Genomic DNA, 66,948 nt, shown 5'->3' with positions numbered 1-66,948 from the left:
AGAATCCCCTCATGTTAGGATGCAGGATTTTCTAAGCTCAGAAGCTAATGCCTATTACATTTAGAAATTTCAAGGACATTTTGTACTGGCTGCCTGAGCCTTCCAGAATCCATTGCTCCAGTTGAATTACTCCTTATTAATGCAACAAGGGGAATGTGGGTGAAAGAACGTGCCTCTTGCTCCAGAAACAGCATCGCTTTGCCATTGCCCAGCAGTGGTATTGACTACGCAGGTGCTATCTACCTCTGCAATCATTGTCCTCAAGGAAATCTGTGTCATTAGTTACATTTTCCTCTACTACGCTCAGACTTCACGTCTGCTGGGAGGAGATCCAGGTGTGTACCCCTTTTTTATTGTGGGAAGGAAACCCATAGGGGTCACTAATTTGTGACTGGGGAACTAGTTTCTGTTCAGCATCACTAGACAGGGGTCCGCATCTCCATGGGCAAGATGCCATCAGTGCACAAATGCACAAAGTCTTAAACCTTGTGAAGTAGGTGGGTTTGTAGCTCCTGCCCTGGGGTGCATTTCACAGATTAGAACGGCTGTCATTGCAAGCTCTTTGATCCCTGCTCTGATTCTTCCCTTCCCAACAGGCTGCCTGTGTGCAGTTTGCCTATATTCCAGCAAGCCCCATGAGACTATTTCTTCATCACCACAATTATTTGTGAGGCTTCGCAGAGGTTCTGGCTCATGTTAAATGACTTTTCTCTCTGCAGCAGCCCAGCAGGATACCCAGGGCACTCCCTCACATCCCCCCTAGAAATGAAAAGCAGATTCAGAGCTGCCCAGATGCTGTTTGAGAGTCCTCGGGACATTTGGTCTGATACAGCTCTGGAGCAGTGGCGACCACCCCAAGTGCCTGGAAACTGAGCTAAATCCTCCCCTGGCAAATGTTTCAATCTGCCTGAGATTTTGGGCCCATCACTTCTGAAAGGAATAAACCACGGAAACTAATGGCTCAAAGAACTTAGCCTATGCCTAGTTACCATCCTGGGAGTCACCTCCTTGAAAGCAGAAAACAGGTTTCTGTTCCAATATGCCTTCCAGTGCTGAGCAGCTGAAGCTGACACATGCTGGTCCAAGAAAGCATCCCTTTTCCACCCAGCTCTCCACATGGACCTGGGCAGGTGGGGGAGATGAGTCTTTTCTAGGAAAGGGGCTAAAAGCCCACTGCAGCACTGGCTGCATTACTTAGGGGCCATCGCACCAGCCAGGGCTAGTGGCAAGGTCCATGGAAATTCCAAGGGGAATGGCTGCAATCCCACCTTTGGTGTGCCAGGAGCACCCGTTACCTGGGCAACACGGTCTTGTTCATCACTTATTCATGGCACCGGGACTCCTCTGCCCCAAAGGATGACCACCTGCCCTCTGCATGCCCTGTACTCTTGCTCAGCACTTGAATATTTCAAACAGCTTGCTCACGCACCCCTCCCCGCTGCCCTGAGCCAGCCATCCTGCTCACCCCTCTCTCCCAACCCCTGCCTGGGCTACTCACTTGCTTACAGTAGTGTGGTTCCACCACCCTGTTCCCAAATCACCCTGATGCAAGCACAGAGAGACACAAGCTCTAATTCAGTCTGGCAGCTGGGATGTTTAACACTCCTGAGAGCAGAGCCCAGCTTGCATGAGTAGTACCTCTGGCAGCACTGTGCAGCTTGCTATGGACCAGCAAAGTAGCCACTCAGAGCACTGTTAGGAGGCAAGAATTGGGCTGGTGGGGGGCTGCAGTGAGAGGCTGAGGTGAAGCAGGAAGCAACTCAAGCAGAAGCAACTCAAAAATGAAATTTAACCCATCCACCTTTCCAACGGCCATCAGGTCCAGCGTGGTGATGCCAAAGCCCAGGATGCAGCATTGGCAGCATCCATCCTGCATTCTCTGGCAAGGTGAGCTGAGGGATGGTTGGGTGAGTTGAGGTTTTTGTTCCATCTTGGATAGTCCTTGCCAGATAAACTGTGCTTAGAGAGTCATGAATAAATGATGGCCCGGCGATGGAGCACTGCCTTCCACAGCTATTCTGTGGGGAGGGAGGGGCACTCTTCTTTAAAGCAGTGTGGCCAGACAGAGGTTATCAGAGCCACCCTCTGGAAGTGAGTCTGTCTCTCCACTAGCTATAAAGGGAGCCCCAGGTGACAAGATTTCTCACCTAGGGCACAGTTTCACCATCTATTTAAGCATGGTTTTATTATCAGTTCTCCAAGACCATCTGCCATCCCCTCCCATTCATAACCACATCTGCCATCTCCTTTGGGAGAGCTCTGAGCACACACAGCTGCACACACAAATACACACATAAATAAATACATACTGAGGCCTTATCAGCGGTGCATTTGCCCAGATGCAAGCAGGGAGCATTGGTACTGCAGCCACTAAGCTGCCAGGAGTTACACAAGGAGGATCTCATTTAGATCAAAATTTTGTTAAAATATTTGGGGGGTGTGTGTGTGTGTGTGTGTGTGTATTCATTCACTTTGTAAGCTCAAGGATTTTTAGTGTATCTTTATATTGACCCCATTCTGCTTGTGGAAGTGAATGCTGTGGCCAAGAGCAGTGTGATTTAGGTGTGAATTAATTAATCCTCCTTGTCTGACTTCCTACACATCATACACACATGTACACACAGTGAACAAGCGCCAGAAACTGCTCTGTCCACCACGGGACTCTGGGCAGCAGTAGGAATCGTGTGTCCTTCTCAGGGAGGGCATTAGCCGGGCAACTTGCTGACCACCTGCCACATGTAGACAAACCCGATCTGCTCCAGGTTGTGTCACCATATTCGTGCAATGGTCTCGTAATGTTATGGGACACACAGCAGCAGGACAAGAGGCATCCAGCGCAGACTGCAAGGAGGAAAAGTCCAACTGGAAATAGTCCCTTACTGCAAAGCAATCAGGTGCCCAGAGCAGCATCCTTGGAGAGATTCAAAGTGACCCTGTGATTTAAGCCAGACTTAGCAGACGAGGGCAGCCAGTGTTTTGGGGCCAATTACCCCAGCAAACAGGTACCTGAGGAGAACCTGTTCCGCACTGGTCTGTTAGAAAGCTTGGCCTCGCTTCTGGGCATTGAATCTTTAAAAGCCACATTCGTGCTTTACTCTGTTAGGCCAGAAAGTGAAGTGACCCAGTTTGGTGCACTACAGAGCTGATTCGCTGTCAGATACATGCAACAGCAGTCTGAGGAGAGAGCCTCTTGTTTTTCCTGCAGCTTTCCTTGCTCCCCCAGGGCCTCTGCTCCCAATCAAGAGCCTGGCACGTGTGGCTTCTGGGCTGAGCTCCCCGAGCTGGAGCTGGAGCCACAGGTGGAGGTCTGGGTTGCTGCTGGGGCACCCAGAGACATCTCTAGTCTGGAAAATGCAGTGGAAGCTTCCTCAGATGGGGATCTAGCACCTTTCTGATGGGCTCAGCACTTCTGATGCTGGGGACAGGGGAAAAGGGCAGCATCCCCAGGGAATGGGGCAACCCTGTGCTCACATGGGACCAAAGCTGTGCAGTCTGCATGGGGGGAATGTAGCACCAGTCACATTGCCTGGTATGAATTACTGTGGCAACAACTGCTTAAAACAATTTCAGGTAACCTATATTGCTTAAACATGGCAGAGAACCACAGCGAGGAAATGAAGTACTGTTATTTTTCCTCAGACCAGACATAGACTGGACATAAACTCCCTTTCTCCATCTCTCTCAGTCACATCTCAGTTACGTCATCCAGTTAACTTGAGTAACAGCGGAGAAGACACTGGTGCCTGGCCAGGCTGTAACTGAGGTGGGCAGAGCCTGGGTTCAGAAATCAGGTGCAGAGACTTGGGAAATCACTCTCACTTAGGAAATCAGAGGGCTGTACGTGGGGACAGGACATTATCAGGGATAGCAGCGGGAGTCACAGGTCGCCTGCGGAGTCCTTCCCATGTCCAGGCTCTGCCCTGATGCTCCCGGCAGCGCAGAGTGGCGGGGGAGCCCCAGTTTCTTGCAGGAGAGGTTATTTGGAGTAGCGCTGGGTGCCTTGGAGCAGCGTGTGCTGACACTGACCTCTAGTGGGAACAGAGACCCCTTCCTCTTCAGTTTTCCCCTGCAATTTTAACCGTTTTCAACGACACATCTTCAGGACTGGAGAGACCAGAATTAGTTTCGGGTTTAAAATCCTCAAAAGCAAATCAGAACATCGAGATCGGCGGCCTCATATTATATTTAAATGTTTTTACTCCCTCTACCACTACCTGCCAATATCGATGTTATATATAAGCATGTGCACGTGTGTATGTATACGATATAGATGTTATATATATGCATGTGGATGTGTGTATGTATATCTCTCTGTATTTAAAGCCTCTGAAAACAATGAAAGTCCCAAACTCGCATGACCAGGCAGAAAGGAAGACAGCATGAAACAGATCCCAAGCCTTGCTGAATGAGTGACTGAAGGCAAATAACGGGGCACATGACCAATTCATCTTTCAGACCTTCCAGTCAAATTGTCCAAAGGGTTAATGGAGGCACACCCAGCCAGAAGAGAGCTGGCAAGGAGAGGTGTAATTGGAGTGTGGTATAGTGTAGTGGGTGTAGCTGGAGGGTCTGGACCTGGACCTGCAGGTGGTGGCTGAAGCCAGCCGCCTGGCTGGCGTAGCTGACTTTAATGGGGAGCGCCTGGTCTCCACAGCTCAGCTGCAGCAGGTCACTGCCACACAGCCCTAGGGGAGCACTAGCCAGCTCAAGAAAGTTCAAGGCTCACCTTGGGGAAGCTGTGAGACCACTAGCTCCAGTTAAGCTCACATCATCAGCAGAGAAGGGTCACCTTCAGGGGCTGCTTGGTAGCTGGAGGTATAGACAGCTTCAGTGGACTGGACTGTAATGTCCCAAGTGGTGGATCTTGAGTTGCTTCCCTGCAGAGCTTGTCCAGGGCTTATTGGCTTAGGCTCCGTGCTTTGGCTGAGCTGCTCCTGGACCTGTGCTAGCCCTGGAAGCAGGGTCCACACCTATGCCCCAGCTGGAACAGGACACTGCAAGATAACCAAGGGGTGGCTGCCACTTGCTGCAAAGCCAAGCAGCAACTAGTTCACAGAAAAGTGAAATCTTTGTGCATCACTGCACAGGTTTGTGCTGATTTGGTGCAAGTAGTTTTCTCCCCAGTATCTGATTTTATCCATGGAAAAGTAAGGAACCATTCCATGCTGCTGCTGCATCTCTAGCAACATCTAGCATGTTACTAGAGAAAATGGCAAAAGCATTTTGGAAGGTACTTGATGGGTAACCTAGTAGTAGTTGTGTATAGAAAGCTGAAATAGTAGAAATTCTGGGTAGGGGTCAGGAACATCAGCTGTAGATGCACAAGGAACTGGGATGCAGCCACCACGAGGGTGTGAAGGGAACGATATGATTATACGGCCCAGATTCCTGCCCTGCACTGGACAGAGCTGATAAGATGTGGGAGAAGCTCCTTTCCCTTAGCGATTGTAGTCTCGCATCCAGGCAGTGTCAGGGACACAACTGGAGACACTGGAACAGATCCTGAACGTGGGAGGAAAACTTGTGACTGGAACTTACTGATGCCAACAGAGAATTCCCCTGCGTGCCTCCTGCTGCCCTCACACCCCAAAACCTTTCTTCCTGCCTGGCTGGGGACACTCTTCATGGGTAGTTCACCTGCAGCAAGGCTGCAGTTTAAGGCCTGGCAGCCGGGGCTGGGGGAGTGATGCAAACCTTCAAGCGGCAGCTGCAGTGCGGGTTGGGGAAGTCTTTGGCTCTTTGCATGTGGTTTGTGCAAACTCGGTCCCGTACCCACCATCAGGTTCTTCAAGGTGAGCTCCCTTGCAGGTGTGTGGCATGGAGAGATCCTTCCCCTCCTGCCGGGCTGAACTGGAAAGACGAGCACCCTGCAGAGGTGAAGAGGCACATCAAGCGATAAAAGCAACAAGTGAAAGTGATTTTGAAGTGTCATCTATGTTCAGAGCTATCTAGGCTGTCTTCTTAGGAAAGCCTGCTGCTTGGGATACTGGAAAGTAACTATGAAGTCTACACAGACTTCATGAGATCTATGAGGAACACAGCTGGATAGTTTTGATGTTGGAAGGAGAGCACTGAAACGCAGGCTGGTCAGTCACCCACAGGCAGAGAGCTGGGCCTTTGTTTGAGTTTCTCTTTTCAGCTTTGATTTCCGTGTCCTGGCTGCTCTTCTGTGAGCCCCAGCAGCCACGCTGGCCTTTGGCGTCTCTATTTGCCACACAGGACAGTGAGAAGCAGCTAGACCAAGCGACTTGGAAGCCAACTGTAGTGACCGCCTGGCCTTTCCCTTCGCCTGTACAGGGAGGACAAACAAGAAGGTGTCTCAGTGGGTGAAATGGGTGAAAGAATGCGTGTGGGAAAAGCAAACGACTCTTTCGCACCTCTCTCTGCTACCAGTGACACCCACCCTATGGTTTCCCACAAAGCCTGCGGCTTCGGGCACCACCTGCACCCAGAACAGCATCCTCACCCACACCCCTCAGCTTTGGCACGGTCCCTCTGCCCCCCCGGTGCATCTCCCTGCTGTTTGGAGAACCCAGACAAACCGGGCAGGGGGAGGCCGGCCGGGACACACCGCCGCAGAGTAGCGCAGCGCAGCCGCCCCCCCCCGCGCACCCCGGGCTGCCGGCCCTCGCCCACGCGTGCCGTGCCCGCGGGTGGGCCGTCCCCCCCCTAGCGCTCCTGCGCTGCCCCCGGGCAAAGCCGGAGGGGGGGCAGCCCCCGTTCGGGGTGCGGGGGGGGCCGGGCCGGCGCGGCGGCGGCGGGGGAATCCCGGGCGGGCGGGGCCGGGCGCGGCTGAGTCAGTGCGGGCAGCGGCGGAGGAGGAGCCGGCCGCCTCAGGCTCCGCGCCGGCCGCCGCTCGCTGGCTTTCCGGCCATGAGCCCCCCGGCGCCGGGGCCGGGGTCGGGGCCGGGGCCGGGCCGGGCGGGCGGCGGGCGCTGAGCCATGTCGCGGGCGGCGGGCGGCGAGTGCCGCAAGGAGGCGGCGGGCTGGGAGGGCGAGGACGGGCAGTGCGACTCGGGCATCGAGTCGCTGCGCTCGCTGCCGGGCGGGCGGGAGACCGCCGCCGAGAGCCCCGCCGCCGCCGAGACCCTCGCCGAGAGCGGCGCCGCCGAGGAGCGGCTCGACTCCAGCTACGGCTCCGGCGCCCTGCCCGAGCCGCTGCCCGGGCTGCCGCCCGCCTGCAGCGCCGAGGAGCCGCCGCCGCCCGAGGGGCTCAGCCGGCAGCAGCTGGAAGCGCTCACCTACGTTTCGGAGGACGGAGACACGTGAGTGCCCGCGGCCCCCCGCCCGCTCCCCCTCCCCGGGGGCGGCTGGCGAGCGCCGGGCCCCCCCAGCCCCGGGCTCAGCCCCTCGCAGCCGGCCGGCGGCGGGGAGCCGGCGCCTGGAGATAAGCCGGGCTTTATCTACGGCGCTGCCCGGCCATCCCCGCTCAGCCGGGCTGCGGGGGCGCCCCGAGCTGCTGTGCCGAGCCTGCCGCCCTGGCAGCGCACGAGTGCGGGCTGGGCACCCTCCCGGGGGGTCGGGGCGGTGGGGCAGCTGGGCCGGGCCCGGCAGGGTGAGCGGGGAGAGGCACCCCCGGCAACGTGGCACAGAACGAACCGCCGTAAGAAGCCAACTTCCACTTGCTATTGGGCTGCTAGCAACGGGGGCGGGGGGGGGGGGAGCAAATCAGCCCCCACACACACCCCACACCGTCTCTTCCCCAGAGCGTGCAACATTTCCTCCCCAATGGGGAAGGCTCGGCTGGGTGAGATGGCACCTAAGCAAGACACGAAACGAGACAGGCTATGCAGGGCGAGACCTGAGGTGGCTGTGTTAGGGCCACAGATGCTGCTCAACCGAGCAGCCCCGGAGCTGTTGGTGTCAGGTGGAAGTGGCCGTGCTTTGCCAAGCCACCCGCACAGCTGCAGCTTTCAGCACATTTGTGACGCACGCCCCACTGCAGGGCTCCCCTCCTGAGCCTCTGTGATGGAGACGAGTGTTTCTCTTAATGAGGAGGGCCTTCCCACATCCGTAATGCTCTCTCAAGGGCAGAGGCATCACGCTGGAGTTAGCTGGTTTGGCTTCTGGTAACTGCCTTTAGCTAATCATGGCACGTGCCTGTTGTACATTCCCTTGACGGAAGGTTTTCATCATGGGTGCACATGCAGAGCATGAGTGAGGCGTGCTCACAGCTGAGAAGGGCAAAGCTTTGCCCCAAACCCAGGCTGGAGTTTAATACTGTGTAATGGTGCAGGAGGAAGAGAAACTAAGAGGCACTGACGTGAGCAGGCAAATGTCTTCAGTAGCGGGAGCAGCAGGGAGGCTCTGTCCTTGCCTGGCAGAGCACATCTGGTTCTGAGGCTGAAGATGAGCTGGGAGCCAGCCTGAGTGTTTACTTCCCGGTTGGGAAGGAGCCTGTGCATCTGCTAATTAGTTCGTTAATGCTTGCTGTGGGATCTGCTCTGAGGATTGGCTGGAAGTCTCACAGCAAGCAAGGTTTGACTAAACCCAGCCTCCCACGCTCCCCAGATGGGCGCCTGGATAGTGCTTTCTAGTCCTGTCCTATCTACAGGCTGCCTCTGGGGCCCCTTCACATGGAGGAGCTTCACCACCTTTCCTGGCTGTAACACTACAGTCAAGGTACCCATGGAGGGAGCCAGGGGTCTTTTAAGCAGAGCCGTGGAAATAACGCCTCAGAAAAGCCCCCCAGAGTAGTCTGTCGTGGTTGTGCCTAGGGCTCCCCACTCACTGTTCTTTAGTAAACCTGGTAGATGAAGCTTCTTGGAGATGCTTTTGCTGCGTGGAGCTTTCTTGTAAGGTGGCTGAGCCCTTGTCAGACTTGCTTGGAGAGACCTAATGCAAGCATCTCATTAACTAGGGAAACATTAACAAGCAGCGCCTCGGTTACTGTAGGCAGGAGAGGCTCTCGGAGAGCTCTTCAAACGGTTGCAGCTGCTCTTCTGTTTTCTCTCACTCACAGTGCCGTTCAGAACAGGAAATCTGTGAAGAGGGAGGGAGCAGCAAGTCAGTTGGTGGTGCAGCGCGTACAGCTCTGGGCTGGCTGTGTCCACTCAGGAGCCGGCTTTCCTGGGATCCACTGCCAGCACTGGGGAAAAAAAAACCCAAAACTATTCTTGTGGTTAGGGCAGTGAGGCTGTGGATTTCTGCCTCTGCTATTCCTGTCTCTCCTCCTGACCCTGTGGCAGAGGTAGGCGGCATTTATATTTAGAAATGCTGAACATCCATCACTCGATCAATGCAAATGGAGACTGTGAGCACCCAGCAACTCATTGAACTGCCACATTGAATGCCACTGGTTTTGTATGCAAAAACAAGTCAGAGCTGATAGTAATGCTCAAGTCTATGGAGCAGTTGCTCATCTGGTGACAGAAGGTCTCCAGAGAAGAGGGATCAGATGGCCACAGGCTGCATCCCTTTCATCCCAACAGATAAATCCATCGACTTCTTTTCATCTCAGTGAGCAGCACATTTCCTTGCGTGCCTTACTTGAGTGTCTGCCACAAAACAGCTCCAGGCTGAGAACTAACATCATACTGTCATTATATTTCAGAATACTTGGGCAACAACACTTTCCTGTAATTATAATTCTGAAAAATACAAAAAGTTCAGGGGTTTTGGCCAAGTAGTTGCCGTTTCCCCAGATGCCCTCCCTGGCTGGTACCAAGTGAAGAGGAGCACTGGGCTTGCACAAAGGGAGTCTTGCAAAAGTCTTGGCTCTCCATCTGACAAAAATCTTGGCTCTCCGTAGTTCCCCCAGGCTCACCCACCTCGAGCTGTGCATATAAGGGGGCTGTGTTTGTCAGCCTAGTGCTTGTGAAGGAAGTATAGAAGGTGGAGGCAGAGGCAAGGGGCATATGCTTGGGCAGTTGGAGTGTCAGCAGGATCCTTCTTGGATACCTTCCTGTCTGCCTCTGTGGGAGAGCAGTGTTAATGCAGGCAGGATGAAGCAATGGGGCTAAAACTGGCAATTCCCGTGCTTAAATTAGAAGGAGTCTCACTTCTGCAGGAAGGAAATTGGCCAACAGAGAGATGGGAGTACGATGGCCAGTGAAATGTGTGGGTGCCATCTTCCAAGAATCGTTTGCCCAAGCATCAGCCCCACATGCACCTCCCTAGTGCCACTGGCAGCGCTTCTGCCTCAGGCAAGTCAGGGCTGCAGTTATCGGGCACCAGCACATCAGTCCCTGAGAGAGCGGCAGAGCTGGCCTGGCAGGAGAGATCAAGGATGAGGAACAGGGTCAATGGCAGAAGATGATGGGTGCACTTAGTGCAGCGATACATATCCTGCTTATTCCGTGGCTGGGTAGAGAAAAAGCCCTATGTGCTCCAGCAGTCTCCTCCAAGCATCCGCCTTTTCCTCGTGAACCACGTGGTCTCTTCCAAGCATTTGTCTCTTCCACATAAACCATCTCCTTTTCTGCTGAACTGAGTCCCGTGGGACTGCTTGGCATGGAAGTAAGAGAGGGGCTTTCCAGCTGCAGGCATGGCTAGCTCCGGGCAGGCTGCAGGCAGCTTTATGGCTGTGCCCCAGCCTCCGGACAAGCTCAACCTTTGTTAGGATTCACCGAGGAAACCCCCTTCTCCCTGGCCTTGCCAGGCAGATGCGTGAGTCCAGTGTCCTGGGAAAGGGGTGGGTGTGGGACCAGCTCCTTCGAGGTGGGTTGAACTATGATGGGATCTCCTGTTGTGTTCCAGCACAAGGGATAACCTCCCCATTCGCTTGGGCTTATGGCAGCCTCTGTCAATTCTGGAGAGGCAGAGCTGACTCATCAGTGTGGGAAATTAGGCAGCGCTACTTCTGCAGTCTTGCTCTGGGCCCTCCGGCCATGCCATGCTGTGAAAGGCTGGGGGCTGCACCCCTGCAGGAGGGTGGCTGTCTTCTGCATGGGGCTCCATCCAAAGCGGCACGGCTTCTCTGCAGGGGTGAAGGTCGGGGGACCCCAGCTCAATCATGGGAGAGAGATCTCGGCCTCCTTCAGATGGAAAATGGGAGCAAGCGGTTTTGGTCTGGTGCGTGTTTTGGGGAGGGAGGGGAGCGGAGGAAGCCTGACTTCCTCCTTCCACCAGAGACAAATGCTGCCCCATCTGCTGATAAGAAATCACGTGCCAGTGACTCGTGGGCTGAGATGCCTTAACAAGGGCTCGGGGACAGTTAATCGCGTAAAACTGGGGCCCCACAGGAGCTGATGTTCTGAGCTCTCCTCCACGTGATGGCAATGAATGGGTCTTCCCCGCTGAGCCCTTGCCTGCGTGGGTACCCACTGAGCGTGAGGGCTCATCCTTTGGGGCCAAGAGCCACTTCTAACCATTCACCAGCATGTGCCTGTCGTAACCCTCCCACCTCAAGTAGCCCTGCGCTAGAGATCTTCCCTGTGCAGGGGCATAGAGGTTGTCCCCATTCAGACTGCCTTCTCTGGTGTAGCTGCTTGCTCGATGCTTGCCCTGCTGAACAGGGGTGCTGCTGAACCCCTGTACCCCTGGATCCCAGCATGGTGCCTGAGGGAACGCTCAGCATGGGACAGCAAAGGGGATCCACTGTGAAAGAAGAAAAAAGAAGCGGAAGACTGGAGAGACACAGTTTTAGAAGGATTAAAGAAGTCTGATGCAGAGAGCACACCTGGTTGCTGGCTGGGCTGAGCTGTTGCTGGCTGCCCAGCAGTAGGATGGCCATAGCTAATGGGAAACTGGAATGCCCTTGGTTTTTCCAGAGTGGCTTTGGAAACCTCCTTGCCCAATTGCCAGGGGAATTCAAGTCTGTCCCGAGTTGCTCCCTAGCACGCTGTCATTGTGGGACAGGGAGGAAAATGAATCCCAGTGTGGGGCTGGCTGGAGGGAGAAGGGAACCTCCTGCGTCCGCCTCCCTGTCCCTGGACTCTTGGCTCTCGCTCTGTGCGTGCTCAGGAGTTTGGAGAGCAGGGGAGGGCTTGGTGCCCCTCCAGGCGAGGCCAAGCAGCTCTGCACAGGCTCCTTGAGGATGCCCCAGAAGTTGCTGGCTTCTGCAGGGGTTACACACGTACAGCCTTGGCATAAGGTGGGTAAGTCCTGGCAGCCTTCTGAGATCATGCGTGCAAGAAGAGATTTTTTTCCCTGTTTGTATGACTTCAGCCTGGCCTGGAGGAAGTTTCTTCAGACTTTCCGCCTGCTTAGGTTTGCCTTGGAGCTGGGGAGAGACACAGGGAACTGCAGCACAGAAGAAGGGAAAGAATGGCTGGAAATTTCCATGTCCTGGGATGCAGAAGCCTCATGCCTGGCTGTAACACATTAGTCGAGGGGAGGGCTTCAGGTCCTTGCACTCTGCAGGCAGGCTTGGCTGCTGCTGAGAAAGGGTTGAGCTCAGCTAAATTAACAAAGGAAGTTTTGATTTTTGTTGGTCTTGGGTTTCTTTTTTAATACAATGTGGATAAAAGAGGACTCAGGCATGACTGTGTAGGAAGAGAGGCTGTGGGAGTGGTTACTGGGTGACTCTCAGTGCTCTGCGTGGGATTCTCTGCATCCCTGAGATGGGAAGCCCCTCTGACTGGCACAGATGCAGGGCTGAAGGAGAGCCCCAATATATCCTGGACTTACAGATGGTGTCTCATTAAAAGAAAATCCTGAGGCAGTGAGATGTGTTTAGGGCTGTGAATGATTGCTGGGGTGAGTTGTACAGGCACTGGTGAAGTCCAGGCACTTGTACGGGGCTGTTCTGACCTCAAGATATCTCTGTGTGTACAGAAACTGTAGGACAACATATTTGCCTCCTGGTGAGTGAGAATGGGAATTTGGTCTGCTTGAAATGGAGTTGCCACAGACAGTGAACCTTCTGGGATGTTTGCTGCTTTTATTGCAATTGTTCATCTGGCTTCCCAGCCTGTGACTGGGCCCTCCTGAGATGAGCGGACCTGCTTTCTGGCTTGGCCCATCCCTGCAGTGACGGTAGTGCAGGACAGACCCCTCATTTTGCAGGGACCGGTCCGCATGCATCTGATGTTTAGTGCTTCTGCGATCCCAGACCCATCATCTTGCTCAGAAATGGAGCAAAATGCTCAAATGTGTGGGTGCAGAGTCTAGAGAATGTGAGGCCAGGGGTGCTGTACGTGGGTGAATAGGGGCACCTTCATCTCCCCACCTCCTCCTCCTCCTCCCCCACCTCACTGAAAAACGAGGCGCCCACAGCCCTCTCGCAATGACTCCCCTGCCAGTCAGCCTCCTGCACCCCTCATGCGCCAGAACCTGGACCAGACCCTCTGCAGAGCACCAAGGAAAGGCAGAGGCTGTCTCCCCTGCTCGCCCATCAGTTCCTACCACTCCCTTTGGCCGCAGGAGCCGCAGGCTGGGAAGCAACTGCTGCCCAGGCTGGAGATCGGTGTGGGGGGCTGAAGCGAGTGTGACTGAAGGGGCTCTGCATCTCGCTAGGCACAGCCTCCTTCCAGTCACGCACTCCCCGCTCCAATTGAAGCTGTGCCCTGCCCAGGGAAGGGTAGAAGAAACCTGCAGAACGGGAGACCCAGGGCAGGAGCAGAGGACATGGGGATGAGCCTACAGGCGGCTGTGATCCGCTGCTCCCTTGGAGCTGCCAGAGGGCAGCTGGAACAACTTTATGGAGCCAGGCAGCATTGCATTGGTATGCGGGGAGGAAGGGAGCTGAGCTGAGCTGGCTGAGGGCTGCAGGGCAAGATGGAGCTGTGCTTGCTGAGCCGGCTGGCAAAGGTTCATGCTGATGGCTGAGGAAGCGGTTAGCAGCGCAGGTTACAGGGCTGGAACAGGAGACCAGGGTAAGCGTGGAATTCCCCTGCTCTTTTCCTCCTCCCTCGCTCTTCTCTCTGTTGCTGCTGGGGCCGTTTCCTCCCCTGAACAAACTTCTCTTGTGCGAATTGTTTGCAGGATTTCCTACCACTCTGCTCAGCCAAAATAAGGAGCCAGGAGTGGATGTTACTGCTACAGACAGAAACCTTTTCTAGAAAGGGAGAAAAACTTGTCAAAGCAAATTCTACTGAATGCTGAGTCTCTTGTCCTAGGTGTTTCTGGGGTGAGATGGTGAAGGGAGATGCTGCTTTGAGGACAAGGTGTCTTGCTCCACAGATGGGGGGATCTGCATGGTCAGCCCCTTTTCTAGGGGGATGGAAGAGGATAGCCAGAGAGCTGGTGGGACTTCATCAGTTATGCCTGTGTGTCAGAGCTCGGTTTCACCCTTACCCCATTCTCTTGCCTCCAGTCCTCCGGTGTGGACACTTTTCCTACCAGGCACTTGAGGTGACCGAGAAGCCTAGGAGAGGGACAGCACTGTGGAAGTGGATGCCCTCATGCCTAAACTAGGACCACCTTGGGCGTATTGTGCTCAGACCCAGGAATATCCCCAGGAATGCGTCTGCCCCTCTGCTCCAGGATCATTATCTCTCTGATGATGGGTAGATCACCTTGTGCCAGGGATGCCCTGTGCCCATGAGACCTTTGTGATTCAGAGCACAAATGAGACCCCCTGTGCCAGGTAGGAGCTGGTGAGCAAGTGGAAAAGCTGACAACGAGTCCAGCAGTTGTACTCCTAGGCTGGCCACATTTCCCCTGCCCACGGCTCCTCCATCCCATGCCCTTTCCAAAACTCCCTGTCACCCTTTCCAAAAGTCCCCGCTGGGCACCCGCCCCCATGGCTGCAGGCAGGAGCGCTGCTGCTGGCAGGAACATGGGGAGGGAGGGAGCAGGCAAGCAGGGAAAGGCAGAGGAGAGGCATGTAAGCAGCCAAGGGAAGGGCAAGGGTCTGAGCATGGCAGGGTGGGGGGCTCGTTCTGGCAAAGGCATGGGGCCGTGGCTGGGTGAGGCGGGGTGCCTGGCAGCAAGCGAGTCCATCGCTGTGCCCTGGCTCTGGGGCTGTGAGCACTGCGTGCCAGCATGCAGCAGCCTGTCGGCAGCTGGACCGCATGGCTGCCATGGCAGAGAGAGGGGGGTGCTTGTAGCCTTGGCCAGAAGAAAGCAGAGGTTGGCACGATGCCTGTGCCTCAGGTCTCCTGGGCATAGGAGGTTTCCCAGGTTAGCAGGAGACAATCCCAATTCCTGGTTGGCATTGCTGCCCGTGGCACAGAGTGCCTTGGTGCACACCTGCTCTTGGTGGGCTCATCCCAGCCTGGTGGCCTCACTGTGATTCCCCCAAGTAGCTCACGGCTCTCGCAGCCATTTCAGGAAGTTGAGGGCTGGCAATGAGGAAAGGGAGGAACGAATGCAGAAATGAAAGAGCAGGAGGAGGCTGCACCCGGGTGGAGAAGGAAGAGGGAGTGAGGGGAAAACAATCCTTCAGAGCAGGCACATCCCAGCTTCAAAGTGAAAGCCTGAGCTCTGGCCAGGTGCGGATGGTCACCCTCATTGTGGCATAGATGCCCAGACTTGCTCAATGTCAGGCCTCAAGCAGCTCTGCCACCTCATCGAGCTGCAAAGCCACCCGAGGCAGGAAGAGTGAGGTGCTGGCAGTGGGCTTCCTGGGATTTCCACCTCTCCCAGGTGACTGCCCCAGCATGTGAGGTGGGTCATGGCAGAGGGGCCAGGGGATTCCTGGGCGTGCGGGGGCTGGCTGCAGCAGGGCATAACCCTGGGCGCTGCGCTCTCCCCTGGGAGCCCAGAGTGGCTCTGGAAAGTGAAAGCAGCAGAGGTTTAAAGTTCAAGCCGAATTGCCTTGGAAAGTCCCCTGTCTGAGCAGTCTTATCTCTGCCATACCTGAAGAAGGCAGATCTTGGCATCTTCCCCCCATACACGGTGCCTGGGAGCAGGTTTGGGGAAACAGGGGCTGTCCCTGCAAGTGGGCAAAGGATACCTCAATGCAGGTGCTGCTGCGGGGACCGGGGGCCTGATGCAAAACCCAGCAGGGAATCTCCCTGCCTGTATCATACCCAAGCTGGAATCAGTAAGAACCTGCTGAGGGGAGGGGTACTCTTGCTGCTGGTCCCCCAGCTCTGCCCCTCGCTCCTGCCCCTGCCCCAGCCTGGCTTGTGCCCCTTGGCTCTGCCTCTGCCCCATGGTCTGCCAAAGGTGGCCGGACCCTGCCCGTGGGGTTGCTTGGCCCCAGCTCGCAACCTCCTCCCCTGCCCTGGGGACCATCGGCAGTGAGGGGGCACCCCATGGCGGTGCAGAGGCAAATGTGGGTGGCCTCTACTTCCAGTGGGGAATTCCCTGCCACGGCATGACCCAGGGCTTCCCCGGGGATGCAGCCTCTCCTGTTCGGCACAGCTGCTCCCCTGGCAGCAGGATGGAGGGGAACCAGTCTTGTTTTGCCACCAAATGTGGGTCTCAGCTGAGGGTGCCCAGGGTCCCTGGTGCTGGCTCAGCCCTCAGGCAGCGCTTGGGAGGGCATGGATAAGGGACATTTTGGGGGACTGGCCTCTGGGCTTCTCGGCACACTCATGTCCCCCCTGCAGCTGGCAAGAAGCTAGCCCCCAGCCCCACTTCTTTGCTGCAGTGCTTTAGGGCCAGGTCTTGCCCTCTCACCTGTAGAGGGATGCTGTCCATTCCCAACACTGAAAGTGTCATCCCAAAGCTGGGCTGTCTGGCGAGTGGGGTGTCTTGCCAGGGCTGGCACAGCTCTCATCCTCTGTCCCTCAGCCCTGCTCACCTCTCCCAAGCAGCACAGGTGTCAGGAGCCTGCTTAGAACCTGGCCTTCACCTTCGATTTGGAGCTGATCCCTGCCAGAGATAAAAGCCACCGAGGCGCCAGCGCAGCAGTGAGGAGGTGGCAGGAGGCTCAGCTCGCGCCTGCCATGCTCTGCAGTCACTGCCTGCTCCTCGCTGCTCCCCACAATGGCCAGGGCCAGTCCAAGGGGGCTGCCCTGCAATGGGGGGCCAGTCCCTCTGCCCAGGGGGGCCCAGGAGCACAGCAGATTGGTGGAGGGGACTGGAAATTCCCTCAGCTCTGCCTCCATCGTGCTCTCACTTCTGTTCTGACTGTGTGTGGGGGCTAGTGTCAGACCCAGCTGGAAATAATGCCTCTCTTTGGGCTGGGGGACTCCAGGCTGCCCAGCCGCTCCGTGGCTGGGGGTGCCGTGGTCCTGAGGACCAGGGCTGCCTGCTGGCCACCAGACTTTGACAGCCACATCTCCAGTGTCCCTCTGTGCTGTGCCAGCCCTGCTGCAGCAGTGCTGAAAGGGAAGGATGTGGGGGAGAGAAGAGGAAATCGGTGTCAGCCGGCAGATTGGCACAGGGACTGTGCCGTGCAGGTGATCTTGGACTGGTGCCGGGCTCCTGCCTGGCTTTGGCTGCCTGTCTTCGTGGGGGGGAAAGCAGAAGTGCGGTGCGTAGCCAGCAGTGGGGAACTGGAATTCCCCGGGCAGCCGCCAGAGCCCAGACCTCCCTCTGCAGCCACCAAACCTGTCCCTTGGGCTCTGCAAAATGCATTCCAGGCTCTTCAGACCTGCACCAGTTGGAGGCCTGGCTTTGGGTGGTGCTGGGTCCAAGCCCCATGCATGCTGTGAGGTCCAAGGGAGGACCTTGTGGTGCTTAGTGGGAATAGGAATGTCCATTCTCTGTGGGGATCGGAGTGAAGGACTGCCCTGGGGAGCCTCAGGCCCTGTTGCTGCCTTGCCCTGCCGCTGAGCTTCCCCAAGGAGAGGACAGGATAGAGGAGCTTTGAGGTGGTGGGAAGCGAAAGGGAATGGGGGAGGGGGGGAGCATGCAGCAGCAGTGGAGGATCTCTGCTGCTGAGCACGGCACTTGGGACTAATCTTTTTTCCTTTTTCCTCTCCTGTTCCCTTTATCCCCTCTCTAGGTTGGTTCACCTGGCCATTATCCACTGTGTCCCAGATGTGGCACTCTGCTGCATTGCTCAGCTGCCCAGGGAGGTGCTGGAGATCCAAAATGATCTTTTCCAGGTATATGAATATGATAGGCAGAAAGTGGGAGGAAGGCAGGTTCTGCAGGCTGCTCCCTAGATAGATGCCTAATCCATCTGCCCTTTCCCTAGGACCCCCTACCTGCTTCCTCCAGAGCACGGTGAAGGTCCCACGTGAACAGCCCCTTTTCAGGGAGGGGAAGAAGGGTGTGCGAGATACACTGAGAGGTGTGACAGCTCCCAGCACAGCAGGGTGAAGGGGTCCTTTACAAGGCCCCAGGACATTACATACAGCCCTGGAGGGTGGAGTAGGCATGCCTTGAATGTGGCAGGGTAGATAATCTGGGAGAGTGACATCTGCCCCTACAGGTGATCCCTGAGCTGGGGAGGAGGGGGGAGGGGGCAGCAAGGTGTTTGCACCCACACACAGTGTCAGCCACGCTGAGCCCTGGGGCAGTGATGGGCTCCTGCACCGCCGCCTGCCCACGCCGCCAGGCCGGGTCCTGTAGGCTGGCATGGCTCATCATGCCTGGTGTCCTGTGGGACATCCCCCCCCTTTCCTAATTTCTGCCCCTACCTCCTCTCTAGACCCCGCTCCACCTCGCCGTGTACCTGGAGCAGCCCAGTGTGATCCAGGCACTGATACACAAGGGAGTGAACCCCAGGCTGCAGGACCGCAATGGCAACACCCCGCTGCACCTAGCCTGTGAGCAGCAGCGCCTGCAGTGCGCCCAGCAGCTACTGCAGGGCACGGCCCCACCAGAGGACATGGTCCAGCACCACCAGGACCTGCAGCTCCAGAACTGGCAAGGTGAGACTTAGGGACAGCCTGGTGCAAAGCCAGTGGCTGGGTTGGGTCAGAGACCATGAGTTGTGTATGCAGGGATCCAGGAGTGCAGCAGAACAGGTAGGAGGCTAGGGTTGGTGTCCCTCAGGATGGTCTGGGCTGACTGTGGCTCTCTCTCCTGCCTCCCCATCTCAGGCTTGGCCTGTCTGCACATCAGCACCTTGAAGGGAAACATCCCAATGATGTCTCTGCTGCTGGAAAGTGGCGCAAACATTGATGTTCGGGTAAGGCTGGGCATGGTGTGGGTTTTGGGCAAGGCTGGGTGCAATGCATGGCTCCCTTAAGCCCTTCTTCCAGTCTTGGGGCAGGCACTGCTGTGGAGCTTGGAGACACTGCATTTTGAGGGAGCAGAGCAAAAAGGTCCTTGAGGGGCTGTTGGGTGCCATTGACAGCAATCGGGGTGGGGACTGCCCCCTCTGTACCCTGTCAAGGGGCTGTGGGTGGGTGCCGCAGGGCCCATCTGAGGGGACCCCGCACCCACACCCTGTGGTCTGTGGGCTGCAGGAGGGCACAAGCGGGAAGACTCCATTGCACCTGGCCGTGGAGTGCCACAACCGCAGGGCTGTCCAGTTCCTGCTGCACAACGGGGCGTATGTGGATGCCCAGATGTACAACGGGTGCACACCGCTCCACCTGGCTGTGGGCCGCAAGGATGCTGCCATCGCCGCCATCCTCTCGCACTCTGGAGCTGACACTCTGCTGAGAAACATGGAGAATGAGACAGCTCAGGACCTGGCTGATGGCAATGATGACGTGAGTCTGTGCAGGGGGAGGCCTGTGGCTCTGTGTGTCAGGACATGCAGGAGTTGGACAGTGTGGGGGGACCTCTTAGGAGTTTCTAGCCATGCCTGTCCTCCCCTACAGGGTGCAGGTGTTGGCTCTGGGAGCGCGTGGGGTGACTGCCTGTTGCCTCGAGCGCTAGGGAAAGCCCCGAGAGGGTTTCTTGGCACTTTCCTGGGGAGGTGGGAGGCTGCAGGCCCCCGTCCCAGCTCAGTGGAGACAGCAACCCTGGATCCTTACACATTCACACCCTTGGCTTTTGCAGCTCCTTGCCTTGCTGCCCTTCGATGACCTGAAGATCTCAGGGAAGCCTGTCGTGTGCTCTGAATGAGCGGCTGGACTCCTTTGGCCTGTCAGGCTGCCTCCTCGCTCTGCGCTGCTGCCCTGCTGCCCGCTGGGACCTTGCCTGCCTGCAGTTCAGTGGGAGCCGAGCCACTTTGGGAGACTTATCCCCCCGCCTCCTCTTTGGAAAAGTTTTGTTGGCCTCAGGCTGCCTTCCCAGAGGAAAGAAGGTGGCACTATGAGCACTACACAGGGGAGGCTTTTCTTTCAGTATTTGTGCCCAGCAGCAGGACTGAATTTTCCCTCCCTGCTATGGGTCTGACTTGTTGGGGTCTCCAGCTTACACAAGGAAGGAGAGGAGAGAACTCCTTTTCACACTGTACGATGGATGGAGCATCCTCTGGCACCCCCAAATGCCATCAGAACAAGTGTGGGGTGAGAAGAGTTAACACTCACTCTAATAAATGTTTTTTCTTGCTGCGGGCACCTGAGGTCTCATGTGATCTAACCCACCCTGCTCCCCCGCAGCACCAGGAGGCTGAGCATTACCCCAGGTGCCTGGGCACGTGAGGGCTGCAGGGGCTTCCCCAGTGCACCCACTCCCTTGGGTTCTTTGCACAGCAGGAGGCGAGTGGGAGCACAGGGGCTTCCCCACTTGCAGAGCCTTTCCAGTGCTCGAGGCCAAGGCTGGGGGATCTCAGCATGGTGCTGCATTCCCATACTGTCCTGTTGAGCGTCTGGCTTCAGGGCTGAAGAAAGAGGGTAGGAGGTGCTGGAAGATCAGGTTGTGGATCTCTGCTTCTGCTGCTGTGCCTGACATCTTGCTGCCTTACTGTGCTGCAGTTTTCTCTTTTGTAAAGAGGAAAGAAAGATTCTGCCCCATCTCCTGGCTTGGAAGTGTGTTAAAAAACTTAGGGCGTGGGTCTCCCCTAGGTTTTAGATTCCCCCTGGCTGGAAGCAGAAGAGACTGCCGGGTTATCTCCGCATCCCTTCTGTTGTTCAGTTCACCACCCTTCCCCTGCCCCCTTGCAAAGCCAGAGGAGCAGGTGTGACGCATTAGGGAACCAGCAGCCAAAGGTGCTGTGGGAATGGAGACACTGGGGACACCTGACCCCACCGAAGCCAGGGAAATTCCCCACTTGCTGCCTAGGAGCAGCTGCTGTTGTTTGGGGCAAATCCTTTATGGCGCAATCGCCCAAGATGCTCTGGAGTGAGCTGCTCTCTTCCTCTTCCCTTCTTGGAGGGATAGCAAAGGAATGCTGTTGGGAAGGCAGCGTGGGTAGCCCTGGGCTGGATTGCTCCATTTTTTTTCAGTCTTTGCCTCTCACCTTCTAGCAGGGCCTCAGACCTGCTGCAAACGAGCCACGTCGTTCTGCTCACGGGCGTTTGGCCAACACCTGCCCGTAGTGTGTGCCCGGCGGGGCTGTCCCATGCCACCTTCACAGATGTGGGGCACTGCCGGGTGGCCCAAGAGCAGGAGCAACGGGTGCTGCCAGAGGGGCATGGCGGGGCCAGGGCTGCAGCGGGGTGGGAAGGCGAGGGAAAAGGGAGCAGCAAGTGATCTGCATTGTTTAATTTTTAAATAAAATAATTTTTTAAAAAAAAAAAAAAAAGATGCCTTGTAAAATGTTACTGGGTAGCCCCCTGATGGCTGCAGCCGGCTCTGCAGCCCTGCCAGGGCCGGGACGGGGCGCGAGGCTGCCGGGCCGGGGAGCCGGGGGCGGCCGAGGCCTCATCCTGCCCCGCAGCCCCCGGGCAGTGCCCGCCGGGGGAGGCCGGGGGCGGGTTCCGCGCCGCAGCCGGGCTTTTCCCTTGCGTCAGGCTCGGCCGGAGCTGAGCAGCAACCGCGGCGTTGGCCTGTCGGGGCCGCGGCAGTGGGGCGGCGTGGGCAGGGGGCGGCTCTCCGGCCTGGAAACCTCTTCTGGTTCTCGGCCCGGCCCCGGCGCCCCCGCGATCCGCTGACTTCCCCTGCCTGATCCAGTGTTTCCCACTGCGGTGCGCGGGGGAAGCGGTACCGGCTCCCGTCCGACGCCGCTGGCAGGGCCGGCAGCCCCACTCCAGCCGCCGCGCAGGCGGGCGCGGGAGCCGCGGCCCCTCCGGAGCGGCAGGGGGCGCTGTGGGGCGCCGCTGCGCGCCCGCCGGGCGGGGGTTCCGCCGCCGGGAGCGGAGCTGAGGGGAGCCGGCCGGGACCGGGGCCGGGGCCGGGCCGCAGGTGAGCCGTGAGGCCGGGGTGGGCGCGGAGGGTGGGTGGTGAGGCCGGGGTGGGCGCCCGGCCGCGGGCGGCAGCCGTCCCGCTCCGTTGGGGTGGGCGAGGGCCGCCGCCGCGTTGCCGGCCCCGTTATCGTGGACGTGGCCGCCAGGCGGAGACCGGCCCCGGAGCTCCGCTCGCCCCGCACTCGGCCGCGCGCTGCCTCTCCCCGTGCCTGGGCCCCGTCCGGAGCCTCAGGGCAGAAAGGCCCTGGCGCGGGAAGGGGGCTTCCCGCACGCCTCTTCCCGGCCCGGGGACCCCCCGGGGCCCGCCGGGCCCTGACCCGGCCGGGGGTGCCCCTGCGGCGGGCCGGCGGGGAGCCCGGCGCCCGGCTGCCGCTGCTGGCAGCCCCTGGGCAGAGGCGGCCGCTTGTCCCTGCGACCCGGCTTTGCAGCGGCTGCGGGGCAGGGGGGCGCAGGATCCCGGGCCGTTAGTGGGAGGCATGGCCTTCCAGGCTCCAGGCTTGCGTTTGGCCTCAGCCCTTCGAGGTGCTAGAGATGCGCTCGAGAGGAGCAGGGCTGTGGGCAGGGGTTTTTTTTCAGGCCTGTGGCCCAGGACCCAAATTTTGCATCACAGGCAGAGGGCTGTGGCCCAGCTCTGCTCTAAAGCGGTGCGTTTGAGAGCGGCCTCTCCTGTGCCAAGGGGAACAGTAGCCGAGTCTGTTGTCTCAGCTCCCTGGCTGTTCCGCAGGCCCCAGACTAAGGCTCCTTTCATGTCTCAGCCTGTCGCCTGCTTGCCCGGCGTGGCCCCCCCTATTTCTACCTGTAACACTGGCATCCCTGTTCCTTTCCAGCCTCAGCGGGGAGGGCAGGGCCTGCTGCACTGAGTCAGCTCTCGGGGCCTGGGAGCTGCTAGCGCAGGCATAGAGAGAGCCATTGTCCCTCCGTAGCCTCTTCGTGGTTGCTGTGGGAGAGCAGAGCTGGTCCTCCTCCCGTGGCAGCAGAGGGGACCAGCAGGGTAACAGCAGGCGCAGTCATGCTGAACGGAGCCGGCTGGCTTTCGGTCTCTGTCAAGTTGAAGGGAGACGTGGCCTGTGAGTGTAGCAACCGACCCTGCCAAAAAATATCCCAACTTCTGCAAAAGTGGACGGTATTTCTGCGCCATCTTCCCAGCAGGAGGGCTGCTGCAATCAGCCACGGTTACTTAATACGGGCAAACCCAGGAGGATATGGGCAGCTTCAGCCCCAGGTGCCTGGACCAAGCCCTTTTCTTGCATCCCGCAGCACCCATACATGCGATGATGCCCCTGGAGCAGGAATGACAGTGTTGGAGGTGTCAAACTGTCTTCTATGGGGAGAGCAGGGGGGAATAGGAAGCAGGCACAGAAACCCATCCCCAGCTGTTTGCATCTCTCCCTGGGCTGGGAATTTCTGGGTTCTTTAAGTCACAGAAGGGAGATTTCAGGGTGAAACACAGCTTCAGCTTAGGTCAGGATGTTGGACTCTGGGGGACTGGCTGCAACAACTGCAGATATGAAAAGCCCCTGAGGCCTTTCCCAAGGGGACAAGAGGGTGGGGAAAGCTTGTTCATGAAACGGAAGGGGACTTCCTTGCCTTTAAAGCTCTGAGTTTGTAAGTCTCTGAGTTTCATGTGAGGGCTACCAGAGGTCACAGCTATTATTATATTGGGGCCAGGTACACCCCTAAAAAGGGTCTAAATTCCTTTGACCTTGTTTTTTGGGGAGGGGGTATTAATACCTTGGGGCATGTTTATATAGCCAGCCCCACAGCACCCTCACCTGGCTCCCAAGGCAATTGGGAGGCTTTTGCTATTTGGGAAATGAGCAGGGATGGAGCATGGACCAAGAAAACCGCCCAACCTCATGCAGGAAGCCACAGCTTGCTGTGTGAGGGGAGCGTGCAGGTGGCCTTGGGTATAGGAAGTTCTTGCCCGCTTGCCCATCCTGTTGTGTACCTGTACTCTTGTTCTTTGCGTGGCCCCTGAACATCACAGGTTTGCCTCTGTGAGGGAGGGGATGGTGGAGGGAATAACTCTTCCAGGGATTATTAAAATTGTTTTAAAGATGACTAGGCCACCACTTAGGGCTATAGCTGAAGAACATCAACTATACCTTGTCAGATAGTCCTAGTAAAATCCCAACCAGCCAGCTGGTAGGAAAGTTCCTTCCTAACCTTGCTCTCTGGCTGTGTATTGCCAAGCGGCTGAGCCCTGGTAATTTCCTGTGAGCTGTGAGGAACGCCTCGGCATGCTCCCTTCCAGAGCTGCATGGGGAGGTGGGGAGCTGGCAGCCTGAGCACTCCCTGGCTCTCCTCCACTCACCTGGTGCAGCCAGAGGGGGAAGCTCTGAACTGTTTGCTCTCAGAGGAAGGCCTTTCTGGCCACAGGCGTGAAATATGAGCTGCCAGGTAGAAGTCACTTTTTCCATTCGGTGACCTTTTCCACTCGGGAACTGTGCTAAAGTTTAACTTAAAAAGGTGAGATGTGAGGTGCTGCTTGCATTTGGAGTGAGGGCATTGTCAAAACCAGGTGGTTACAACAGTGTTCAACTGGGAACGCAAGTTTCTAAGTCCACGTGTACCTAAGCCAGAACAAACACCCTTAACAGAAGCAAACATAAATGTCTGGCATGTGCTTTTCCAACTCCAGAGGGCTTTCCATGCTCCACGTACTGCCACCATCACTGTTGTCACTGGGGTAGGATCTGGGTGCTGCCTGCTGCTGGGGAGCAGGCCAGGCAGCAGGTGGTGCAGGCATGTGGAGCAGAGGTGGCTGTGTACCAGTAGCCCACCACCAGCCTCTTCTCTCTCTGCAGATTTTGCCCTCCCCTCGTGCATGCTTCTCCCCCTACGATGGCTACTGGTGAAGAGATACCCCCTGCCCTGCAGGACTCGTGGGGGGACTTCTGGCTCTTCCGTTTCTTTGTTAATGCTGCTGGCTATGCAAGTATTGTGGTGCCGGGATTCCTCCTCATCCAGTACTTCAAGAGAAGGAATTACCTGGAGACAGGTAAGGGCAGGAAGGCCTTCCACATCAGACCTCCCTCTGAGCTCTCCACACCCCCTCAGTCAACCCTGTTCAGCACTGGCAGGTTGTTTCCCCAGCCTGCTCTGTCAGACCAGGCTTGAGCCATTGGCAGAGCTGTATCCTAGAGCTGTGTAGGTGCTACCTTGAAACAAATTTTTCCAAGGCCCCTGCATGAGTAGATGTGGAGGCTAGCAGGGAAGACGGCTTCAGCTCTCAAGCTGGTGTAGCTTGTGGTGCCCAGGCTGTGGTTAATTCTGTCTTTGTGTTCTCTTACCCCATACAGGCAGAGGCATTTGCTTCCCTGTCATCAAATCATGTGTGTTCGGCTCTGAGGTGAAGTCTGTACACCAGGAAGACGGCTCCCTACCACCTCGAGCAGAGCCCACAGAGTCCTCTACAGCCCGACAGGTCTTCAAGCTGCTCTGTTGTGCTGCTGGTCTACAGGTAGGGGCCCTGTGCCTGTGTGTGTGGCTTTCCCACTCTGGGAGGAGGAGGCGGGCAGTCGGTTTGTGGCCATCACTTCTTTGAAGGTCAAGGATGCAGTGCTGTCCTTCATCAGGGCAGGGTTAGAGGCTGGCACACAGCTTCTCAACCAGGATAGTCCACCAGAGCTGCTGTGTCACCTTTAAGGGTTCTGAAGGTCCATTTAGCTGGTCATCTGGGTTGAGACCTCCTGTCCATCTGATCGCAGTCCTCTGCAGCCACGGAGGGGGAAAACTCTGTGATTCAGCAGATTGTTAGGGCTGCTCTTGTTCTGGCCCTCATGTTAGAGCAGCAGATAGTTTGAACCCTCTTATATCCCACACTTTCCTCTGTGTTACCTTCTGGGGCTGATGCGTCCTGCCTTGATGGATTGGATTTGAATACTGGAGAGAAATACTGAATTCAGCTACAGATAAACAGTAATTTTTATTCTTCATTTCCCCAAGTCTCAGCTACAACCTGAGCATCATTAGGAGGGGCAGCTTTTTGGGGTCTGAGATTAAAAATAGAAATGTGGGCATTATGATACAAAAACACACACATCCCACAGCCAGCAGAAGACACCAACTCTCTGGCTTGCTATCCCAGCCCTTTCAGGCTTGCTGCGGGTCACCAACAAGTCCTTCCACCTCTCTGCCTCAGTTTCTCAGGAGGGAATGTGTGGTGAGAGGATGTCTGTGTTAATTCTGTAATTCTGTGAGGGATTTGGTACTGTTGCACCAGAAGTAGTTGCAGTGACAGCCAGAACAGTGATCATTCCTGGAAGATAATTGAATCTGATGGGTTTGAAACTAGAATTGATTTGGATGGAAGAACTGGGCCCAGGGAGCTGGAAGTGAAAACCAATGCAGAGGCCACTGGGAAAACTGCCAGGACCTGCCGCAGCGAGCTGGCACCAAAACTGCAGCTGTGCATTGGTAACGTTCCCCAATTCTGTCAGTCTGGTTCAACAGGCAACTTAATGCGTAACTGCTTGCTACACCAGGATGTTTGCTTTGCGGGCTACTCTCCCCTTGAAGAGCCTGTAAACTGAGCCTGGTTTGCTTGATCCTGGTTGTAACCACATGGGACAGTGTGTTCCCTCAGGTGGGTGGCCCCATCTCCCAGGGTCTCAGGGAAGCATTGCTGTGCAGAGGATGACGCAGCGCTGGGGCAAGCAAGGATCTCCTGGGGTCTGTTCTTCCCCTGGTTGCTTGCAGTGGCCATTGTGGGTCCTGACTTTCCTGTGCTCCTCCCGCTTCACAGGCCTCCTACCTCACATGGGGCGTCCTCCAGGAGCGTGTGATGACAAGAACATACGGTGCCACCGAAACAGACCCTGGTGAGAAGTTCAAGGACTCCCAGTTCTTGGTGTTCATGAACCGCATCCTGGCCTTCACAGTGGCTGGTCTGTACTGCGCCCTGACCAAGCAGCCGCGCCACGGGGCTCCTATGTACAAATACTCCTTTGCCTCCCTCTCCAACATCCTCAGCAGCTGGTGCCAGTATGAGGCACTCAAATACATCAGCTTCCCCACCCAAGTGCTAGCCAAGGCCTCTAAAGTGATCCCAGTGATGATGATGGGCAAACTGGTGTCACGCAAAAGTTATGAGTACTGGGAATACCTAACTGCTGCCCTCATCTCCGTGGGGGTCAGCATGTTCCTGCTCTCCAGTGCTCCCAACAGGCACGCATCTACTGTCACCACGTTCTCGGGCATAGTCCTCCTGGCTGGCTACATAATCTTTGACAGCTTCACCTCCAACTGGCAGGATGCCCTCTTCACCTATAAGATGTCTCCTGTGCAGATGATGTTTGGCGTCAATGTCTTCTCTTGCCTTTTCACGGTGGGCTCACTCTTGGAGCAGGGTGCCTTGCTGGAGTCGGTACGCTTCATGGCCCGCCACTCAGAGTTCACGGCCCATGCCGTGCTGCTCTCTGTGTGCTCTGCCTGTGGCCAACTCTTCATCTTCTACACCATCAACCAGTTCGGGGCAGCCGTCTTCACCATCATCATGACACTCCGCCAGGCCTTCGCCATCCTCCTTTCCTGCCTCATCTACGGGCACACTGTCACTGTCGTGGGTGGGCTGGGCGTAGCTGTTGTCTTCATGGCCCTCTTCCTCCGCGTCTATGCCCGCAGCCGCATGAAGAAGCGCAGTAAGAAGCTCCCACCAGGCGAGACCCCCGTACAAAAGGTCTAAGGAGCTGGGACCATGGCATTTAAGCTGTGCCTGCTGTCCTGCCTCCACGTGGGGGTACTTGCTTGATTTCTCAGAACCCGCTGAAGAGCAGGGTGGGGTATGGGTAGGCTGGACCAGTGACTCACCTGCTTTTCCTGGGGAAGGGGCTGGAACAAGCCCATGGAATGCTCTGGGCTGCCACAGCTCCAAACCTTTCCATTTGCCTTAATAGGTCAAAGACTTCTAGCCAAGGCATGGGCCTGGGGGCAAACCAGCATGGGTGGGTCTGCTGGTACTCCTGCCCCACCTCTGCCCCGTGGCTTCTCTCCAAAGTCACTGATGAACAGGGGAGCTCTTTTCCCTGGCACTGTCTTGCCTCTGTCACTACTACAGAGCTCAGGAGGAGGAAGGTGCAAGCAAAACACTAGCTTTCTTTTTGAAACACCTCCATGTGAGGCAAGTCCCAAGCTGAGCCTGTCCCAAGAAGGGGGGAGCCCTCAGCACCCCTCCTAGGAGGTGCTCCAGGTAAGACAGGCACAGCTAAGGGAAGGACTCCCAGCTCATCCTACCCCAGACCTGGTATCTGCTCCAGGAGGGCACTCTGCAGTGAAAGCATCCCTGTTTGGTTTTATCAGTTCATTGCCCCTGCTCTGAGACACTTTGTTCCCTTTGGCCCAGGCTGATTTTTATGCAGACTGAGACTAGCTGTTACAGTTCCCAGTGCTTGCTGAGTTGTCCTAGCTTTTTGGTTACATCTGCTGCTGTTACAGGCCAAAGGCTGCACTGCCCAAAAGCCAGCATCACCTTGGGGTGTTTCAGTGCCATTTCATCAGGTTTCTGGACTTTGCAGTTGCCATTCAGAGAAGCACAAATAGCCCCTCTTCTTCCTGCTAACTGGAGGCTTTGGCCCAGGCTTTCCCGGGGTCTGGCCAGAGCCCCACTGTGTCTGAAGGGTCAAGAGGAGAGATGGGGCAGAGCCCGCTTGCGGTGCCTTGTTCCTGCTCCACAGGCAGCAGGGGATGGAGCGAGTGGGCATCTGCTCTCCGGGCAGTAGGGGATGGAGCAGTGAAATCTGCTTTTCCCTGGGAGCCTGGGTTTTACTGGCCAACTCTTTTCTCAACACAACCTGACAGAAGCCAGGAGGTTTTGGTACTTTTAAAAGGCAACTTTTTTCTCTTTTTATTTTATTAAATTAAAAATATGCTGCACATATTGCCCTGGAGGTAAATGTTCTTTTAATATTTTTTCCATGTACCTGGAAGGAGGGGAGAAACTTCCTAACCCTTCATCTGTCCCTAGTCTCTCTGGGACAGCAAAACTGTTTTTCCTTTCCACACAGGTGCCTTTGCCCAGGTAGGTATTGGGCAGGGTTGGACCCAAAGCTACAAGGCCTGATGCAAGATCCTTGCACACATGACTGGGGAGCACTGCCAGGTTTGGACTACTGCTTGTGCTGGTGGGCAGGTAGAAGAGCTGTTAGCCTGATTCTGGTTTGGTTCCTGCATTCCCTGCATCATGCAGCTGGGGCAGCCTCAGCAGGTACAGCTGCAGCCTGTGTACTAGAGATGGTACAGAGGCTTCCTGAACACTTGCCTGTCAGGGGCGCCAGTGCTGCAGCAAGGCTTTGGAGGAGCCCATCCTTTATGGGGTGCATGTGTACCACCACAAGTTCCACAGGCCCCACACTGGAGCCAGGGAGGCTTGACTGGGGTGGTTACATTCTACTGGTACATATGGGAGGCCTGGTAAAAAAACCTTGACTGTAGGCCTATGTGATCGAATAGTGGTGAGGTCTGTGGTCAGAGATGGGCCCTTGGCCTAACAGAGCTAGAGAAAAGGGAGACTGGTGAGGGCTGCAGAAGAAACAGAGGAGGAGACTAGGGACAAGAGCTGCTTATCACGGTGCAGTTAGCCGAGCCAGCAGGGATAACAGCTGGTGCTGAACACAGGCCAGGCTTCAGAGCTGTTAGCTCTCCAGCAGTTTTACCTATGCTCCTTTTCCTAGCTCTGCACTCTTGAAAGTGCCTGTGCAGTCTCATGGCCTTCCATCCTATCCTGCCTCTATAAATTCCCCAATATCTGCCCCTAGCACCTGCTGACAGACTGATGTTGGAATAGATTTTTTTCCCCCCTCTTTGGTCAGAAAGAAAATAGGTTGACTACCAGGCTGGGAATGGGATACCTTTTCTACTAGATTTAAAGAAAAAATGAGAAAAAACCCAACCCCAAAACATTAAGTTAAAAAGTAGTGACTACCAATTTGGCAAAGCATTCCTACAGAGAGAAAAATCTTAACATTTAAACATGTTTCTGTCCTGTCCCAGGGAAAGAAAAGCACCCTGAAGGCATTTGCTAGCTCAGCTGCAGCACTGCTCTAGCAGCCTGCACCCAAACAGCTGCCACAGCAGCAACACGGTGCCCCACAGTGCCTTGGTGGGCAGCGAGGGACTCCAGCAGGTTCTGCCTCCTCCCCACCCCATTGAAGATGGATGCTGACAAAAGCCCGCTCTTATTTTGTGCCCATCATTGCTGGCAAGACAGACCTTTATTTTCCCTGACAAAGCCCAGGGAGCCATTGTGGCTAAGGCTGACAAACCTTGCTTGTGGGGCACGAGCTTAGCGAGGGGCACATTAATCAGAGGTGATGCCCCAGGCTTCATCACCTGCAACAGGCAAAAGCCAGGAGGTGGCCAGATACTGCCAGCCCCCCCAGGGCTGCAGAAGCCCAAAAGGGGCAGGCTGGAGATGGGAGGAAAGAAGGAGTCTAGAGCATGGAACCTTTTGGCCTAAGAGCAGCCCCCTGGCTCTGCCCTGCAGTGGAACAGGCAGACAGCTCCTGCACCCAGAGACACGCAGCTCAGACCAGCCAGCAGCAGTGCAGGCTCAGGTCCTGGCACAGCTGGAAAGGTCTGTCCCTGGGCTGTGGGGTATGCAGTGCCCTGGGGGTGAACTACTGCACACTGGAGATGACCCCGCTTGCACAGCAGGTCACCTGTTTTTCCTACCCACTTTGCGGTACCTGGGCAGGGAAGGGGTAAAGAGCACCTGAAACAGAGCTCTGAAAAAACAGTTAGGGTAGGGGAGAGACAAGAGTCACAGGCTGAGACCCTTTCATCTGTATGAAACACAAGGGATCCCACCACATAAACCACATTTCTTTGACACTTTTAATTCCAGTAGAACAAAATAGAAAAATGATCCAACAAAAAAATAACCAAACATCCTGCCCTGGATGTTCAGGGAGGCAGCAGCTCAGAGAAAGGGCTCTTCCACCCCAGTGGAAGAAGGGCAGTGTTTGATGCCTACTGGGAAAGCGGGAGACCTCATGGCAGGGGAGAGGGGGGAAGCCTGATGCCTCCTCACCTCCACTCCCCATCAACTGTTCCTACAGAAGCAGAAAGACACAGAACAGACAGGCCTCAGGCCGCCTGTATCACTACTGACAAACAGGCATTCATGCCCTCCTGCACCCTGCCAAAAACAACCTCAAAAGAACAGACACCACCAAGGGGTCAGTAGCAACTGGTGGGAGCAGACCCCCTTTCTAAGCAGACATGATACAGGGCAGAGGCCTGGCAGGTGAGGAAAGAGGCTTCCTCCTACTTCAGTCTACCTCTTCCATGTGGGATACATCTTCATCTCGCTCCAGTGGGGGAATTTCATCAGAAACTGCTGCACTGGGGTCCTCTGCAGTCACCTCATCTTCATCAATGCCTAGGAGAGGGAGGAAAGGAAGAGATGAGGCCTCCAAGAAACACCTGATCCCAGAGGTACAGCCTCTCCCAAAGGCTCCTGCCCACGGCCTAAGGCACAGGGCTATTAGCATCCAGTAGTCAGGCCAAGCCACAGCACCTCCCGATTTACATTTTTAGCTAAATAGCCAATTTGGAGAAAAAAGCTGGATGCAAGCACAAGCTGTTTCACCAGATGGGCCACATCACCCATAAAAGACTTTTGACATTCACTCTGAAGAAATAAAGCACCTCAGCTTGTTATGGGAGCAGCCGGTGGTGGCTTCTGGCCTTATGAAGGACAGGACAGGCCACTCAAGAGCCCTGAGCCCTCCCAAAGTACCTTGGCTCCAGGTTTCCACCTGCCCATAGCCACTTCATGTACACAGCCAGCCCTGCACATCACACCAGCATGGCTCACTTACTGGCCTCTACTCTGCCCCAAGACAGTTACAAAGGAGCCTGACCAGCTAACCTGCTTTCAGGAGCTGCTCCAGGACTGAGCAGTTGCATGGACACCTACCAAGCCCCAGTTTGATCATCCTGTAGATACGGTTGGAGTGGGTCTGGGGATCTTCCAGGGAGAAACCAGAGGACAAGAGAGCAGTCTCGAAGAGTAACACCACCAGATCTTTGACAGCTTTGTCATTCTTGTCAACATCAGCCTTCTGACGGAGGGTTTCCACGATTGGGTGGTCAGGGTTGATCTCCAGGTGCTTCTTGGCCATCATATAGCCCATGGTAGAGCTGTCCCGCAGTGCCTGAGCCTTCATGATGCGCTCCATGTTGGCTGTCCAACCATAGGTGCTTGTGACAATGCAGCAGGGAGATGAGACCAACCGGTTTGAGACAGTTACCTGCCAACATAGCCAAGAGTTAGCTGAGCAAGGTCCCCATACACCCTGGACTGGGCCCAGCCACAGCTCATATGATAGCCCAAGGTCTTTGCCCCAGATTCACCTGGGGACACCCCAAAGCAAGCAGAGATCCTCTCCAAGCAGCTCCAGGACCACTGCACAGACTAGTTTGGACAGCTCAGCCAGCACCTTCAGCACCCACTGCATGTTTCCCACACTTACCCTCTCCCATCAATGCATGTAATTGGGTCAGTGCCCCTCATCTGCAGCCTGGCTGCTTAGAACAAGATGGTGCATGCTGGGACCTCCAGTCTCCTTTAGCGGCTCCTCTGCAGGAGATGAGAGGCATGCATTGAGCTGGGGCCCTTGCTGGCATCACGGAGGATGCAGCCCTCCTCCCTCCAGCCCAGGGCTGAGCTCCCTGCCCATCTCACCTTCTCCACCTTCTTGTCCAGGATCTCCTTCATCAGTTTGCAGAGGATCTCGAACTTGGCCTTGCTCTCTTCCATCTTCTTTTTCTCCTCCTCATCCTCAGGCAGCTCCAGACCCTCTTTGGTGACCGATACCAGGATCTTGCCATCAAACTCCTTGAGCTGCTGCACGCAGTACTCATCAATAGGCTCCGTCATGTACACCACCTCAAAGCCACGCTTCCGCACACGTTCCACAAAGGCCGAGTTGGCAACCTGCTCCTTACTCTCCCCTGTGTTTGTAGGGGGTAGAAATGAGATGTCACCAAGATGTTAAAAGAGTTGGTTACAGCAGGACAAACAGCACCAGTCACTCAGAACCCCTAGCATAAACTGGCTGCAGCCGGGGCTCCAGGCCCAGTGGTCTTTCCCCAGCCCCCAGGGGCGAGCTGCGATTCAGCAGGGAGGGCCTGCTGAAGGCAGCACTACCAACCCAGAAAAATTTGCTTCAGGTTAGGGCTGGTAGGTAGGTGACCTGCCTCCACCTTAATAGGGCACAGAGGAGCTCCGGCTCACCTGTGATGTAGTAGATGCTCTTCTGAGTCTCCTTCATACGGGACACGTACTCTGAAAGCGAAGTCACCTCATCGCCTGACTGGGATGTGTGGTAACGCAGCAGCTCTGAAAGGCGCTTTCGGTTGGTTGAGTCCTCATGGATGCCCAGCTGGGGGCAGAAGAGATGCATGAAGCCTCCAGGATGGGACTTGCATGTACTCTGCCACCCCTGAGGCACAAATATCACTGCCCACCCTCGATCATTTGAGTGCTGGGCCTAAGGCAGCCAGAGGGGCTGGCTGCCCACAAAGGCCCTCTGGGGTACTCGCAAGACCACCTCAATCTTAACACCCATGCAGAAAAGACATGGCACAGTGTGCCCAGCTCACCTTCAGATTCTTAGAAAAGGCCTCATAAAACTTTTTGTAGTTCTCTTTGTCCTCTGCCAGCTCAGAGAAAAGCTCCAAGCATTTCTTCACAATGTTTTTGCGGATCACCTTTAGGATCTTGCTCTGCTGGAGCATCTCGCGAGATATGTTTAGAGGCAGGTCCTCTGAGTCCACAACACCCCGGATGAAGTCTGAGTAGGAGAAATGAAAACAGGAGTCAGGTTAAGAGCTCTGAGCTTCATCACATGAGGAAAAGTGCCAAGACCCACACCAGCTAGTGCCTCATCCAGACACTGTACTGGGAGTGGTACCACAGGCTGTGGGGGTCCCAGCTCTGCACTGGGAGGCTGAGGCAGGGGACTCTTACTTAGGTACTCGGGGATGAGCTCGTCACAGTTGTCCATGATGAATACACGCCTCACATACAGCTTAATGTTATTTTTCTTCTTCTTGTTCTCAAAGAGGTCAAAAGGGGCACGGCGTGGGATGAAGAGTAGGGCCCTGAACTCCAGCTGCCCTTCCACAGAAAAGTGCTGCAGAGCCAGGAAGGAAAAACAGCTGCTGGGGTGGCTTCCCTTCTACCCCTTTCCCCAGGACCTGCTGTGGGCAGGCTGGACTGTCATTCCTCAGCCCTGGGGCTAGCAGGGGGGCACAGCAGGGTCTCTAGCATCCAAGCAGCCTGCATTGCCCCCTCCTCAGCCCCACTGCCCCCTACATGCCAGGGGTCTCCAGCATCTGGCAGGCCTGAACGGAGGAGTCATGCTTCTCTGAAGCCCAGCATCCTCCCGGGTCCTGCTTTTAAGCTGGTACTGCCCATGCCTCCACCCACATGGGAGTCACAGTGCAGGCTGAGCCACCACCAAGTGGCCCGGGAACCCTCAATGCCCCTGAGGTACAACCATGTGGTGGCTCTAGGTACAGCCTGGTAAGGGGCCCTCTGCCTCTCCTGGGAAGCCAGAGTGGCCCAGCACCCACCTTGACAGCCAGGTGGTCCTCCCAGTCATTTGTGAGGCTTTTGTAGAACTCGCCATACTCCTCCTGGGTGATGTCATCAGGGTTGCGGGTCCAAATAGGCTTGGTCTTGTTCAGCTCCTCCTGGTCAATATATTTCTCCTTTATTTTCTTGGTCTTTTTCTTGCCCACATCTCCCTCCTCCTCATCAGAGCCCACATCCTCAATTTTGGGTTTCTCCTCATGTTTAGATGCTGACTCTTCCTCTTCCTTCTCATCTTTCTCCTCCTCTGCCTCATCATCACTGATCTCTTTCTCACGCTCCTTCTCCAGCTGTGGAGAAAGGGACAAACAAGTACGGTTTAGCCCCAAGCAACTATGACCAGGAATCCTTTTGCTGCAGATGAGAAATGACAGTCCTCAAAAGCCCACCAAACACAACATGTGGAACCAGGGCTTCTCCTGAAACCAGCCCTCAGAGTCCCTCCATAGCTCATGCAACCAAAAGCTGTGTCTGAGGAGACAGGGGCAGGAAACCCTCCTCCCTCCACAGGTAGTTTAGATGACCTCCAGCTGCACAGATCAAAGCCAAAAGCATGGCAGGGTACCCATCACCTTCACCTCCAGTAAGACCCCAGCCTCAAAACACCTCTGGCCATAGAAGCTAGGAACACCACTGCTCAATAGCCAGCAGCCAGGAACTATGGATGGGAACGGAAGAGACTGTACTCTGTTCCTCTGGGCTCCTGTTTCCAACACCACCCACCCCTGCCTCCAGCTTTCCAGTCCCCACAGTCCCTCCCTTAACGCACATAGAGCGTGATGGGGTAGCCAATGAACTGGGAGTGCTTCTTCACCACTTCTTTGACACGCCGTTCCTCCAAGTACTCTGTCTGGTCCTCTTTCAAATACAGGATCACTTTGGTGCCCCGTCCAATAGGCTCACCTACAGTGTGGTAAAAAACCAGTGTTTCAGGGCATAGTGTTAAAAGGGCAGAGAGCAAGTGAGACCAGCTCCTCAAGGCTAAACACTACTTAACACCTAACAATAACAGGCATGACTGACAACACATCACAGATCTAGGGAGCACCAGGAAAAAAGGGGTGCTTCTAGCAAACAAATACACTTGGGGTTTTGTACAATACATACCGTGGTCAGTTCGGACAGTGAAGGAGCCCCCAGCTGATGACTCCCAAGCATACTGCTCATCATCATTGTGTTTGGTAATGACAATCACCTTTTCGGCCACTAGATAAGCAGAATAGAAACCCACACCAAACTGCCCGATCATGGAGATGTCTGCACCAGCCTACGAAAGCAGAGAAAGACTGACAGATCACTGAAGAGACAGAAGATGTCTGCAACTGATCCACAGCAGCAAAGAACTGGGTCAACATGTAAAGAAAAAGAGGCATGTGCCTACAAGCAGCCAGCCCTACCCTCAGCTCCTCCCTGCTGCTGGAAAAGGGGGGAAGCGCACTTGGGTAGGCCAACAGCTCCCACAGCACAGAAGACAGCAGGGCTGGGTTATAACCCAGTGAAAGCCTAAGGCCCAGGCCGTAGGGACCCCATGCAGCCAAAGGTAACCCACCTGCAGGGCTTCCATGAAGGCTTTGGTACCGGATTTGGCAATAGTGCCCAGGTTGTTGATGAGGTCTGCTTTTGTCATCCCAATGCCAGTGTCCACCAGGGTGAGCGTGCGGTCCCGGGGGTTGGGGACTATGTCAATCTTGAGGTCCTTACCACTGTCTAGCTTTGAGGGATCTGTCAGGCTCTCGTAGCGGATCTTATCCAGCGCCTAGGGAAAAAGGTGATGCTTGCCACAGCCTCCCTCCCCCAGCACATGCCTCGCTGGCTGCCTAGGCACCAGCCTCTCCCTGGGCACCCCCAGCAGGACATCACCCTCCCCCAGAGCCCCCCAGCAGAAGAGGGAGACCGCCTGCAAAGGGGCGAGGAAGGCCCAGGCTCACGTCAGAGGCGTTGGAGATGAGCTCCCGCAGAAAGATCTCCTTGTTGGAGTAGAACGTGTTGATGATGAGCGACATGAGCTGGGCGATCTCCGCCTGGAAGGCGAAGGTCTCTGCATCCTCCTCCTCATGCTGCACGGCCTCAGGCATCTGCAAGGCAAGCGGCGGCTGTCAGCGCCAGGAGCACCGCCCTCGCCTTCTCCCGCAGCAGCGACCAGCGGACGGGGGATGCCTCCCGCCGGCGGCCTTTTATAGGCACGGGGGGTGTGTGCGCGCACTGCCCACCGTCTCCTTCCGCCTTAAAACGGCCCTGCTTCCTGCCGCCCCGTCCCGCCCTCCGCCGCCCCCGTGAGCCGCCTCCCTACCGCCCTGCCCAGCCCGTCGGCCCTGCCCACAGCCTCTACGGGTCGGCCGCGCTGCCGTTCCGGGCCCCAGGCGGTGCGGCAGGGCGCCCTACAAGGCCCCGCAGCGTTACCGCTTAGCGGCGGCGGCCGCGGTGGAGGCGGCCGCGTAGGTGCCGGCCCGCACCTCCGCGGGGGACTATTTCCCGCGACGGGTGGCGGAGGAGCACCGTGGCGGGTGGGGAGCGGTGCCGATGAACTTCCAGAGGTTTCTACGGGGTTACGGGCGGTGCCTCGGCTGCTGCCGGCAGCAGGCTCCGGGCCTGGGCGGGGGGCTGCGCAGCCCCGGGGGCGCCGCTGTCTCAGCTCCGTCCCGCGGCTTCCCCGGGGCCCAGAGCCGTGTGGCTTTGCCGGCCTGAGGCTGGGCGCGGCCAGGGCCCTGAGCGTGAGCAGGGGCCGAGATGGGGAGGCGGGCTGTAGGGGTCGTGTCAGGGCCTGAGGGCAAAGCAGGCCCGTTTCCCCCCTGGGGAGCCGGCGTTACGCTGTGCCTCTGGAGTCTGAGGGCACTAAGGTGATGTCTCATCCTCCCCGTGGGGGCAGAGGCCGGGCTGGCCAAGGAAGCTGGGGGTAGGGTGGGGAGACCCCGGCCCCACAGCTTTTGGCTGGGGGTGCCGAGGGGGTGATGGAGAGTGATGTGGGGTGGAGGCCTGCTGGCAGGGCGGTATAGTCTGTCGGCCCCCCCAGGAGCAGGAGGCGGCATTCTGGCTGTTCCCAGGCATAAGGAAAGCTCCCAGGTGCATGTGCTGCAGGTTGCTGCACCCCCGAATGTGCATCCTCTCCTTATCAGAGGTGCTGGTGGTCCCTTGGCATACCCCAAGGGCAGCACCCCCCTCCCATGCTGCCAGGTCCCCGTAGTGGAGAACCACTGGCCCTACCTCTGCCAGGGGTGCCCTGGCCACTTCAGCGCCTGATGGGCTACAGGGGACCCAGGGAACGATGGTGCCTGCTCCCTTCAGCCCTTGCCCCTCCCCAGCGGTGATGGAGACACACACATACCCAAAGGGGCTTTTTGGTCTTTTTATAGAAAACGGCAACTGTATAGACACATTTACACAGTCAGGGGATGGGAAAGCCAAGGGAGAGGTCAGGCCTCCCCCCGCAGCACAGGTGGGCAGGGAAGGCAGCCTGGATGGGGAGGGCCTTGCCACCTCTCCTCTTGCAGCCCACAGTGGGACCTCCTGTTAAACAGCTGGGAGGCAGAAAGAAAAGAAAGGCAGAATCCCAAAATTAAAAAAAAAAAAAAGGAACAAAGGCGAGGAGAAGGTGTGGTGTGGAGACCCCCTCCTCCCTCAGCCTAGCCACAGTGTTGGCTCTTTATGTGGGTGGGACATGGATGTCTACGTTCCTGGGATACTGCTGGGAGCCTAGCCTGGGATATATACTGGGGATGTAAGCCTAGCAGAGAGTGGGGATGGGGAGGCTGGCTGGGGCTCTCCTCCCCATCTGCAAGTCTCAACAGCAGGGGAAGTGGTGTGGGATGTTTCCAGGCCCCCCTGGAAGAAGAGGAGAGGACAGCAAGTCCCTAGGTGCCTTGGGGACAAGGGCAATAGAGGGAATAACACTGGATACCAGCCTTCAACTCTTGTCAGAGAGGAGGCGGCTGAGAATGGCTTTTGGCCTTGAGCTGGGGAAATTATGCAGCGTGGGAGGCAGCTGGACCTCTGTGATATCCCAGGGGTCTTACACACACACAGAGCACGGGGAAGGAGAAGGCACGTAGGCCTGAAGGCATCACACAGCCGAGCATGGCAGGAGCCAGGCCAACCCCACAGGAGTGGAACCGTCCCTGGGTGTAACATCTGCCGTGGCAGTACGATTTGGCAGGGGCAGGCGTGAGGTGTTATCTCCCCACGGCACCAAGGTATCCAGGGCCTTGGAGGAGGATGCGGAGCCGTCTCTCGGTGTCCGTGCACCCTCCAGGTACCTCTGCTAGATGAGAATTCGGAACAGAAAGGAGACCGCAGCTCCTAGGGCCAAGCCCAGTGACAGAAAAAAGGCCATGATGGCTCCAGCTGTCTCCGCTTCATGAGCAAGCACTTTCCTAGGGGAGAAACAGGTGTCAGACCCATACTCGGGGATGTGTGCCCCAAGCCCTGCTGTGAGTTGAACAGAGAAATAGGAGGCCACAGAGGAGCCAGCAGCTGTTGGAGCAGCAAGACCAAATCCACCTTGGCTCCAAGACTCTGCCTCCACCTTATGGGCTCATAAAGACAGAGAAAGTGCATCAGGCAGGCTGCCCTGAAGCTGCCAGCACCAGGGATGCCCCACCTTGACTCCTGCCCCCATGCACTGCAGCCCGTCTGGCTGAGCCCTGGCTGGGCTCTTCATGCTGCCTGTGTTCTTGTGCTGGGCAAGGGTGCTCACCCTGCTTTGGTGCTGTGCCACGCTTTGCTCCCCTCCAGATCCCTGCTGTGCCCAGCCACTTCCCCAGAGTGGCAGGTGGGGGAAATGGGAGAGCCCAGACAATGGCTTCCTCATCTTTAGGATATGAAGGCACAAGGCTGGGAGATGGGACACCGGGGTTTTCTTCCCTGAGGTGGTGTGGCAATTCCCCTCTGCACCTGCATCCCCTTCTCCAGATCCCAGAGCTGGGCAAAGCCAGACTCCAGAAGTCACACTGGGGCTGGCAACTGGGGGTGTAACCAACCCTTCCCCTGTTCCGAGCTTTTACTCACTTCGGCCCAAAGCACATGCAAAGGCTGGCCAGGTAGCCGTTGGAGATGGAGAAGAAGATCATGAAAATGATGTACCAGGCGTCATGAGAGAAGACGACAGGCAGGTATTCACGGGGTTGCACGTTGCACAGCATGAAAAGAGGGATAAAGATGACACGGAGGGCCACCATCACTGGCAGGAGGCAGCTGTCCTTCCCAGGCTGGGAGAAAAACATAGGTCACTGAGCAGCTGAGAAATGGACATTCCCCATCCCACGGCATGCTGGCAGGGGCTATACAGAGGCTGTCCCTCCTGTCAGGGCTGTGGAGAAGCCACAGAGATGGCAAAGTTGCTGAGACTTCCTCTACTGCAACAAGTCTCAGCATCACCACCTGCTGTGGTAAGGATGTCGTACCAGGACTGAAAGTCCTATTCCAGTTGACTTGGAGAGCAGCAGCGCTAGAGCCAAAATTCTGAGGTGGGCTTGTGAGCGACTGCTAAGCCCTTGCTGGAAAGAACACACAGGCAGGCAGGAGAGCCTTGTGCATATTCACACAATCTGCTCCTGCAGCAAACCACCGTGTAGGACAAGGTTGGCTGAGGTAAATCCCCTCTGGCACCTCAGGGCCTGCAAACGGGGTTTTAACCAGTTCTTCAGCCTCCTACGCTATCCCCCAGCCAAGCAGAGCGAGATCCAGCGATCTGAGAAAGGGATTACGCTGGAGTTGTTTCAGACAGTGCTGGGAAAAGCACAGACCGAGTTACGGTCTCCTCAGATCCTAAACAGAGTCCCTGGACATGTGACACTGGGATGAAGAAGGCGGCGGCATCCCCCTGTGGCTGGGACCAAGGCAACCCCTGGTACGAGACATGCCTGGCTCTGTCTGGGGGCCCCTCGGTGAGGTGCCAGGGTCGCAGATGGCAGGGCTCGCTGGTCTCGGTCAGGAGAGACCCACAGCTGCCTTGGGAGCCGCTGGGCTGGTGTAGCCTTGGGATGCCTCATGAGCACGGGGGGAAGCTGAGGTTGGGCCAGCTGCTATGTCTGTGGGCAAACTGGCAGGAGCAGCCTCTCCTGCCTGAGAAGAAAATAAGCAAGCGGGGCCCCAACCAGGGAAATGAGGACCAAACCGCAGGCAGTCAGACTTTCCACACAGCCCTGTTTTGGAAACGTCTCCTGCTGGGTCATCCCACCATGGAGGCTGTAGCCTGGACACCAGGCAACACGGCTCATGGCCAAGGCTGAGGGCAGCCAGCTGTGGTGGCCAGGGGAGAAGCGGCTCCAGGCCGTGGGGAAGCCAGGCACGGACAGAACCCATGGTGCTGAGAAGCTTCTCTAAACAAACAGCCTGAACAATACAGGGAGAAACAGCACTTGGGGGTGGGTGAAGGGGCAGGAAGAGTCGCAGCCAGGACAGCCCCCTTCCTCACCCACCACCATCGCTCCCATCACTCAGCTCCAGCAGCTTTAAGCGAGGCAGGGGAGATGAGAGCAAAGGGACATGGCAGGGGACAGACAGCTCTGTGACCCACATGGCATGGCTCTGTCCTGCTCCCAGGATAAGGCTCTTTAAAGCAGCTGTGTCCTGTGCCGAGGCCAGAGGTTTTATTTTGGGCTGCCCTGTCTTTCACCCTCTTTCCCTGCCGCCGTCCTGTCTCACTGTTTGCATAGCTGGAGTGAAGGTTTGTTTACAAAGAGGCTGAAATGGAGGAGGCAGCTTCATCCAAGCCATGCTGAAAGAGGGAGGAGGACAACACAACACTGTGGTTCTCGGCTCTGATCCGTAAATCTCTGCTTAGGACTTAAAGCCAAGGCAGAGGCCAGCTCTGCACCTCCTTCCTGCTCCAAGCCATGGATGGCAGCCCCAGTGAGAGTTGCGGCCAAGGGGCCTGGGGATGGAGACTGCCAGGGCGTTTGCTCCCTGCCCCATGCTTACCCATGTGAAGAGGGCAGTGAGACTCCGTCCTGTCCAGTCAAAGACATTAAAGAGCAGGAAGCAGGAGACAGGGATGAAGTAGAGACCTGAAAAAGGGGCAGAAGGTCACTGATGAGCCCAGGGTGCCCCAGGCTCTCCTGCCAGTTGCATGGAAACTGTCTTTCAAGTCTAGGTTCTCCTGGTTTTCCACTAAGGGCTGGAATGGTCTCCTAGCCGGGCTGGTGTCCGCATCCAAATCATCAGGCACAGTGGTTTCCTCTTCCCCTCAGGCATACTGAATCAAGTTTGCATGGCAAAGTTTCGGTAGCAGGGGAGCTACAGGGGTGGCTTCTGTGAGAAGATGCCAGAAGTTTCCCCCATGCCCAATGGAGGCAATGCCAGCCAGCTCCAAGACGGACCCACCACTGGCCAAGGCCGAGCTAATCAATGACAGCAGTAGCGCCTCTGGGATAGCAAATTAAGAAGAAGAAAACAAATATCTGCACCAGCAGAAGAGAGGAGTGAGACTACGTGAGGGAAACAACTCTGCAGACACCAAGGTCAGCACAGAAGTGGGGGGAGGAGGTGCTCCAGGCACTGGAGCAGATTCCCCTGCAGCCCATGGTGAAGTTCATGGTGAGGCAGGCTGCCCCTCTCAGCCCACGGAGGTTAATGCTGGAGCAGATCCCCACCTGTAGCCCTTGCAGGACCCCACGCCAGAGCAGGTGGGTGCCTGAAGGAGGCTGTGACCCGTGGGAAGCCTGCGCTGGAGCAGGTCCTAGCAGGACCTGTGGCCCCGTGGAGAGTAGCCCAGGCTGGAGCAGGTTTGCTGGCAGGACTTGTGACCCCACCGGGGACCTAGGCTGGAGCAGTCTGTTCCTGAAAGACTGCACCCCATGGGAGGGACCCATGCAGGAGCAGTTCATGAAGAACTGCAGCCTGTGGAAAGGACTCAAGAGCTCATGTTGAAGAGGTGCATGGAGGACTGTTTCCCGTGGGAGGGACCCCACGCTGGAGCAGGGGAAGAGTGTGAGGAGTCCTCCCCCTGACTACCCCTGAGGAGGAATGGCAGAAACATGTGAAGAACTGACCACAACCCCCATTCCCCATCCCCCTGCACCGCTGTGGGGGAGAAGGTAGAGAAATCAGGAATAAAGTTAAGCCTGGGAGGAAAGGAGAGGTGGGGGGAAGGTATTTTAAGATGTAGTTTTTATTTCTCATTATCCTACTCTCATTGACTAGTAATAAATTAAATTTATTTTCCCCAAGTCAAGTCTGTGGTGCCCATGACAGTAACAGCTGTGTGACCTGCCTGTCCTTATCTTGACTCACAGGCCTTTCGTTGTATTTTCTCCCTCACGTCCAGCTGAGGAGGGGAGTGACAGAGCAGCTTCGGTGGGCACCTGGCATCCAGCCAGGATCAACCCACCACACATGCCTACTACTTCAAGCCTCACTTTCTTTTCTCTTATTTCACCTTGTTCCCAGTTTCGTCCTACCACACCCCATCCCTGGCCACACTTACCCCATGTGTTTCCCTTTCCGAGGACAGTGGACACCTTAGCTGTGATGGAGGGAAAGACACCGATGGTGACAGTGAAGACGAAGCAGACAGACACAGCCATGACCCAGAGCTAGGCAGATGAAAGAAAGAGGCTGGAACCAAACACAGGGCAAGAGACCAGTGCAGGGCTGGTCTCCTCTCCCCATGCTCTCCTACCCCTGTGCCCATCCCCTGGTATGAGGGGCAGCGCGGGGGTTGCTGGCAACTCACAGACCTTCTTAAAAATAGCAATGACCGAGGGCTTCTCATCAGGGTTGTGGATAGGGATGATCTTTGAGTTACTCTGCTCCATCCCATTGGGCTCATCTGCAGGGAGAGACACAAGTAGGGCACAGCAGACCCCAGAAAGCTGAGATGTAATATAGTCCTTCTGTCTCATTCTTCCTCTCAGCTCTTCCTCTTTTTCTTTCCTCTCCCTCCTCTCCGCTCCTCACCTTTCTTAATTAGGTCTCTTTTGGTCTCCAGCTCTGCATTGTATACGCGGTACTCTGTCTTGTCCTTCATGGAGTAGTATCGGAAGAAATCCTGCAGAGATACAGCCACGGAAAACTCATTAACATGTGAGGAAAGAAGGCTGCCAGGGGCTGTGTGGTAATAGGCGATATGGGCAATATGGGCAAATGCAGTACAGGCAAAGTATTCCTTCTACTTATGTCTGATACTGATGCTTTCCTGCTCACCCAGGGGCCCATTTCCACAGTACCCCAAGGATACTGGGGTATCTGAGGTGCGAAGTACCCCAGAGAGCTCCCTCAGGAGAGCTTGCCCTGACCCAGAAGGTAGAGGCTGAGCCAAGGCTGGGGTACCGGTGGGCCACAGCCCTTGTGCTGTGGTGTGCAAAGGTCCCATGTTCCCACACCCCTCCCCACCAGGACGACAGGGTCTCACCATGCGAGGCAGAAGGATGTAGGAGAAGATTGCCAGCACGATCACCACACAGGCTGTGGTGAAGTAACCAATGAAGCCCTCAGGTTGCTGGGCGCCAACTGGGAGGATAAGGAAGGGAAAAGACAAGGGGAAAAAGGAAGATGACAAGGCCTGAAAGGAGCAAGGCCCTGCTGTCATCTCCCCCCAACCCTCCAGCATAACCCCAGCAGACCCTGTTAGCAGTGGTGCCCTTGGGAAGGGCCTGTCACCCACAGGGCAGGGATTACTCACTGGCAATACTGAAGATCATTGCCAAAGCGGCAAAGGTGCCTGCCAAGCCCTGCCCACTCATGATGGGAGCTGTGTAGCTGGCAGGCAGGAGCCCTGCCAGCCCAAAGAGGCTGCTCTGGAGGATGGCGCCGAAGGCTGTGAAGGGGAAAGGTGAGCAGAAATGAGAAACCAAAGGCAAGGATGAACTCGCACCTCTGCAGGGAGCCAAGGCCCCTGCCCTGTGAGGCAAGGTAGGTCCCCCCTCCTCCTGGGCTCTTTTGCAGTGAGGTTCATGCTTTTCTCCCAGAGAGACCAGCCCTAGCCATTGGGCTGTGCCCCCTTCCGTCCCCCCACTACCTCACTCACAGTTGATGAAGACGATGCTGATCATGGTAAAGATGAAGAAGGGAAGAGGATCCATGGTGACCTTCACCATGATTGCAGTGACTAAAAACACCAGCCCAATGGCCACCAGGCTGCCTAAGATGCGGATCTGCTGGGGAATCCTGCAAGAGAGGATCTCGGTGAGGAAAACCCACTCCCCTGAAGCCTGTGAGGCTGGGGCCAAGCTCTCCCATGGGGAGAATCCAAGTGAAACCCCAGCACGGCAGACCAGTGTTTTGCCTTTGACTTGACTGAATGGGCTGCAGCTTGACTCAGTGCTGGGGCAGGAGGATGGGCCAGGGCTGGGTGGCAGGGGCAAGGATGGGGCAAGGCTTACCACTGGTGGATGAAGGAGTTGAGGCAGGTGAAGATGAGGAGGGGCACCATGGCGCAGAGAGTCATGAAGTTGTCAAACATGGACCTCAGATAGGAGGGGGACGAGGCAGCCGCACCAGTCTGGTTCTGGGACTGGCTCGTATCCTCTGGGTCTGCAAGACGGCTGATGAAATACTGCGAGAGAAGGAGCTTGGTGGGGCCAAGGTGCTGCGAAGCCTCCCCCTAGCACACTCAAGCCCCCCTCTAGCCCCATGCCCAGCCCTCCTGTCGCCTCAGTGCCACTTGTCCCACCCAGGTCACCCATGCTTCTGTCTCCTGTGTGCAGAAGTGGGGAGGCTCTATGCTGTTCTGCCACACCTACACCATGGTCCCTAGATGTGACAGGGGACAATTAGTGTCACGGACAGCAGCAGGAGGGAAGCCCTCACCTCCCTGGCAGTCATGAAGAAATTCCATGGCAGCAGTGTTCCCAGGCCAAGGATGAAGAAGATCAGCCAGACAGCCTTGTACCTGTGGAGGAAACTGGTTTGGAGCAGGACACTGGGCAGGGCAGGGGACAGGCATTGCTTCTGACTGTCCCAATCCCTAAGCGGGAGGAACCAGGAGAAGGAGGGAGGACAGAATTTATTGCCCTGCCCCTGGCCTGGGCTGCTGGAGGAGATGTGGCACCAGAGGGGCCATGGGAGGCCCTCCCCAGGAGGGTACAAAGGTGCGGGGGGGCTGGCTGCTCCTCAGCAGGTGGCACCCAGATGCACAGTGGCCATTGCCAGAGCTGGGAGGGAGTCATGCTCCCCAGGCGCGTCCCAGTGCTGGGGACTGTTTACAGCCTGATTGCTATGGAAAAACTGATAGAGCATCTTGAGGAAGGGACAGCTTGGTAGTTCAGTGAGCATACAGGAGCGGGGGTCCCCCAGATGCTGGGTCCCCCCGTGCTCCCTCACTTCCTGGTATTCTCGATGTGCCCCCACACTTACACCAGAGCCTGGCTTTACCTATCTTGGGGCCCGTCTCTTGCTGTCATCTTGTGTGGCAGGAGTCAGCACAGGTCAGCACCCAGTCTCGTGGCTGCTCTCCGTCTGGAAAGCAAACAGAGGATTTTACGGGGGAGTGAGGGGCACAGGCCCAGCAGGAGCAGCACGGATTTTAACCCCAGGCCATGCCACCAAGTAAATGCTCCACATTACCAGGGGCCAAACAGAGACAGCAAACTGTGAGAGCAGTGTGCAGCAGCTTTGGAAGCCTGCAGCTCAGAGCCCTTCAGTGGAGGGACTGACACACTGCTTTATTCTGCTGGCTGGGGGGCACCAAGCCTTCCCTCTGAAAGGAAAACCGCTTTCCTGAGATGCCCAGGCTGCTTGGCACTGGCTGCCCAGCTGCTCTGCCACAGGCTCTTAAGGGATTTGTGAGCCTGTAGCTCTCTGCCCCCAATCCTGGAGCTGCCAGTGAAGCGTATGTGCAGCGAGCTGTGTCCACCCCGCTGCCCTCCCCACCTCCCTCCAACGCCTGGGGCACGGCGGCACAAAAGACACATTTAATTCAGCAAACTCTCCATCCAGAAGCATGCAACACCCCCCCCCCCCACCCCCCCCACCCCCCGTTCCCATTCCCTGGGACTCTCATGGCCTTTTCCTTGGAAAGCCAAGAGTGTCCTTGGCACTGCTGTCCTCTTCCCAGCACCCACCGCTCCTTTTCCCCCATCACCATCTGCCCAGCCCTTGCCACCACCCTGGCATTGCCCTCCCCACAGACAGCCCCGGAGATGCAGCCCCAGGAGCCCTGAGAAGGGACCTCCTCTGCCCGGTCCCCACCCCCCTCCTCCTGGGGCAGAGGATTAGCTGCCCCGGAGAATCCGCAGGCCTGCCTTGTCCTTTTCCAGTCCAGGCGGCGCAGCATGGGGTGCTCCGGCACCTCTCCAAGGGCTTCATCTGCAGCGGGGCTCCCGGTGCTGAGCCCCCGGCCCCCCTGGGGCATGCCCCTCAGCCCAGCACCGCCGCTAGCTACAGCATCCCTGCCTGCACAGTGCCAGGTAGGGCGAGGGAGGAGGCAGGCGGGAAGCAGCATGCTGGGATCTGTAGTCCCTGCCAGCCCCGGCACGCATTAAAGACAGCGGTGGCCCGTCCCTTGTCGCAGGTGCCTGCGTGGCTGTGAGCACCGCTCACCTCCTCCCCTGGTGTGGTCCTGCAGGGTGCGGAGCCTACGGCTGTGATGGAGCTGAAACAGAGCCGGCAGGATGTGGAGAGGGATTCAGGAAGCCCGCTGGCTGCTTCGAAAAGGCAGAGCAGGACAGCAGTACTGCATGGGACCACCAGCCCCACCAGCCTGCAGGTGCCACCTTGTTGATGCCAGAGCCATGTGCAGCACAGCTCCCCCGCCTTCCCATGCAGACAGCTCAGGGCACGGCAGCTCCTGCCTTGCCCCCGTGAGCTACCCCAGGCTTCCAAAGAAAACATCCCAAAATCCCAAAATCCCCTCCTGGCAGCCTGCCGGTGCCCCTGTGGGCAGGAGACACCCCAAGCCCTGACCCTGGATTAGCAAGGGGATCTGCAAATACAGCTGCCACCCCCCTGCACACAGAAATGCCACCGGGGCCACTGCTCATCCCCAATCTAACAGATCTCACCCCAAAACAGGCAGGAGAACCCCAGCTCCTGCCACAGGTTCCCAGCAAGCTCTCAACACACTGCCCCTTGCCCAGCCAAGCCCCTCGCCCCATGCCCAGCCCCCCACCAGGTTGCATCAGTGTCCCAAGAAACAGGGGTAAAGACCAACCCCACAGACGTACCTGGGGAGGACAGAGCCTGGGTAAACCCCGTGTTCAGCGTATTTGAAGGAGGTGTATGTGTCCCCTTACGCACCCCCCGGCGCTCAGGGGTGAGCATCAGGCCCCAGCTCAAGTCACGGGGGCTGGAGCCACGTGGGTCTAGCAGCATCCACGTGGGAGGAGAAGAGGTGTCGAGTACCACAGCTGGCACATGGCCCGGGTCCGCTGCCCAGGCGTCCAGGGAAGGGAGGAAGGGGAGGCTGTGGTGGAGGAAGGAGGTGGCAGGAGCCGAGGGCACTGGGGAGGAGGCAGGGGGCTGGGGTGTGGGGCTCGGGGGGTGCGGGGGCAGGGCACTCCGCCATGCGGCTTTCCCGGCCACTGCCCGGAGAGCGCCCACATCCCTGCGTCAGGAGCCCAACCTCCTTGGCGAGTGCTGCCCAGCTGCCCGGCCACAGCCTCCTGCCTGTGTTTGTTTTCTGTCTCACTTCACTAAGTGCCTCCTAATTTTCTCCAGAAAGAGCCGGTGCCTGCCAAGGGGCACGCGGGTCAGCACTCATTACGGCAGGAAACGCGTTCAGCCTCCGGCTTTTACAAACAACTCTATAACAAACAGAAAAAGTCACAGGAAGCAACACCAGCAACACCAGCAACAGGTGGCAGCCCTGCTCCCACCTGGCCAGAGCAGCCCTACCATAAGGGACCAGGGGATATAAGGGACCAGGGGACGGAGGCCACCTCCAGCCACCTCGCTGGCACAGCCCAGCTCTAACCCCCTCCCGGACAAGCCTGCTGATGTTCATCCCAGCCACCAGCCCAATGGCTGCACAGCCTGGGGGACAAGGAAAAGCAGAAGCAATGCAGGGCCTTGGCGAAGCACATCCATTTTGTTCCTGGGCGTCAAGCAGTCTGTCTTACCCCTCAGAAGCGATGTATAAGCGGAAGGAGTAAGATAACAAAGAGCAGGGTTAACAAACCCTAGGCCAGCACCTCTGAGCAGGTACAAACAAGAGATGGCACAATGGTAATTGCCCATTCATGCCGCACAAAGACCTTGACAGACGCTGAGTGACACCTGCTGTACTGGGCCACGTGCAATCCCATTGCCAACCAAGCCCTGGGAGCCCACGGCAGCGCCAGCCATCACCAAAACCGCCTAACCTCCGCTGAAAAACTTGCACTGCAGGACAGCCACGCCTGCAGGCAGCCATTTGTCACCGGGCTTCAGAGATTTCCCTACCTCTCCCTTCCCACGCATCGCCTCTTCACCTGCTTCTGCTGCCTTCACCAAAGGTGAGCACAGCCCATGCTTGGCTTTCCACCCAAGAGCAATTTCACAGTGTTAGGTAGGCATGCTATGGGTTTATAACCAGGAACACCAGCTCTTTTAAGAAAAGGTCTTTATGCCACACCAAGCATAGCACCATTCTTGCAGTCCCCAGACAAGATGGCAAGCACCGCACACATCCTCCTGTTGCCACTTGTAGGGGATCACCTTGCAAGGACGAGGTCAGCACTTCCTCCGAGCGTGGCCAAGATGGGGCAGGGCCAGGTGCTTCACCAGGCTTCACCCCATCCCCTATGTCGGACTTCCCTCCCAGGCAACACCAGAGCCCTCTCGGCAGGAGGGCTGATCTGTGGGCCATCGAGGTTCTCCTGCGGGCAGGGAACAACCCCGGCACAGGTGTGCAGGTCACATGAAGCCCTGGTGGCCATGACTCAGCTGGAGGATGGGTGACACTCCAAAACTGCCCATTCCATGAAATTTTGTGTGTGTGCCTTAACTCTGACCACGCACCCCCAGGTCCTCCTACCTTGTGCCGGGGTCCAAGGAACCAGCCTCCTGAGCGGTGTCCTGCCCACCTCCACCTTCAGCCACCAACTGTGAGGACACGTGCTTGTATTTCACAAGACGTATGAGTGTGCACAATTGTGCACCATTACCACGGTGCTGAGACAAACATAAGCCCTCCCAAAATAAGGGCAGGTAACGCTGGGTCAAGTCAGAGGCCAGTCTGGCTCAAAAATTTGTCTCCGTCATAGGACAAAAGCAGATGCCAAGAAAGGGTAAGAGTGGCACAGGCACTGACTAACTCCCCAACTGCTCCACCAGCCGCTGAGCCAGCAGGGGCATGCTGTCCATGTGTTTTGTAGCCTGTGGTGGGTTTTGCTTCTGTGAAAACCCTGCTTCCCTCTCTAATTCGGAAGCCTCTGAGCAAGGGCAGCACCTCTGCCTGCGTGCAGGGCCCTGGCTGGGGCTCCCTCGCCCTCGCTGTCAAAGGGTGGATGAACATTGGAGTGGCTTCTCCATGGCAGCCACAGCTTTACAGGCCTGGATTGTATCCACCCTGCAGCACGTTTCCCAAACAGAGAAATTCTAGCTTACTTAGTCATCCAGGCACAGCTCCACGCCTTCGGTCCTCCTCGTCGCTTTCTTCCCAACCTTCCCCAGCTTCCCTCAACCCTTCCAGAGACGCTGGGGCTGGGGCCACACAGGGGCTGTGAGGGGGTGAGACACCAATTTGAAGAGCAGCTGAAGGATGTACAGCCTTATCACTCACAAATATGATTTGATGTGCTTTTATGCCCACCAAGCTATCCAAAACAGCCCCAGGCCTTGCTGCAAGTGGCCGGCTCAGCATGTAATCTTGTTTGCAGATCTGGGGCTTCTCCCCACCCCCCCTCTCATCTATCACTTGATATTTACCTAAACTGAATTTCATCTGCCTACTGCCCAGTGTTGTAATGGTCTTCTGTACTCTTCCTAGCTGGCACTTGTCCCCACGAACCTGAGTAATCCAATCGCCTCAGCAAGCCCTGTCATCTCATTGCTCATTCCCTTTTCCAGGTCACACACAAACACGTTGAAGAAACATGGGACCCAACACAGCGATCTCTTTCCACTGCAAAAACGGACTGCTGACTCCTATACCCTCCTTCCTGTTTTTGTACCAATTATGGGGCCATGTGAGGACCTTCCCTCCTGACCAGCCAGTTCCCTTAAGAACTAGGCTGAAAGCCCTGACTGAATGTTTTTTGGGAAGCAGCGTGGGCACCATGAGCTCCGAGTCGCTACAAAGCGCTGCCCCGGCTCGGGGACCCCTTGGCAGAAACCTCCCAACCTGCCCACAGACCCCACTCCTGTACAGACGCCTGGGACACACAGCAGATCTGCTAGTCAGCTTTTCCCTGAAGTTCCCTCCAGCTCTTCTTAGAAATGAACGTCACACCTTTCCCCCTCCCGGTCCCCGGGGGCTGCGGCAGTTGTGAATGAATGACTAGAGGCCACACGTGACAGACAGCCAGCTCACCCTCCCTTTCTTTCCGGTGAACGTCGCCTTGCCCTAGCGACTTATTGCTGTTTAGCTTTGCTTTCTAACCTTTCCTCGGCGGAGCACCCCAACAGAAGGTGAAGAAACTGCTCAGGCTCTTCCACGGCGAACAGAGAGGCAAAAGCTTCACCTGGCTTTTCAGCTATGGCCTCTCTTCCTCTGATCCCCCATTCCTCCAACGACCGTAGCAGGCTTCCTACTCCTGGTGTGCTTCGCAAGCAGTGTATCAGAGAGCTGATAGCACTTCCTATTGTTCTTCTCCTTTCTGAGCCCTGCCCCTCTGCAAAGAGGCTTGCTGCACCATCCACTGCCCCCAGCGCTGCTGGTGCTTGCCTCCTGGGGGGGATCATAGCAAGGGAGCAGGATGGAGGCATTCTGGCCTCCTCCCTTGCCTTGCTGCCTGCAGACAAAGCCCTCCCCTGTAAGGCAGCCCACACAGCAGAGGTGAAGGTCCCCAGGTAATATTTCTGACGTGTTTCACCTTGCACTCTCCACTCCTTCATGGGCAAAAGGAGAGACAGCTGTAGACCCTCTCTGCCTTCAGGTTTGCGGCACCCACAGCCACCATGCAAACTCGTTCCCAGCACCCGACCGGCTGTTATCTTGGCTGCCGGGTGGCATGGGGAGGTGCGGGGGGGGGGGGGGGGCGTTCAGCCCTGTGCTGTGTTTTGAACTGCGCACACCAGACAGCTGCAAAGCACCTTATCTGCAGAGTTCAAGGGGCCCCGAGAGGCTCCCTGGGGGCCCCCGGCCCTGGCAGGTAAAGTGACCTGGCCCAGGTGGCAAATTCCCCAGGGCCCCGTGGGACTCCAGCACTGTCCTCAAAGGGCTTCCCACCAGGGAGAGGGGAGTGGGCAGTCACAGGGCAAAGCCAGCCCTAAAACTACCCCAGGTAATGCAGCTGGGACTCCTCCAGCCACCACCAAGTCCCACAGAGCTGTGGGAGTCCACCTCCACACCAGGGCTGCTCAGTGGGTTTCCAGCCCTGACATATCTCTGGCCAAATACCAACAGGGAGGCCCTAGCGATGCAGCCCCACCATGAACGCGCACACCTCTCTCCTCAGCACATGGCGACCGCCCAAGCCCAGGACACTTGGTGTCCAGCCAGAGAACACCCCCCCGGACACCCATGCAACCCCCTGCAGCAGAGACGGGTGCTCCTGCTCAGCGCCCCATCAAACTCTCTGGGGGGACATGTTACTGTCACAGCAAGAAGCTTACCAGAAGGGCAGGTTGGTCCCAGACCCTTGTTCCCGGTCACCTCAGGCCACAGGACTGTAGGGACGGCACAGCCTTGAGAGAGGTGGGAAGAGCCCTGCAAATATCGGAGCAGTTGCCTGCTCCAAGGCCTGTGGTTTGGAGGTACAGGAGGAGATACAGCACCCGGGCAGGAGCTAAGGGGGGACGTCATCTCTGAGGAGACGTCAGAGGGAGAGATAAGCTGCCCTCGGGAGCCTGTTTGCAGGGACAGGATTCGTAAGGGCTCTTCTGAGGAGCTGTTTTCCCTGATGGCACCTGCTCAGGCCACTGTCCCCAGGAGAAGAGACTATCGCCTCCAAGCCACAACCCTGCTTCTTGGCAGGCTGGGGAAGGAGGCACGTTTTTCCAGGGCTAGGTGCAGGCTCCATTTGTTGGAAATTTAGAGAAATAAAGACCCTTCTCCCAGGGGTGGCCAGAGGGATTTGCTCAGGACTCGACTCACTACAGCTGCAGAAACCTCCAAAACCAGGAGGAAACCACCACCAGGACCTGGATGGTGCCTCCAGACAGCTTTCAGCACCTCCAGGGGCTGCCTGGAGGTGGGGAGGGGCAGGGCAATGACCCACACAGGCAGGCACAAAGCTCACGCTACCTGGCCACAGCTTCCTGTGGGACCACCATGGGTTCGGAGAGAGCCGGGGGATGCCACACCCCAGACCTTCATCCTCACCTGGCAGCTCCTGCAGCCAGGCAGCCCCCTGCAGCCCATGTGTGCAGGGCTGGTCCAAGCCCCCCAGGGTGCCAGCATGGCTGGCTGAGGTGCTGCCTGGCTCCATCTGGGGGGTACAGGGAGGGGGGTGCTGCGGGAAGGGTGCTCCCCAGGGTCAGCCTGGGGGCCGTGGCAGGAAGAGGCACAATGGGAGGAAGCCACATTTCCGCTTCCCAGTGGAGAAAACCTTACAGAACCCCTGGGGAGAACAACCGGACACCATTAATGTAAAAATCAGCAGGGAGCACAAGGAGCAGCCAGAGGCAGCCCTGAGGCAGGAGCAGGTTGTCCCTGCATGGAGGAGCCTGGGGCTTGGTGCAGCGGTGGCACAGGCCACCACGTACCAGGACAGCCATGCAATCCCAACGTGCCACAGCACAAAGCACAGTGCTGGCTCCCGCCTGCCCGCAGCCCAGCTCGCCCAGGCAGGTGGCACTCCTCATTCCCACCCAATCGAGTGGGAATAGGGATTGCCCCCTAATGGGCTGGGGCATTGCTTAGGCAAGACTCCCCCCTGGGGCATGGCTGCCAGATGCATCTCTTTTGCTTTAGTAGCTTCCACCCCCCACCCAGTCATGATGAGGCTTGCTCAAGAGGAATCCCTGTCATTACAGATGGTATCTCGGTCAGCCCCACCTTGGGCAGCAGCTACAGCACGTCGGAGGGATGGGCTGAGCCTACAGTACCATGTCCCCATTTCCCCCTCATGTCTGTAAGAACAAAGGTGAGACCCATAAAGAGGAAGCATGCAGCAAGACAGAAAGAGAAAAAAGCAGTTCATGGCCAGAAAAGTCTGAAGATAAGGACTCAGTGGATGTATGGGAAGAAACCCAGAGGACAGAGTCCCACAGCCAGGGAATGAAAGAGCACCAAGATGAGTTTCTCCATACCCTGCCTTCTAGGCTTGGTAGGGCCATATCCACAGCAACATGTGGCTACCCCCGAGGTCACTGCTCAGGGAGTAGTACTGGAGGGGAAGAGCACGACTGCAGGAGGCTACCTGCCATTGGTGGCCCCCAGGGTGCTGGGATGGAGAGGATTCCTCCATCATTGCTTCATGTTCCTGGCTCCAGGACTGAGCTCAGAGCTGGCAGACCCAGGAAGGAGTCAGGCCAGGAATGACACAAGGGAGCTGAGCATGGAGCAACCTGCAGTGAGCGGCTGGGAAAGAAGGATGGGGACAGCTTATGGTGCAGTTGAGAGGTCCTCAAAACAGCCCTGACGTGAGGGGCAAGGCAGGGGGGCTGTGGAATCATTGGAAAGTTCAAAAGCCCCTCTAAACCCCTCCCCAAGATACGCATGGAGCCCCCTCTATGCACAGAGCCTCTAGCAGAGGAGGCTTGGAGGGCTCAGCCAAACATGTTCCCTCACCTCAAATGCCACACTGTACTTTATGGGGGCTTCTCTCCCCAGGAGAGCCCGACCCCAGGACTCCTCATCGCTCGTCCCCAAAACAGGGCCGCTTCTGGAAGGGCAGGAAAAGCTGGCAGACAACCAGCTGTGAGAGCACCTGCCCACAGCAACTCCCTGCCCACTGCCACCCGGCCACCTCCCGCACCCTGGGACGCGTTCACATCCCAGGGGAGAGGCTCCGTCCGTCCAGTGCTGCCTCCTTCCCGAAGGGAGCTGGTGCCAGATGCAAATGCACAAAGCTGGAGGCAAGCAGGACCCTCAGCCAGCAAGAGCTGCCCACACCCAGTGGGAGCCGCTGAACCACCGGCACCTGGGCCACGCTGCCCCCTCACCCGAGTCCCCTGGCAGGTGGGAGAGCATCCCTGGGGCTGGACAGAGCCAGCCTTGTCCCTGCACCCAGAGGACTCGGTGGAGGGGCTGCCACAGGCTGCCAGCCCTGCCAGGGGGCTGGCACGGGGGCAGACCTCATTTTGCCCCCACCCAGCAATTTTTCCAAGGCTGGGCTGGGCTGCACAGCTGCTTCCAATTTAGTGGGGGGGCGGAGGAGTGAAACCAGAGCCAGAACAACATGATCTTCCCCCGGCGTCACAGCCTCCCCAGCTCCCAAAATTTGGAGGGGCGATCCCTCCCCACTGACCAAGAGCCCCCTGACAGAAACTGGGACAGACATGTGTGGGCCAACCACTGCCGGGCCTGTGGTGGGTTGAGGTTGGCTCTGTCCTTTGCATGTCAGATGTGCCTGGCAGCCGGGAGAGAAATACAAGGGCTATTTTGGGTCCCCACAGATTGAAGTGGCTTTTTGCTTGTAGGCCAGCTCAAGAACCTGGGACCTGGCTGACCACTGTTTTCGGCATGAAATCTCCGCAGCCCTACTGGGAAAGGGGGTGGCGAGCAGGGAAGAAGGTTTTGGCACCTGCCATGGTCCCTCTGCCAGCCACTTGTCTTGCCAAGATCCTGCTCACTGCCTGGATGGCTGCAGCATCTTGCAAACTGCGAACTGGCTTCAGCTGCTAAATGCAGCTCTGCTCCAGGAGATGGGGCATGTCAGTCACCCCCAGACCCACACACCTTCTTTGTCCCAGCCAAGGGGCACCCCATGATCCCCAAAAACAAAAGGAGGGAGCAGGGACAGATGCCCTGGCTGGGTGTGCTCCTCCCACGTGCCCAAAGCCAGCCACTTCCAAAGTCGCAGTCACCTCCCAGCAGCAGGGCAAAGCCGTCCCCGCAAGTCCTAGGAGCTGGGGGGACTCGAGGAGCCACACACACCTGTAATTCCCAGCTGATTTTAAATAAGGCTGTGGGGAAGGTAACACCTGCTGAGAGCCAGGCTTGCTCTGCGGTAGCTCCAGAAGAGCCGTGCGGACAGCACACGGTCTGTGGACCTAGGAACCAAAAGCCAAGGTGGCAGCATGCCACCAGTGGTGTGGATCAAGCACAGGACTAGGAGTAAACACCCAGGGCAGAAATTCTGCTTCTCGTACCCTCCTCTCTGAATAACTCAGCTTCCACAAACAGCCTGGCAGGACTAACGTCTCACATGTGGAGCCAGAGCAAGGCTCGAGGCAGACACCTCCTTCGGAGGGAGTTAGACTCCAAACCTCTCACTCTTGGCACTGGCCTGGGCTAACCCGTAGCAAACAGGGAAACCTTTATGCAAGTAGGATCAGGCAGGGAGAGACAACAGGAGGTGAGGAGCTCACCCCCGCGTCTGGACAAACCATGGCAAAACAGAGTGTCTCCCACACGACCAATAATAACCCTGGCCACAAGTCAGGAAAGGGCAAGTCACATCCCCTCCAAATCCCAACCCGCAGGCGCTGCTGCATCTGTGCAATCAGCCACCACCCAGTGTGCCACAGCCACAAGGTCCTGGGCTGCCTGGGACTGTGAGCATCCCCAGGGATACCTTGGAAGCACGGAGAACCCTGCATGAGAGCCACCGAGTGCTCTGCTCATGTGGAAACGGCACTTTGCAGACATTGGCATTGGCTTTGCAGGCTCCACCGCTGCCGAGCCTCTCCCATGTTAATTTGGGGAGCAGAAGAGATGAAGGAGGCTCTGAGACTCCCTGCTGGAAGATCCAAGGGTACCGTAGCCTCCATCGAGGTGGGCTGGCCATCCGGCAAGGTGTCCTGCCAGAGCTTGCCCAGGTGCCTGGACACGCTGGGACGCTGATGCACTCCCACGGCGATGCCAGGCGATAAGGAGCCCAGGAGCTGAGCGCTGCTGAAGCAATCCCTTTCTGGCACACTGCATCCCCCTTGCAGCCACGGGGGAAGAAAGGGAGGGAGGGCTGGTGGCAGATGACTTGTTTTATTGAAGGCCAAGCCATTTACTTCTGCTGGGTTCTGTTTTTAGTCAAAGGCTCCCCTTTTGGAGCAAGCCCAGCTGCAGAGCCCAGGCAGGGGGGAGCGTGGGGCCCTACAGCAACTCCCTTGACCCCCACAAGGCACAGCTCCTGCCCCGCATCGCCCAGGCACCCTGCACCTGCTGCCTCCAGGGTAACAGCCCTGTCTGGGAAGATGCTGGCAGATCAATGCCCTGATGTGGTTCACCATGCGATCACACCAACCTTGTACTGCCACGAGGGGTGGGTGTGAAGACGGGAAGGAGAAGCTGCAGGGGAGGGTGGATTGCTTCTTAACAGCTTGGTTGTGTTGCCGTTGGTCTGCCTCCTCCTGCGGTGCATGGATAACACTCCTGCTCTCATCAGGGTGGTATGAAGACCTGCCCAACCCTACCATCCTCAGCCACAGCACAATACCTACAAACCCTTAAGAGCTGAAGGCACCGCGCTCCCTGCAGCAGTGGGCTCCCCGAGGGGGCAGAGGTTCTGTCCAGAGCAAATACCATCGAGGAGCTCATCCACAGCGCCGAGGGAGGATATCCCAGGCAAAAAAACCAGAACTGCCTCCAGCTTGGTCCTGAGGCCAGGAAAAGACAAGGCCTGCTGAAGGTAGGGCAGGTAGCTCCTTCAACTCCAAGCCCCTGGCCAGGAGCACGAAGAGAGCTATGCCACCAGTCCCTCCTGCCTCTCCGAGCTGTTCTCCAGGGGTAACCAAGCCTAAAATGAGGGAGCTCCTCTCACGAGGGTTTTCCATGAGCAAACCTGCAGCAAAACTCAAATGGGGCTGCCCACCCCAAAGCCCTTGATGTCTTTGAGCTCCTCCAGGTGAGCTGACCCTCAGCTATCGGTGTAAATCGGCTCCCTGTCCCTGCTTGGAATCAGTGGGTGGCTGTGCTAGGTGTGATGAACCAGGCAGGGGTGAGGACCACGCTGGGACCCACAGCATGAGCAGAGAAGCCAAGCAGGGTGGCCCAGGTGGGATGCACCTCTCCCCAGCAGCCTTGCAGCAGGGCTGGGGCCATTTCAGTGGCAGTCCAGGGGCGCTGGTATGTGTTCGGGTGACGGCTTGCCCTCAGCACAGCCAGGCTGATGACCCAGTCCTGCTGCTGTGACTCAGCCCTCAGTACCTGGCCAGAGCAGGCTGCTCACCGGGTGGGAGGCTGACTGCAGGATCCTCCAGTCCTGCTGCTGCTCCTGATCCAGCCGCATCCCTCCCAGTCCTGCTCTTCACCTCAAGCCCCTGTCTGCCTCCTCCTTCTGTAGCTTCCTGGTCCACTCACTCCATGAATTTCCAGCTGGAAATTTCACAGTGAAGTGCTTTCCCATCAGACAAGACCTAAACTAAATGAACTAAAGCAAATCCTGACAGTGGTGTGGTGGGAAGAAGGCAAGGCAGCTCTGCGGAAATCTGCCTGATTTCCTGCGGGCTTCTTCTGAATGAACTGGCAAGTAGGCAATAGGTCTCTGCTCCCCTTTGGCCTCAAAAAAAGCCAGTCTTCTAGAGATGAAGCCTGACTGTGCTCACCCATGACTTAACTAAGAGGCTGCAAGAGAGCCTTGAGCACTGCACCCAGAATGCCAAGCTCACTGATTTTTGTCATGGATGGTGCATGACAGCCACACATACCCAATGCTTTGAGCCTCCCCTTTCTCAGGGATCAGTGAGACCACAGAAAAGCCTGCTCCAAGCCAGAGCAGGACCAAAGTGTCACAATAGTGATGTTCTTAACAGCACCAGCATCAGCAATGAAGTTACAAAGGGCTAGCACCATCCCTACGCAACAGCTTTCCTAGTCTCATGAGAGCAGCAACCCTCGTACGCATTCCTCACGCAGCACCACAGCTCCCCAGAGCCTATGTACAGCCAATCGCCCAACCAAGTCTACAGGGTTTGGAGTGGGAGATGGGGTGCAGTGCTGTGCTGCAACCTCAGCTGGGGCACTGGGGTCTCTCTGGACCACACATTCTGATGTAACCAAATCCACCCAGGGTCCAACCCTACTCCGCACACTTCTTTGCCTATCCCACATCTTGCACGTTGTTAACCTAGGAAACGCTCGGTCTTTATCGCACTGCTTAAACAAATCCCAACAGCTGTGTGTTTGTTAAAACCCTGACTCCTGCCCATCTGCAAATGCCTGGAGCTCACGCTGTGTAATGCTCTGCACCTGAGCTTGCTGGCAGCTAAGTGCAAGTTAGCATGGAGATGTAATTGGAGAGCTCACAGTCCTGCAGGTCCAGCAGCACCAGTGCTGGGCTGGCAGGTGTCACAGGGCAGAGCTATGTGCTGAGGAGGCTCAAGAAGGTGAGCAGAGTTTGCACTGTGGGGTCAGTACTGAGCTGGCAAGGACCACAAACAGCACTTGCTGGTAAGAGCAGGTATTGCAGCTTCCTTAACACCTGTCAAGGACCTGGATGTTATGCTGGACAAAACCAGCTGAGATCCACGTGTCCCAGAGAAGGCACTGGGGGCTGCTTGCTGGCTTCCCAAAGCCAATGGCTGGTGCCTGCCCATCTGGACAGGGCAGGCGGGTGCTCCTGGGCTCCCTCTGGTCTGATGGGCTGGTCCCCAAACCCTGCCTCTGCCAGGGCAGCTGGGAATGGAGCCGGGCAGAGCAAGGAAGTGCAACAGGAGAGAGGATGAAGGGGTGCCTTGTCCTCCATGCCCTGGCTTCACCCCAGACCACAACAAGGAAGAAGACAGGTCAGGCCCGGGCAAGAACAAAGCCTATGGCTCATCTTGGAAGAGGAAGAGGCTCATTATACATCTCAGCCCAAGATAATGAGAGCAGGGATGCCATGATGGGGAAATTATGCCAGTAGTTAATTACGCAGCTTGGGGAGGAAGCGAGAAGAGGAAAAACTGCAGGATGGAGGTGCCCTACTGCCCTGTGTGCTGGTGCTCATTTGCCAGTTCAAGCTGAACTGAATTTCTTCCACCTCTCCATTGCAGATGCTTTGCTACAGTGTAGGCCCCCGCCTCTTGTTTGTACTAGCTGACGGGAAACAGCCATTCTGCAAACCATCTTCTGGGGCCTATGTTAGAGCCCTCAGTGCCATACGGAAAGTGCCCCTGCTCTGTAAAGACCTTCTTGGTGAGCCAAGGCATGCCTACCTGTCTTTTCCAGGAGCAAAAAGCAACAGCAGGAGCACTCCAGAGAGCACACATACAGCGTCTGCACTGCACTGACACTGTATCAACAGCCCACAAGCAGCACTCAGACAACCAGGTACCCAAGAGAAAAGCATCCTCGCACAGTCACATCCTGCAGTAGTTTTGTAGTGGAGGCAGGCTTGAGGGAGCCCGAAGACTGTCCAGCATCTCGAGGGGCTGGTGAGAGGAAACGATGCCGCCAAGCCAGGATGCGGTGCAGGAGGGGAGTGGGATTTCCTGTGTCGGCATTGACAGAAGTCCCTAAATTGTGTCAGCTCACAACAGGCAACTGAGGGGCCATCAGGCTGCTTCCTGCTTTGGAGCAGCCGGGAAGTGCATCCAGCTGTGGCCAACAGCTGCATGAATTCCTCCTGCAGCCCCTAACCCTAGGGAATCTACTGGGCTCAAGGATACAGGCTCACTTGTCTTCGATCCCACAGCCCCAGGGCTTGGCTGCTGCCGCCTTCCCACACAGCCCGCAGTTCCACAGCCTGTTCCCGAGAGGCAGGCGGGAGCGCTGGTGAGCACAGGCAGTGACTGTTGGGCTGGCAGTCTTAGCACCTAGCAGGGGTGTGAGGCTCAGATTTAACTAGAGGCTCAAATTTAAGTACAGGCTCTAATTTAACTGCAGAGGTGGGAATGACAGCACAAAAGGGCTCCACGGGAGCTCTCGGTGCTCCTGCCCGGGCCAGGCTCTCCATTAACGCAGCCGCTTTGCTCAGGAACAGAAAGAAACTGAAATCTTCCACAGCATCCCATAGCCGACGGGGAGCACTTTCTTCAGCAGGACGCGGAGCGGGGCTGGCCCTGCCCCACCGCCCGCACCGCAGCACATGGCGCCCAGCCCACGCGCCCGCCACCGGGTCCTCGCAGCGTGGCCCGGCGCGGCCCGCAGCGGCTGCCGCGCGGCGGAGATGCGCATCCCTGCAGCCGGAGGAGCGCTGCGCGACCCCCTGGGGGAAGTCCTGCATCCCAGGCATCAAAGCATCACCGCACCCCAAAGCCACGCGCTCTCCCCGCGGCGGCAGCTGCGGAAGGGGATGTGGACTCGCCACGCGAGGCGGCAAGGAAGAACCCCCCCATCCCAAAAGACAGCATCTATGCATCACACCCCCCGCGACACCGACCCGCGACTCACACGCTGCCTCCCCCCAAGGCTGCGGCGCCGGATCCTGAGCTTGCAACCCCCCGCCGGCTCCCTCCGAGGGCTCCTGGGGGAGCACCCGGCTCCCTGCTCCAAAGCTTTGGAACGCTGCTAGGACCCTCGGAGGGAGGCGGGGGCGAGGGGGGGCGGGGGGCGTTGCAAGCTCAGCGACTTTGAGCCAGTACCTTAAAGAAGGGAGCTCACCGCTGCCCCCCTCTCCTCGCCGGCGCCTTCTGTCCCCGAAGCGGATGGGAAACCGCCTCCTCCCTCCCCGCTCCTCAAACTCCTCCTCCTCTTTTTGCCGCCTTCAGCGCCACGCGGCTCCCGCGTGGGGGAGGCGGCCGGTTTCCCCACCCCCCCACCCCCCGGAGAGAAGGGGGAAAAGACGCCGCGACCCCCCGCGGGCAGCGCTGCCCACCCCACGCGTGAACCCACCTGCGCCGCGCTCCCCCGCAGCGCGCCGGGTGCCGGCCCTCCCCGGGGCTGGCCCGCCCCTGGCTCCCCCCCTTCCGCGCCTCCCCCGCCCCGCACCCGGCGGGGAACCCCCCGGCCCGCCCAGGGCCCGGCTGCTTCAGCCCTGCACAGCCCCGGAGAAGGGGGGGCAACCACCCCCCCCCCCCCCCCCCCCAGCGCTTCTGAGCTGCGCCCGGCACCGGGTTTGCATTAATACCCACCCATCGGTAACCCTTGCAGCTCTACGGGGAGCTATACGGTGTGTTATGGCTCTGAACGGAGCGTGAAGCTGCATCCCAATCCAGACAAAAATCCTCTCTGCTGGCAGTTACTGATGTACATATATAGATACATATGGGTGTGTATACATAAACACGTGTGTGTATATTGTTATATATATATATATATAAAACTATCTTGGGTTGTGGAGAAGATTGAAGACAGCTTTTTGCACCATGCATTCATGGGGGTGCTACCTGGGATGGCAGGTAATGTGCAGACCCCTCTGAAATTTAGCAGTTTCCTTATATCCAGAGCATATCAGTACTGTGTGTACCCAGTATCCAAAGGGCAGGCATGGACTCTAAGCTGTTTGGTTGTTTTTTTTCAAGCTCCAGCCTCCTATCTCTCCAGAATAGATATCTACTCTGCTGTGATAAAAACCTGTTGTTTTGCTTAATTACCAAGGTGCAGCAGGAATCAGGTACTTTGTCCCACAGCAAAGGGGAGTGCACCTGAATTCCTACCTGAGCAGTTAAATGGCTTGCAATCTTTTTTTATGTAGCTTGATGTTTCCAGATGCTTCTACCAGGAGCACAGGGCCCTTCTCTCTTGCTCGCTCTGTTCACTTACGCCATGTGGCTGCAGGCAGCATCATCAGGAAGTCCCTGTAGCAGCTTTGACTGTAAAAACGTTTGCTCCATTAATAAACACCCTCGGAAAATTCTCTGCAGCCAGCAATCAGTTTGAGTTAGAAATTAAAATCAGAAGTTAAAACACCCCCAAATGCCCTGGCAGATTCCTGTCTTCACAATCTTCCAGCGAGATGATGTCTAATACACATCTCCCCACTGAATCCAAGCACCAAGCTTGTATTTTAAGACAGACATGCAAAACGTCACCACGTAAGCAAAAAGTCCCCAAAGCCCGATAAAAAGGCTATGAGGACAGGGGTAAGACAGCTACCGTTGCTTTCTGACATGCAACAATGACGCTGCAGTGTCACCCTCAGGAAGTAACTTCTTTGCGGTCCTGCTCGGTAGCAGCCTCTGCCACTGGATCTCTCCCTCTGTGCTGGCTGGTAGATACTGGTTGCAGTTACAGATTGCTGGAGTCAGCAGGGTGTACTGACAACATGAAGCGAACAGCAGACAGTGTTGTCAGCTAGTAAGACAGGAGGCTTTTGTCTTAAATGTAAGATTTGTATCAGATCAAATTAGATTTAAAAGCTCCCATCTCCAATTAAGCTCCTGCTGCGTCTCCCAGGCAATGACGGCTCCAAGCCCTGGACCTGCCTTTCAGCCCACTTTCCCTAAGCCTTTCCAATCTGGAGGGTTGTGTTCTGGGTGAGCTGCAACACAGGCAAAACCTCTCTCCTCGCCTCTCCTCTCCCCGCCTCCCCTGTTCTCGCCTCTCCTTTCCAAAAAAAAAGCAAAATAGGAGAGCAAGGTTGCCTGCTTTGAGACGTCTCACATCACCTCCTCTCTAGCTTTGAGATGTGCCATGCTGCTGTCACTTAGAGAGCCCCACAAGTCCCTGTAGCAGTCCCCAGGACATCAATGCCACAGCATCTCAGGCCCCATGTTTCCCCTCAAGATGTCCACACTTGCTGCTCAGCAGCATAAGCTAAAATTTGAGCATCGCTACAATTTTATTTTTCTATATAAGCTCCAACTTCAGCACAGACTAAAAGCTGTGGGAACCAATCCCCCAGGGACTCCTGAGCACAGGGTCCAGACTGGCAGCGCCCAGCCAAACTGTCACCGTGCTTCCAGAAGCAAGAACAAGGCTCTCAGCATCATTAAGACCCTCAGATCCCATTGGGAGAAGAAATACCACAAAATTTACCTTTGAGTGGATATTCCAGGAAGTCTCTGCTTCAGGACAGGGTGGGTGGAGTTGCTGCCTCACCCCAGGCTTTCAGCAGCAGGGTACAGAGCACTTACCATTGCTCAAGTATGGAATTAAATGTTCTCTAATTCACAGCTCTGGTCCTGTCTGCGCAGCCGCTCCTCAGCACTGGAACCAACATCTCTCAATAGAGATGTCTCAGTGGAGACAAGAGGGTTGAAATCCATTAGCGCTGAACAGCGTTGCAGCCACCAGTGACCGCAGGCAGACAGAAGGCCAGCAGATATACCAGAAAGAAGGCAAGGAGAAAGGCAGCTTCCAGCTCCTAAGTATATCTCTTCCGTCCGCATGGGCCACCAGCTGCTTCTCTGCACAGACCTGTGCACCCACCCACCACTGACTTGCAGGATGGGGTCTAACGATGCCTTCCTTTGGGTGAGCAGGAGACCTGGAGCAAGCAAGACACCATGGAGTGAGGCAGGCTAAGGCTGGGAGGGAACATCCATTAAAATCCAGCCCTGGCTGGTGCAGGACAAAACCGATTTCACTCATGGGTCTTGCGTCAGGAGAGCCACTTCAGCCCCCTGGGAAGCACATCCACCCCCAAGAGCCATGCATGGTCCTTGGGATGCCTGATACTAACACTGGCATGTGGTCTCAGGGGGATGACACCTCCTCTCTTACAGAAGGTGGCAAATCACAGAGCCAGTGAAAACTCACTTATTGCTATGCAAACATGCGCCATTGCTGAAGGGTCAAGCTGTCTTGTTTCATCTTGACAGGATGCGTTGTCTTCGTGGAGCCCTCTGCTCCCAAGTGACCCTCATGTTATCATCTTCGCCTTTGTGAGCACAATAACAAGCCTCCCAGAAGAAGTAAACAGCTACAGAAACGGTTTCTGCTTTGGACTGGAAACAGCTGGGGCTTTGCCCAGCACTGGTACTGGGCCCACCAATGTATAACACCAGCACGACACACAGAGCTAGATGTTTCTCCCCTGTGTAATCTGGGCAAGGAGAAAAGCAGCCTCAAGTGGGGCCCAGGGTCTTGCTGCTCTTCCACACTCTCCATCCCCGAAGCAGCAGCATGGTGCTAAAATACACCGCTGCTGTTGGCACATTGCTGCGCTCCCCAGGGCGAAGGGAGAAGGCAGAGCCCTGCTTTCCTGGGGGAAGGCAGCCAGCAAAGCCTCTCCCTTACATGAAGCCAGGAGTCCCATGGACATGCTCCCCAGGACATGCTGAAGGGGCTCATGCTGCCCAGCCCTTCGAGTTTTCTTTCTGAAATCTCAAATGTGCGCCGCAGGCATTGCAATGCTGTCACCTGGAGCCCAATTTGTATGCTCTGCTTTGCAACAGGCAGAACAGGCAAAGTGCTCTCCCTTCAGTGACGCTTGCTGCCAAACCTCTCACCAAAGCCGCTTTCTCCCCCCGCCCCGCCTTGTAGCAATTCCCAGCTTCAACTAAAGCAACGAAATCCAAAAGGGGAAAGCAAACAAACAGCTGGTTTGGAAATCAAGAGCGAAAATGGAGATTTATTCCAGGCAGTGGGTAATGCATCATAGGAGCTGAAGGAACATTTTCTGTGCCTCTTGGGAAATATTTGAGTTTTAGGGCCTGAGGAGCTAGGCAGCATTTGCAGGCACTTAAGTGTTTCCAGGATCCTTTACACTTGGCACCCACGTCGACCATTTTCTTTGGAGATTTGCAAGCCCTTTGCAACCATACATTAATTAACCCACCAACCCTCCTCTGCAATGAGATTTCCCTTTCCCTCTAATACGCCTGTGGTAGGAGCAAGGGAAACTGAGGCACGGTGAGGCTGTCAGCCTGGCTGAGGTCAGGGGGCTGTACGCCATCCAGCTCCCCTTTCCATTGCAAAACCACCCTTCCCTTTGCATGAATGACCCATGGCGACAGGGCTGCCCTCCACTGGGCACTTCCCACCCTGCCAGGAGAAGGGCACGGGTGGCTCAGCTCAGAGAGTCTCTGTGCCACCCCTCCGCGCCACGGAGCAAAGAAACAGAGAGCCAGTGCGTTTAAAAGGCAGAGCAGGCAGGCAGGAGTGGGGTGGCAAGCAGATTAGCAGCTGTATCCGATTCTCTGCACGTGTGACAAGGCAGCAGAGCACAGCCAGGTTGGGAAAGGGGGACAGGGGGCATTTTAATCAGTCACATGGAGGGAAACAGAAGATGCTGGACCTCTGTCAAGTGTCAGCAGGTTACTAACCCACAAGCCAATAGGGGGGAAGAAACCACTACAGGCTCCTGGGAATCCAGTTACAAGGAGGCAGCAATGATCCTGGATGCTTTGATAGTCAACAAAGCACCTCAGCCTGTTGCTGGGATCAGTGAATGGCTCAGGGACCGTTTCAGTTCTGCTCTTCCCTTGCTGGCCCTGGCTGACCCTGGAGCAGGGTCCCAACTGCGGAGCTGCTGGTGGACCATTTTTTGGGTGGGAGTTCTCTGCTTGTTGCTTGCAGGGCTCTTGATGGTGACCCCCCCAGGACCTCAGTGCCCTGCCCTGTCTTTCAGGATAAGAAGTGGCAGGGTCAAAGTGATGCTCACCTGATGGCCTAAGCCTGGCTGGGATGAGGTGGGACAGGAGCAGGCTGCAATCCCCTCCTGAGCTCTGCCCGTGGCGCAGAGATCCAGCTGGGCACGTCACCGCTCGCAGGGAGCCACACAGACCTCCAGTGCCCCGCTGTCCCTCTGCTTCCTTGCACGACCCGACCTGCCAAAATAAAATCAGGCAGCTGCCTGTGGCTTCTTCACTAGTAGGCTGAGGGCAGCAGGAGCTTGCTGCTAGCAGAGGAGCAGCCCTGGGTGAAAACCTGCAAGGAGAGGCAGCAGAGAGGGAGGCACTTGCTGCCAATTGGCCCCACCGCCTCCCCATGCTCAGCATCCCCTCTCACTGGTAACATCAAGATGCAATGGGGTGACACCTCCCCACCCCCCCCAAGCACTTGAAGCTCCAGTGAGCAAATGGCCCGGAGATACGGCAGGGAAGGGCCTTGGCCCTGAGAACTCCAGCCTGGTGTTGGGGCCATGCGTGTTTTCCAGCTGGGCAAGCAGAAACAAACCCCATTGTCCTCTGGGCAGACACAGCTCAGCAAGGGGCCTGGGGCACCCACAGGGCTCCTGGGGGCTGGCATGGGCAGTGGGGTCCAGCCAAGCTCCAGCCCCTCTCAGATTGCCAGCAGGAAGGGCCTGTTGCCCTGTGGAGCAGCAGCATCTTTGGGACACAGGGCACATCCCAGCTGGCAGGCTGGGGGACACAGAACCCCCTCTCCTGAAGGTCTCCCACCCCAGCCATCTCCTGGGTGTGATCCTTCCCACAGTGATCTCTCCATCCCCACCCTTCTGTCTCCCTCCCCACACCCTGACATCTTCCCTCCCTCCCTGCACCCCTGCTGCCCTCTCCTCAGCTCCTGCTTACAAGCATTTACTGCCTAATGACACCAATTAGCCACAGGGTTGC

General features: G+C 56.8%; 4 protein-coding genes across 13 annotated transcripts; 2 read left to right on the top strand and 2 right to left on the bottom strand.

Moving 5' to 3' along the window:
* The first annotated feature begins 6,833 nt into the window (after nucleotides 1–6,833).
* On the top strand, nucleotides 6,834–20,183 carry NFKBIE (NFKB inhibitor epsilon). The gene is made up of 6 exons (XM_037405998.1): nucleotides 6,834–7,265; nucleotides 17,726–17,828; nucleotides 18,377–18,599; nucleotides 18,771–18,859; nucleotides 19,140–19,388; nucleotides 19,681–20,183. The coding sequence occupies exons 1-6, from the start codon at nucleotides 6,943–6,945 to the stop codon at nucleotides 19,744–19,746; spliced, it is 1,053 nt and encodes a 350-aa protein (XP_037261895.1). The 5' UTR covers nucleotides 6,834–6,942; the 3' UTR covers nucleotides 19,747–20,183.
* Nucleotides 20,184–21,846: 1,663 nt separating this feature from the next.
* On the top strand, nucleotides 21,847–28,798 carry SLC35B2 (solute carrier family 35 member B2). The gene is made up of 4 exons (XM_037405997.1): nucleotides 21,847–21,909; nucleotides 24,719–24,912; nucleotides 25,214–25,374; nucleotides 26,659–28,798. Exons 2-4 carry the CDS (start codon nucleotides 24,756–24,758, stop codon nucleotides 27,595–27,597), a joined length of 1,257 nt encoding a protein of 418 aa, XP_037261894.1. The 5' UTR covers nucleotides 21,847–21,909; nucleotides 24,719–24,755; the 3' UTR covers nucleotides 27,598–28,798.
* Nucleotides 28,799–30,720: 1,922 nt separating this feature from the next.
* On the bottom strand, nucleotides 30,721–36,774 carry HSP90AB1 (heat shock protein 90 alpha family class B member 1). Of its 2 annotated transcripts, none has more exons than XR_005107080.1 (12): nucleotides 36,441–36,626; nucleotides 36,062–36,268; nucleotides 35,620–35,779; nucleotides 35,282–35,415; nucleotides 34,494–34,802; nucleotides 33,886–34,051; nucleotides 33,519–33,709; nucleotides 33,151–33,298; nucleotides 32,599–32,867; nucleotides 32,387–32,493; nucleotides 31,831–32,164; nucleotides 30,721–31,290 (listed from the first exon to the last, which is right to left on the bottom strand). XR_005107080.1 is itself a non-coding variant. In XM_037405996.1 (12 exons), the coding sequence occupies exons 2-12, from the start codon at nucleotides 36,585–36,587 to the stop codon at nucleotides 31,181–31,183; spliced, it is 2,175 nt and encodes a 724-aa protein (XP_037261893.1). In that variant the 5' UTR covers nucleotides 36,634–36,774; the 3' UTR covers nucleotides 30,721–31,180. The 2 variants fall into 2 exon arrangements, 1 of the variants encoding a protein (XP_037261893.1); XM_037405996.1 differs by lacking the exon at nucleotides 32,387–32,493 and adding an exon at nucleotides 36,634–36,774 and having other exon boundaries at nucleotides 36,441–36,587.
* A 1,067-nt stretch (nucleotides 36,775–37,841) lies between these two features.
* SLC29A1 (solute carrier family 29 member 1 (Augustine blood group)) lies at nucleotides 37,842–66,201 on the bottom strand. Of its 9 annotated transcripts, none has more exons than XM_037405986.1 (14): nucleotides 52,141–52,327; nucleotides 49,972–50,084; nucleotides 45,820–45,903; nucleotides 45,256–45,337; nucleotides 44,829–45,001; nucleotides 44,474–44,613; nucleotides 44,129–44,263; nucleotides 43,859–43,956; nucleotides 43,405–43,495; nucleotides 43,185–43,276; nucleotides 42,932–43,040; nucleotides 41,428–41,513; nucleotides 39,514–39,713; nucleotides 37,842–38,879 (listed from the first exon to the last, which is right to left on the bottom strand). In XM_037405986.1, the coding sequence occupies exons 3-14, from the start codon at nucleotides 45,846–45,848 to the stop codon at nucleotides 38,768–38,770; spliced, it is 1,347 nt and encodes a 448-aa protein (XP_037261883.1). In that variant the 5' UTR covers nucleotides 45,849–45,903; nucleotides 49,972–50,084; nucleotides 52,141–52,327; the 3' UTR covers nucleotides 37,842–38,767. The 9 variants fall into 9 exon arrangements, with proteins under 9 accessions (XP_037261883.1, XP_037261884.1, XP_037261885.1 ...); XM_037405987.1 differs by lacking the exon at nucleotides 52,141–52,327 and adding an exon at nucleotides 51,390–51,498; XM_037405988.1 differs by lacking the exon at nucleotides 52,141–52,327 and adding an exon at nucleotides 50,966–51,125.
* Between the last annotated feature and the right edge of the window lie 747 nt (nucleotides 66,202–66,948).

This window comes from Falco rusticolus, chromosome 12 (assembly GCF_015220075.1).
Source record: "Falco rusticolus isolate bFalRus1 chromosome 12, bFalRus1.pri, whole genome shotgun sequence".
In the NCBI taxonomy this organism is placed as follows: Eukaryota; Metazoa; Chordata; class Aves; order Falconiformes; family Falconidae; genus Falco; species Falco rusticolus.
The sequence above is the reverse complement of the archived record's forward strand: the minus strand, read 5'-3'. Positions and strand labels throughout refer to the sequence as shown.

What these genes read in the sequence shown, in the direction of transcription:
- NFKBIE (XM_037405998.1), top strand. Translation starts at nt 6,943, where the DNA reads ATGTCGCGGGCGGCGGGCGGCGAGTGCCGCAAGGAGGCGGCGGGCTGG. An exon ending in GTTTCGGAGGACGGAGACAC is followed by an intron (nt 7,266 to 17,725) that starts GTGAGTGCCCGC and finishes TCCCCTCTCTAG; the next exon opens with GTTGGTTCACCTGGCCATTA. An exon ending in GCGCAAACATTGATGTTCGG is followed by an intron (nt 18,860 to 19,139) that starts GTAAGGCTGGGC and finishes TGTGGGCTGCAG; the next exon opens with GAGGGCACAAGCGGGAAGAC.
- SLC35B2 (XM_037405997.1), top strand. Translation starts at nt 24,756, where the DNA reads ATGGCTACTGGTGAAGAGATACCCCCTGCCCTGCAGGACTCGTGGGGG. An exon ending in AAGGAATTACCTGGAGACAG is followed by an intron (nt 24,913 to 25,213) that starts GTAAGGGCAGGA and finishes TACCCCATACAG; the next exon opens with GCAGAGGCATTTGCTTCCCT. An exon ending in GTTGTGCTGCTGGTCTACAG is followed by an intron (nt 25,375 to 26,658) that starts GTAGGGGCCCTG and finishes CCCGCTTCACAG; the next exon opens with GCCTCCTACCTCACATGGGG.
- HSP90AB1 (XM_037405996.1), bottom strand. Translation starts at nt 36,587, where the DNA reads ATGCCTGAGGCCGTGCAGCATGAGGAGGAGGATGCAGAGACCTTCGCC. An exon ending in GCTCATCCCCGAGTACCTAA is followed by an intron (nt 33,710 to 33,885) that starts GTAAGAGTCCCC and finishes TCTCCTACTCAG; the next exon opens with ACTTCATCCGGGGTGTTGTG. An exon ending in GATGATCAAACTGGGGCTTG is followed by an intron (nt 31,291 to 31,830) that starts GTAGGTGTCCAT and finishes TCCCTCTCCTAG; the next exon opens with GCATTGATGAAGATGAGGTG.
- SLC29A1 (XM_037405991.1), bottom strand. Translation starts at nt 45,848, where the DNA reads ATGACAGCAAGAGACGGGCCCCAAGATAG. An exon ending in AGAGACGGGCCCCAAGATAG is followed by an intron (nt 45,338 to 45,819) that starts GTAAAGCCAGGC and finishes TTTCCTCCACAG; the next exon opens with GTACAAGGCTGTCTGGCTGA. An exon ending in TCACTGCCCTCTTCACATGG is followed by an intron (nt 39,714 to 41,427) that starts GTAAGCATGGGG and finishes TTTTTCTCCCAG; the next exon opens with CCTGGGAAGGACAGCTGCCT.